Source organism: Lontra canadensis, unplaced genomic scaffold, assembly GCF_010015895.1.
Source record: "Lontra canadensis isolate GAN:19392208 unplaced genomic scaffold, GSC_riverotter_1.0 scaffold70, whole genome shotgun sequence".
Classification (NCBI taxonomy): Eukaryota; Metazoa; Chordata; class Mammalia; order Carnivora; family Mustelidae; genus Lontra; species Lontra canadensis.
The window spans coordinates 7,284,896-7,356,984 of NW_022631064.1; the positions used below are offsets into that span (position 1 = coordinate 7,284,896).

At 36.7% G+C, this 72,089-nt stretch overlaps 1 protein-coding gene across 1 annotated transcript; it reads right to left on the reverse strand.

The window, feature by feature from the left end:
* Window positions 1-6,140: 6,140 nt before the first annotated feature.
* LURAP1L (leucine rich adaptor protein 1 like) lies at window positions 6,141-56,828 on the reverse strand. Its single transcript, XM_032880585.1, has 2 exons — window positions 55,789-56,828; window positions 6,141-7,827 (listed from the first exon to the last, which is right to left on the reverse strand). The coding sequence occupies exons 1-2, from the start codon at window positions 56,086-56,088 to the stop codon at window positions 7,453-7,455; spliced, it is 675 nt and encodes a 224-aa protein (XP_032736476.1). The 5' UTR covers window positions 56,089-56,828; the 3' UTR covers window positions 6,141-7,452.
* Between the last annotated feature and the right edge of the window lie 15,261 nt (window positions 56,829-72,089).

Below are 72,089 nucleotides of genomic sequence, written 5' to 3' on the forward strand. Positions count from 1 at the left end.
TAGTGAGGTAACATAAGGTAATATAGTCAGTCACAGGTTTTAAAGATCAGGAGGTATCTTTGATGAGGTTGACTATAGTTGCGGGGGCATTGCACTGCATATCACAGTTGACTCTCCCCCCCCCATAATGTATATCCATTTTATATGCAAACTATATTCACCCCATCCAACATTCCCAAATGTCTCAAGTCAACAGACATCAACTTTAAGTTCAAAATCTCATTTAAATATCATCACCTCCAAAGTCCCACATTTCTTCATCTAAATAAATCAGGTGAGGTTGAGGCTCTGGGTATAATCCATTCTGAGACACAGTTCCTCTCCATGTTGAAATCTGTGAAACACAAGAAACAGGTAATCCACTCCCAATATACAATGGTGGGATAGGCATAGCAAACAGGAATAGACATATCAGTTCAAAGAGAGAAAAGGGAAGGAAAAAGGGTCAGAGTCCCAAGAAATTTCAAAATGCAGTTGAGACATCAACATTAGTTTTCAAGGTGGGAATAGTCTATAATTTTCAGCTTACCCTTCTGGGCTTATGACTCATTTCTTTGAAGTTGAATCTCTAACCTTGGAATAATCCTCCTCCCCTCCTTTTTCTTCTTGGGGATAGCACATATTTGCAGCTAAGTAATTTTACCATTCTGTCTTTTCTCTATAGAATTTTGGGGGCCCCACAGCCTTTTTTTCATTATGACCTCTTTATCCCTTTTAGTCTAAATTGGCAATGTTTTTGCTGGCATAAAATCGCTACAAACTTTATGAGTCTCCTATGTATGTCACAAGGATTCACTCTGTTAGAAAAGAGGCTCCTTCACAGGCCTTCCTTAGATAAATTCATCTCTATTTTTGGCTTCCACTGAAATTGTTGAGGGGATCAATGAGTCACAGGCTTAATCTTTTCTTTCTTTCTTTCTTTCTTTCTTTTTTTTTTTTTTTTTTAAAGATTTCATTTATTTGTTTGACAGAGAGGTCACAAGCAGGCAGAGATAGGAAGCAGGCTCCCTGCCAAGCAGAGAGCCCAATGCGGGCCTCAATCCCATGACCCTGAGATCACGACCTGAGCTGAAGGCAGAGGCTTAACCCACTGAGCCACCCAGGCTCCCAGGCTTAATCTTTTCAAAGAGACCTCTCTTTGTGACTGAATATGCTGAACTTTTTTCCCTTCTGAGGCATTCGAAGATGGTTGTCCAATCACTCTTGGCTGTCTTTCCAGAACGCTCTTGACAGTGAATCCTGTGGTTTTAGATCATCTGCAATCAAACATTTCCCATTTCATCAAGTCCCAATTCCTTTTTTATTAAGTTGTTCCCCCTTCTTATCTCTTTCCCCTTGCATTTTATTTTAAGAAGCAAGAAGAAACCAAGTCACATTTTCAACACTTGGAGAATTTCCTCAGAAAAATCCAAGTTCATCACTTACAAATTCTGTGTCCCATATAACTGCAGGACACAGTTTCACTTAACTTTCTGCCACTATATAACAAGAATTCTTTTTCTTCCAGTTTCCAATAATATGTTTCCCATTTCCTTTTGAGCCCTTACCAGCTGTGCATTTACTATCCTTTCTACCATTAGCCAGCTTAATGATGATTTAAGTATTCTCTGAAACAATATATGTTTTCTCTACTGTGTTCCTTACTTCCTTCTGAGTCCTTATGAGCAGAGTCATTAAAATCCATCTTTTTCACTAACAGTCTGTTCAGAGAGGTCTAGGCTTTTTCTATCATGCTCCTCAGAATGTTCCAGTATCTACCCTTTACTCAATTCCAAATCCACCTCCACATTTTTTGGCATTTGTTATAGGAGCATTCCACCTCCAGTTACCAAGATTTGTTATTAATTTCCTATTGCTACCTTAACAAATTACTGCAAATGTGGTTGCTTAAAACACTAATTTATTATCCTACAATTCTGAAAAGCAGTCATTCAAAGTAGGTCTTACTTGGCTGAGATGTCAATAGGCCTCTAGGGGATATTTATTCTTTTGCCTTTCTCAGCTTCTAGAAGTGCAAGGTTTCTTTTATCATGGCTCTTCTACTCTCACAGCCAGAAGTATAACATATTCATACCTTTCCTTCTGAAATTTTTGCCTCACTCTTATAAGGACCCTTATAATTACAATGGGTCCACCCAGATAATCTGGTTCGTCTTTCCATCTTAAGATGCTTAACTTAATCACATCTGTAAAGACCCTTTTACCATGTGAGGCATTCACAGGTTCCAGGGATTAGGATACGAACATCTTTAGGAGGGTGAGGCATTAATTTTCCTACCAGAGAAAGATACTATAAAAATGAATTCCTTGAGAGAAGGATTGAGAGAAGAATTCCTTCTTTCTCCATCATCAGAACCTAGCGGTCATTGCCTGGCACCTAGAAGGCCCTGAGCAATTGTTTAATAATTGAGGTTGATTGAGAAAAGACTTGTATTTGGTATCTGCTATGTGAAAGACACTCTTCTAGGTGCTTAGAGAAAAGTTAGTGAAAAAAGCACAGTTCTAGTTTTTATAGACCTTACATTCTAGTGTGGAAAAGCCGATAGTATACACCAAAAATACATATTAGGTGATGTTATGAAGAAAAAAAACAACAACAGGATAGAGATAGAATGTGCTAAGTGTGCTATATAAGAAGTCCTCTCAGACAGGGTGCCATTTGACTAAAGACTAAAAAGAACTGGGGAACCAGGATTTATGAATATTTTGCAGAAGAATATTTTAGAATGATGAAATGATATGTGCAAAAATTCTGAATGGATTTTGAGATTGGATTTTGAGATTTTTAAGGAATAGTAAGGGGGCAAATGAGGCTTGCAATTAAAGAAGGAGAGAACAGTACAAGATGAAGTGAGACAGGTAGATGACAGAATGCATAAGATTTTGCAGTATATGGTGAGGATTTGGATTATACTCAGAGGGAGATGGAGGTACATTATAGGGTTGGAACAGAGGCTGGCAAATATCTGACTTATATCTTAAAAGACTAGTCTGGTTGTTATGTTGAATACATAACTGTGGGAAGGTTAATGGAGGAAGCAAGAAGATAAGACAAGTCTACTGGAATAGTCCCAGGGAGAAGTGATGGTGACCGGATTAGTTTGGTAGCAGTGGTAGGAATACAAATTTGAGTTCATTCTGGACACGTTTTTAAGATGGGGTCAAAGATACAGATGCAGTGAAAATAAGGGGCACATCGCACCCCAATGTTCATAGAAGCAATGTCCATAATAGCTAATCTGTGGAAGGAGCTGAGATGTCCTTCAACAGATGAATGGATAAAGAAGATGTGGTTCATATATACAATGGAATATTACTTAGCCATCAAAAGAATGAATACCAACATTTGCATGGAAGTGGATGGAACTGGAGTGTATTATGCTAAGTGAAATAAGTCAAGCAGAGAAAGACAATTATCATACAGTTTCACTCATATGTGGAATGTAAGGAATAGCATGGAAGACCACAAGGAAAGGGAGAGAAAACTAAAGGGTGGGAAATCAGAGAGAGAGACAAACCATGAGAGACTCTGGACTCCTGGAAACAAACAGAGGGTTACAGAAGGGAGAGGGGTGGAGGATGGGGTAACTGGGTGATGGGTATTAAAGAAGGCAATTGTGGTGATGAACACTGGCTGTTATACCCAACTAATGAGTTGTTGAACACTACATCAAAAACTAATGATGTTATGTTGGCTAACTAAATATAATTAAAAAAAAAGATGGGGCTTGTATGATTTGCATGTTAGTTTGGCTATGGTGTGAGAGAAAGAAAGCAATTATCTTTCTTGAATGAGGCTGAGCATCTGATGAGTGGAGGCACCATTTCTGAACCGGAAATTACATAAAAGGGACAAAATTTCAGTTTTGTATATGTTTAGATTGATGTTCATCAGACATTAAGGCAAAATGTTATGGAGGCAGATAGATACGGGGAGACTGGAGTTCAGGGAAGAAACTGGGGCAAGAGCTATGCTTTTGGGAATCAGTATGTGGATGCCATTTATAGTTGTAGAATTGGATGAAATACCCAGGGGAGCGATTTCAGTTTAAGAGTTTGTACCAGAATTGAGCAAAGGGGTATTCTTGTGTTTGGAGGTCAGGAATGTGAAGATACCAGCAACACAGCATGCTAAATAGCAGGCAAGTAGAGAATGATACGATCTAAGACAGAGTAATGTCCTGGAAGCCAAATGAAGAAAAATTTTTAAGAAAGGAGTAATCCAATGTGTCAGGTGCTGCTGAGGTGTCAGTAAAATAAGGGTCTCAAAAGAGCCATTTTTTAACATGATGAAAGTGATTGTGTCTTGATAGAGTTGGGGATACAAATGTCTGATTGAAGTTATTCATGGAGCTTCAAGTGCCTTTATATTCACGCAACGGCAGAGAGTCCCTAATGTATTTCTAGATGTTGACAAATACTTAAAACTTTATGTCGTGTGATTTGGGGCTGACCTGTAGTACAATTACTGGAGTTTTTCGAAGTTTAAGATTTCTAAGTTGGTCAGGATGCCTGGCTGGCTCAGCTTGTAGAGCATGTGACTTTTGACCTTGGCGGTCATGAGTTTGATCCCCATGTTGGTTGTAGAGATTACTTAAAACATTTTTAAAAGGTTTCTAAGTTGATCATCTAGTGTATCTTTATTTGCAATACTCTTAAAATGTATTATCTTTAAACTTTCTAAATTCCTTAACTCCAAATTACCTCCTTTCCACACAAGACCAATGAGTCCATAAAATGGAGAGATTTATATAACTAGGACAATTTCCTTTTTTTCTGGGAGAGGAACAACTGAGTGCAAGCAGAATAGTTTGAAAGGCACTTTTGCTTTAAATTTTTACCCCATTTCCTCATGGTGCTGATGGAGATCAAATATCAAATGCTCCAGATCAGAGATTAGTAATGGAGATACTTAGTTGAAAGTGCATTCATTCTTTGGAGACCAATAAATATGTTAGTAATTAATGTTGTTCAACTGCACATTCTCCTCCTCTTAACATTATTGACTTATATATGACGCTACTATCTTAATCATAGACTTCATGTTTGGTATATTTTGCAAAAAAAGACAACTAGGGATATCTGTAAAGCACATAAAACACTGAAACTCATAAGGCCAAAAAAAACCTCAAGTATTCTGCCAATGTTCATTATAGGTTCCTTAAAATACAATGTATAAATGAAAACTTCCAGAGGAGGCTTCTCCCATATTATACTCTCTTTTTTTATTTCCTTTTTATAGGTGGGACAGTCATAGTTGGCAAGGGATTGGCAAGTAGCAGGGAAAGCTGATTAGGAAAGGGAGAATATGAAAGAAATTTGCCACATTGAATTTACAACCTACAACTGTGATCTGAGGACAGAAATCATCATTCATGTACCTGGCTTGTTCTAGGAAAAAGTAGGGTTTTGATGGGGTGAGAATTTGTCATTGATACCTCTTATACACTTGCTGTCTGCCCACTTTCCTCTTACTTAGGATGTTTCCCCTTGCAGTGCTGTAGACATATGGTTACATATTTCATTATATTCTTCTTGAAATTCATCAGTCATGGTTCTAGAGGTGTTTTCTCTGGTTGGTCACAATGCACACTCTTAGATTTTAATGTGGTAAATGATCTGTGCTAAAAATTGCTTGGCTTAATTCTAGGTTAAAATGAAACAAAATAGCCAACCAACCAGCCTTTACTAACTTGAAAGTAAAAATAAACAGAAAGGGGGAAATATATTAGTAACAGTTCACAAGTGGCCAATTACCCAATTCATCTATAGGCACAAAACTAACTCTGGACATGTGAATTCAGGAAAGGGCTTGGACAGCTCAATATTGGGAAATGTGGATCCTCACTGATTGGGAGGAAAGTATTGTTTTTTTTTTTTTTTTTGTAATGGACTTTCATTTGCTTTTTTAATCTTTATTATTTGATTTCAATATGTACCAAAGGGAATATTCAGTGTTATTGTTATGAATAAGACAGACCCAAGTTCAAATCCCAGTTTTGAGCCTTACTGTGAGATTTGATACAGCTACCTACATTCCATGTGCCTCAGTCTCCTCAAACACAGAAAGGAGACAATCCTCACATTATGAAATTGTTGTAATGAGGATTATAACATCAATTCATGAAAAAAGACTAATGTAAAATATAGACCCTGTAGATTTTAATTGGAATTTGAATAACATATGTTATGGAAACAAACAATACATTTGACAAGAGTAACAGGTATATCTTAACAAAGGAAATATTAGGGAAACCACTTTTTGAATGTGGACATTTTTCAGTTATAAACAGGAAGACTTTTTGATTCATATTTAAAGTGTTTAGTGCAGAAACATGTATCATTTACAAAGAACAGATTGAAATCTCAATAGATTCACTCACGAAGAATCATCAAGGTAAAAGAAATTGTGGAGGATTAATAATACCACATCAAAATGAAATGTTTATTTGCTACATGAGTTATATAGTCAGACATCATTTCAGAATACTAGGAGATTATTTATCTACCCCAGGATGAAAGTATATCATATGAGACTTCATAAATCAATAGTGATTGTACTTTCCATTCCATCCATCTATCCATTCATCCATCCATCCATCAGTATATATGCATTTGTGTGTTTATATGTCATATCAGAATTGTAAACATCTATAAATAAATATTTGTAACAAATATTGTATGTACAAAATCTCAAAATACAATTTAGGAGACCTTAACCTCTAATCACCTATATGTACCTAATCTCAATTATTCTTTGAAATTTGGGGAAACTGTATCTATTATTACACAACTAAGCCTCTATCATTTGAGTTAGAATCACTAATGACAAAAGTACAATCTAAAATGTGACATCAAAGTTGAAGTGAGCAGATCGCATACAGTTGTGGCTTCCAAAAAACTGTTGTGTAGAGGTGTGTGACTAACAGTCCTGTTGACTTTATACCAGGAAGTTTTTGCCTAGAAATAATGCCTAAGTGTGTTGCAACTATTTTGTTCAACCTACTATTCAATAATGAACCTCAGTATCTTCTGGAAAACGAAACTTTTCATCATTTAAGAATACAAACAACAAAATTAGCTATTATCAGACTTTGGTTTATTGTAAAATTTAGCAAAGACTTTTTTTTTTTTTTTGGTAATTCCTGACCCCTTGCCCTGAAAACAAAAGCAAAAACTTAATTATTGCTTATTCTTTTTCCCCCTACTTTATTTGTGCCACTGTAAAAGGGAGAAAAATCATTGTAATAAATAAAAATAGAGATGCAAGAGAGAAAGATAAATCAGTCCAGATGAGAAATATTAGGAGCAACAGAATTATCATCAAGCAGTTTCAAAATAAGCTTCTTTTAAAAAGGTTGTCATATAAAAAAAATCACACCAAAAATATAGCAGCGAAGAAGGATAAATACGAGTTAATTGCACACCAATCCCATGCAAAAATCTGGGTCATTAGCCAAAGCAGTAGTATTCAGAATCCAGTTTAGGGTGTTTGTGCAGGGCTTGTGAGTCCTCTATTATGGAGCTGTCACTGAATTGGTCCAAGTCTGATGGGGTCTGATGGCCAGGGACATCATCTGCCAAAGTGTCCAGAAAGCTCCCCACGGAGATGCCATCCAGCCCATCGCTGCCATCATGGAGACTATTGTAGCTGCCACGTAAGGAGGTGCTCTGACTCTCCAATAAACTGCACAGGCTCCCACTCAGACTGCTGCCTCGGCTGGTAATGGTGGCTTTCTCTTCAATCATCCACTTGATGGACTCAATGCTCTCATTGATAACAAGCAACTGGCGCATGAGCCTGACGTCTGTTGCTCTGAGGTTAACCTGCGGGGAAGGCAGAGAGAGCAAAGGCATGCCAGTTATTCTACATTTTTGAGAGACTCAAAATTCATTTGGGTTCTCTCTTCTGCAGGCCATAACTTTATGTGCACAGAATCAAATAGAAATTCACTCGATCTCAGGATCTTTTGAAAACTGCTGGCCAATGCCAAAAGTCATAATCAAAGAACTCACTCCCTGCCCGATGCATCAAGCTCCAAAGGGGACAGTGAAACTAAAACTCCCACTGCATACCTGACCCTAACTCCGCTGCCTAGAAGAATCATGTTGAAGGTCAGGTTCTCTGTTAACAAGTGTATTCTCGCTCTGGCCAGATTAATAGTTTATCCATGTTAACTTGAGTATATGTATGTAGATGCTATGAGGTGGGACAAAGAGAAATGTGTAGTAATTAAGGAATTATCGTCATCACCATCATTGTAGCAGCTCCTAGTTTCTGAGTGATGATGTATTGGAAATCATTATGCAAATTCCAACCTTCATTACACTGTAGCATCCTTAGACCAAGGGTATTATTTCTATCCCCATTATACAGGTGAAGAAATGGAAATCCACAGAAGAGTATGGAAGAGGTCTGCACTCTCTAAGACTATATAGAAATATATCTAGTTCTAAATAATGCTTTTATTTTTAAGAACTACATTGCTTTAAAAAATTCCTTGAATCCAAAGGATGCTATCACACTACTCTGTTCTACTTTACAAGATGAAACGTTCAGATGTCTTCTTTAGATCTGATTATTTGCCTCAGATATGTCAGGGGAAGGCCCAATCAAATTTGGTATATTAACTCTGAGAAAGTTCTAGAACTCCCTCAGATGCCTTCTAGGTGTATAGTCCTTCTGACAGTTCTAAACTACTTCAAAGAAATCTGTCCTCACAGCACAAAGCAGAATTTCTTTGTAGATCCTACCGTTAAACGGGAACGTTTGCTAACATCAAGAGTGTGGTGGTTCTGTGGAAGGTGGAGAGAGGTAGGCTGCAAGAACTCTCATGATTGCCCATGCCCTTGCTGTGAGTGAAGAGATGTGGTTCCTATAAAGATTCTAGCACCTGGACTGGCCGTCAGGGATATATTTGGCCACCAGAGGTCACATTCATTATGGTTTAAAATAGATTTCCTTTTTTTTTTTTTTTTTTCCAGTTGGGGTCTTTAACCTAAGAGGCTGGGCCTTGCTAATTATTTCTTTAAGATCCAAGGCTAATTCAGATGTGTGGGTTTCTAGAATTATTAAAGACATTCAGTCATAAGTGACTCAAGCCTTAAGGAAGAAAGGAACCTATTGTCTTCAAATGTATGCATTCATATTATAAAAATATTTCCTGGTTAGGAGTTAATCCATAACCAAAGGTGAACTTTGGGTTGAGTGAATGTGATGAACAAACATTAGGAGAAGATGGAACTTCCACCAATGACTTCAGAGATGTAACATTACAGGTCATGTATGAATACGCATTAAAAAAGCATAAGGTATGATTTTAAAACTCTCAATTTTGCTAGACTATTACATTAAAGGGACTTGAGTGACTTCCTTGTCTTCTCTGAAAAAAGCACCATAAACAAACTGTATACAAGGTAACTGTGAAAATCATTTGTCTCTGACGTGTCTGTGGATGGAAAAACGTTAACTTATTACATTTGAGATGTTTTTCTTTCTGTTACACAGTGCCTTGGTGACACTGTTCTATCAGTGACCTCGCAGTGATGTTGTATTGAGAAAGGAGGCTTTCCGGCAGTCTTTATGTTCAAACTTACCCGCATACCCCATGAGCCATCAACATACTGTTCGGGTTACATGTAATACAACAGATATTTATACATCAACAACTCGTCTAGGTCCACTGAGGAGCCTAGAAAATCAATAGGAGCCAAAGTCTTACAAAATTCTTCTGTTAGGCATCTGCAGCTCATAATACGTGCTGTGCCCATTGTCGGCATGGTGCAATATGAATGGGACCGTTTCCCGTCAGCTCCCCCAAATGAGCCACAGCTGCATTTGTCCACATCCCTGCCCTGTCGCATGGAAATATTCTGGTCCATGCCCAGATATGGGTGTGTTCCCTGTTAGTCTCCTCTCTTGAAATACTTCCTCTCTTCCTCTTCCAATCCTCCCCATTCCTAAGGTCCTCTTCTTTCGTTAAGCAATACTTGCTGATTCCAGCCTCTTCTGCTGGTCCATGCAAAAAATGTCTTACAATTGTTACATATCTTAAGGCCGGCCTGACCCAAGCATCAATTTTTTTTTTTTTTTAAACTGGCATAAATTTAGATCTGTGAGAGTTCAGCTTTTAAGGCAGTTATAATGCACATTCCCAATGACTGTATCACTCTGGGGTTAAAACATACTTGGGACAAATTTTTTCCAGCAATTTTTGCCTGAGTTACACGGTGGCTGCATCAAACACAATTTTTTCAATCTTACTGAGCAATGCAAATCAGAGGAACAGACTATGAAGTAACAAAAGCTGCCTTTGACCATGAAATGATTTATTTAGAAAAAATCTTTTTCTTCTGAAGGCAAACACTCACAGGCCATTGAACCACTGCTGGGGGCTAAAATGACGAAAGCGAGTCAGTTAGAACACGTTGATCTGGGTGATAATGATTACAGACTTAACTTCTAACTCTGTCCTCCTGGAGAGAGAGTAAACATCGGCCCACTGTGGGAGCGCTGGGCCAGCCAGTTCACACGGTTGCCTGTCCATTACCTGGCGCGGCCTCACACCACTCTCTCCTGGAACTAAGGTGTGGATATGCTGTTGCCAAAGCACCTTGAAAGTCTGAGCAATCCACCACAGAAGGAAATCACAATGTTGCTTCTGTCTCTGGTAGCTGCCCCACCTTTCCTCACTGTTATTCATGTCATTGTTTATGAAGTGGGGCCGTCTGTTAAGGAAACAGTCACCTACCCCTTCAGCGGGAAACTGGTTCTTTCACTTAAGGTCTTGTAAGGTCCATTTCATGGTCCAAGTTTAAGGTCCCCTTCTTGGAGAACCCCTTCCTGATCGATATGGTATCCAGTCTCCATGCCTAGTTTAATACTACATTTCTGGGGTTTTGTTTGTTTGTTTTCTTCACAGTGTTTATGGCTAGTCAAAATCCTGCTTATTGTTTGTGTATTTTTTTGTGTTCCTCATGAGCATGTAAGCAACACAGAATGCAGGGGATTTGGTCTATTCTGTTCACTGCTCTGCGCACAAGACCTGCAAGAGTCCTTGGCACATAGTAGGTGCTCAATTCGTAGTTCTTCAAGGGCTGAATGATTGTTTCAGATTGTACCATCTGTCAAGAATACCCCTCCCTTGGGTTTTGCTATGGGTCAGTGATATCTGGCTTGAGTGGAAGGAGAGAGGCGGTTCTGGAAAGAGCATTTCAGCACTGAAACGTTCCCAGCATGCAACTCCATTCTTATTCATTTACAGGATTCAAACACCCTATTGCTAGCTTAAAAGTACAGATTATTGATAGTATCTCTGAAAGGAAATGGACTTCAAGGTGCGAATCATACTCCAAACATTATTTTGTTTGTTCCGAGGTGATACCTGGTGTTGGTCTTGGCAGAGACAGGGATCTGTAAACACTTGATGAGATGAGTTAAACAAAGGGAACAAACAGGACATTGACAAAAAAAGAAAGAGAAAGGAAAGAGCAGGGAAGGGAAGAAAAAAGAGAGGAAAATTAAAGAGAACAAAGGAGGAAAGAAGGAAAGAAGGAAGGAAAGGAAAGGAAAGGAAAGGAAAGAAAGAAAGAAAGAAAGAAAGAAAGAAAGAAAGAAAGAAAGAAAGAAAGAGAAAGAAAGAAAGAAAGGAGCAAGAGAGGAAGGAAGGAAGGAAGGAAGAAAATGTTTGCACCATTGATCCAAGGAAATGTGAATGTTCTTTCTTTTCCTTCACCACCCCTGCCCCCACTCTGGCCCTTGCAGTATTGTGATGTGTTTCATCTTAATACTTAACTGAGGTCTCTCATGCTTTAGGATTAGTAACAGGTTTCCAGACTAGGTGAATGCTGAAATTTCCTGTCATTTTTAGATAAGTAGTGGACTGGGTCTATGGTAGAAATTAAAACAAGGGATCCTGAAAGAACAAATATCTTAATAATAAATTTTCCCAGATCTGTGTTTTCTTCCTGGCTATCATTTTAATGTTGAAAGAAGACAAAAATTACAAATTAGCATAATGGAATCCAAGAAGGAGAAAAGGTGGTCAAATTTTCAATTAATCAGGGAGTTGCTGAACAAGTCAACTTCTTTTGTGGTGCTGTCCCAGGAACACGGTATAGGGTTCTAGTCTGACACTGTCACTCTCTGCCTGTGACGTCTGGGCAAAATGGCTTGGCACATGGGAGCTCAGCCTCTGTATCCAAGAAGACAAATGACGAGGTTTTATTCTCAGCTCCAGTGAGCCAAAGGTCTCCACAGGCCTCTGTGGAGGCTCATTTCTGCCAGTATTGAAGAGTTAATATGACTGAGGAACCACCTATCTCTTCTGTCTGCTTTTCATATCGAGGATTTATTTAAGATGTTACTTGATACAGAGAATCTGCAGATCAGATTGGCTCAGAATTTCCCTCCATTTTGACATAGTCTCTGGTTCTTTTGTCATTCAATCAAAGCATTTGATTACTAAATTGTCTCTGCTTTGAAGAAACCATGAGGGCTATGGAGGAGGCAGAACAATCAATTTTGCTACTCAACAGGTCCAGCAAAATCTTTAGCTAGTAAAAACTCATGGCCAAAGCCAGCACTTTGAGCTCTTTGTGGATTTTAATCTCCTTATCAGAAATTGTGTGGTAATGGTAATATTTAATTTTGGCTCTTGCTATTTGAGTTAAAAAAATCTTATTTGTGTTCTGCTCCAGGATAAACATACGTACCATCTTTCATATGCCTACTTATTAACGGAAACATGTACGTGAGCTGTGGAACGTATCTCCCAAATAGGAGCAGTGTTCACTCTATGTTTGCATATAGGAAGCTTGGATAGCACCATGTACTCCTGTCTCTCATAAACCTCTCCTCCACCATTTTTATCCTTTTAAGAGAATCAAATAGTCAGATACAAGCAGGCCATCTCCTAGTTATTATGTACTTCTAATATAAAATCCACAATATCCATGACCTAAATTCCAAATGTCCAGCAAGCTGTAATATAAATTAGAAGGGAGAAAGACTACTTTATAAATCCATAATCATGTACATGAAGAAAAGACAACAGATTAGATTTGCCTTTTATTTATTTTTTTAAAGATTTTACTTATTTGTCAGAAAGAGAGGGAGAGAGAACATGAGCAGAGGGAGAAGCAGGCTCCTCGCTGAGCAAGGAGCCCAATGCTGTACTCGATCCCACCATCCTGGGATCATGACCTAAGCCATGCTTAACTGACTGAGCCACCCAGGCGCCCCTAGATTTGCCTTTTAATGTGAGACTCTAATCCTAGTTCCTAATTCAGAGCAACAAATTATTCAGATTTGTAATTGATGGAAGGCCTTTTTTCTAACCATATTTATCTCTAAATTTACAGATAAATTAACATCTTTTTATATCTTATTAAAAGGCTGCTATAGGGACGCCTGGGTTGCTCAGTTGGTTAAGCAGCTGCCTTCGGCTCAGGTCATGATCCCAGCGTCCTGGGATCGAGTCCCGCATCGGGCTTCTTGCTCTGCAGGGAGCCTGCTTCTCCCTCTGCCTCTGCCTGCCATTCTGTCTGCCTGTGCTCGCTCTCTCTCCCTCTCTCTCTGACAAATAAATAAAATCTTTAAAAAAAAAAAAAAGGCTGCTATAATTGTGCTTGGAATATTATTTTTCTAGCTGTTTATCCCAGTTTCTTTGTGTGTTCCCTCTGCATAACTGAATCGAGTCCAAATCTTCCTCTCCAAATTCACCACATTCTCAATCTGATGATCACAGAAGGTTTTCTGCCTACCTATCCTTAAAATTTCGAGCAGTCTTATTAAGAGCTGTATTTATAAAGCATTTGTCTAACTTTATTCTTAGAGGATCTCTAAGGATATTATTGTCTTTTTGCCACCCAAGAAGACATTGTACAACATGTCCGCCCACTGCTCTTGGTTTCAAATGCTTCCGGAGAGCAGCCTGTGGCCCTTGACAAGGGCTGTTCTGCCAGAGTTGTCTCTGTTTCCTCAGGCAGCTAAAAATTTACAACAAAATTTCTTTCTAACTGGGCAACAGAGGATCCCATTTTTCTATCAGTCAGCTCTGTCTCCCTCCATTTGTGTTGTTTATATGTGGAACTGAACAATAACTAAAACAGTTCTCTTTTCCCAAAACCTTATAGATAGAAGAATAATTTCCCCCAAGACCAAGCTCCATACGTAAAAACACTGTCATCAGCACAGCTAGCTGATATTTTGATAAATTAGAAAGCTGCATCTGGTTTATTTGAAAGGGGCACAGGTGACTCCCCTGAATCTTAAAATAAACTCCTGCCATCAGGCCTCCTCCTGAGTTCTGTGCAGTTTCTGCTGATCAGTCCTCTGATCGCCAAAATACGACCCAGGAGATTTTCAGTCCCAACCTATCAGGTGCTAGTCCAATCAGTACTCAGATGCCTGTGATGTCAATTTCTCGTCCACACTCTAATATGGTGAAAGCTGTTTCCCTGAGTGCTCCCAACATGTATATGCAAAGTGTCACTGGCTCATGAAAGAGACTATAAATGACCTGAGCAGAAATTCATTTGGGAAGACTGAAAACAAACAAACAAACAAACAAACATGGACTTCAGACGTTTGTAGCAGAGCAGCTCACAGGAACGAACAAAGACTCAACAAGAAGTATTTCCACTGGATTATAGTGAATGTTCTCTCTGCATGTGTGTTTTTCTAATTTAGAACTTAAGGTGGGATTTTTATATGGGAGATGAAGATACGATGTGCTCCTCCGTGACTGCAGTGGCTGGGCTTACGCTGGGAAGGAAGGAAGATGCATGGTTGTGTGCTGCTAAATGTTTAACAACCGGTTCCCTGGGAAAACTACACATGCATCCACACACATACATGCAGTAGGAATCGTGCTGATAGAATAGATGGATAGCACACACTTTACAAATCACACTAAAACATATATTACCTTTTATTATACATTTTATATAACTCATTGATTCTCAAGGAATGCACTTTGTTCATTTTTGCTTAATTTTTTTTAACATTTATTTATTTATTTGAGAGAGAGAGAGAGAAAGCACACCTGCACCGGGGGAAGGGACAGAGGAAGAGAGAGAGAAAGCTCAGGGGCTTGATCCCACCACCCTGAGATCATGACCTGAGCTGAAATCCAGAGTCAGACTCTTAACCAACTGAGCCAGCCAGGCGCCCCATGACACACTTTTAAATTTAATCTGCAATATCGACATTTTCTCCATCACTGTCTTAAGACAGTCAAACAGATAAAAATCAAGTTCTGATTTATGGTGTTTCCTAATTTCTGTGCTGTCAATACTCCTACCATGGCTAATCTCAAGCTGCCAATGTGATGCCACCAAATCTGAGTTTGAGGAGAAATGCTCAATTGCACAGCATTATGTAATATCATCAGCCTAGGGGTACAGTACATATTTTAAATAACCTCAAGAAAATTATTAATAGTAAAATATAGTAAAATAGTTAAAAAGTGATGAGTTTTGAGCATTTATAACCTTTGTATTTTTCATATAACTTCTTAATTTGTAGATTACTATGCATAATTTAAGGTTTTTGAGATATGATTGACATACAACATTGTGTTCGCTTTAGGCATACAATATGATGACTGATATGTACATATTGTGAAATAACTACCACAATAAGTTATCATTCATCACCTTGCATAGTTACAAGTTTGTTTGTTTTTCTTGTGATGAGAACTTTTTTAAAAGATTTTATTGTTAAATAATCTTTACACCTGACATGGGGCTTGAACTCACAAACCCGAGATCAAGAGTCATCTACCTTACTGACTGGGCCAGCCAGGTGCCCCATGATGAGAAGTTTTAAGATCTATTCTCTTAACCACTTTCAAATATACAATACAGTATTGTTAATTGTTGGCTTCAGCCACCATGCTGTGCATGACATCCTCAGAACGTATTTATCTTGTAAATGGAAGTTTGTATCTTTTGGCCACTTTCACCCATTGCACCTATCCCCCACCCTCCCCCTCTGGCAACCACAAAACTGTTCTCTGCCTCTGAGATTTCTGGTTTTTTTAGATTCCACATACCAATGAGATCATACGGTATTTGTCTTTTTTTTATTTCACTTAGTGTAATGTCCTCAAGGATCATCCATGTTGTCCCAAATGGCAGAATTTCCCTCTTTTTATGGCTGAATATTATTCCATTGTGTATATATACACATCTTCCCTACCCATTCATCCAGGGATAGACAGTTAGATTGTTTCCATGCCTCAGCTCTTGTAAATAATGCTGCAGTGAACATAAAAAGTGCAGATATCTTTTAGACTTAGTGATTTTGTCTCCTTCAGATATATACCTAGAAGTGAGATTGCTGGATTGTATGGTAGTTTATTTTTAATTTTAATTTTTAAGGAAACTTCATATTGTTTTCCATAGTGGCTGCACCAGTTTGCATTCCTACCAAGAGTGCACAGGGTTCCCTTTTCTCTACATCCTTGCCAGCACTCATTTATTTTCTTTTTGATAATAGCCATCCTACAAGGTGTGAGGTAATATTTCATTATGGTTTTCATTTGCATTTCTCTGATGATTAGTGATATTGAGCATGTTTTCATATACCTATTCATATACCTGTTGATATGAAAAGGTTACTCCTCTACTCATCTTTTAAAAATCAGATTTTTTTTTGCCACTGACTTGAAGGTACAGAAAGAGTAAGGGCTTTACCTTACCTGCTGCATTTTATGATAAGTAGATTAGAGAGTTTAATTTCTCCCCAAGGGCTTTGATTTTTCTATACAGGATTAAAAACTCAGTGTAATTTTGTCCTTTCCACTAAATATAACTTGAGGGAAATTTAACTATTTATGCCAAAATTATAAAAAAGTGTTTCCCACGGCAAGATTCCAAATTGAATGTAGATTATTATTATTATTTTTTAAAGATCTATTTATTTGAGAGACCAAGAGAGAGCACGGCAAGGAGGGGTAGAAGGAGAAGGAGAGAGAAACTCAAGCAAATTCCATACAGAGTGCAGACTTTCATGCAGGGCTTGATCTTGGGACCCTGAGATCACGACCTGAGCCAAAACCAAGACTCAGAGGCTTAACCAACTGTGCCAGACAGGCACCCAGAATACAGATTATTATTTAAATATTATTGAGACATGAAATATACTTGGAAAGAGGATTGTGATGTATCTAAAACTCACTTAAGCATTTGCATTTTTATATTATAATTTTTAACGGATATATTTCTAAAATATGCTGCATACTTCTCTATCTTGATAAAGAGAACCACATAGAACCACGCTGAATCAAGTAGTAAACAGCCACCATTATAAACAGCATTTTTAATGCAAAGTTATTCAGCAACGTGATTAAGGGATTTGGGGAAATAGGGCTGTAAACTTTTTTTTTTTTTTTTTAACTTAGTTTCAAACATCCACTCTCACCCAGATATTTAATCTTCTCTATCAGGGGTTTCTTGGTGCTGGTATTCAATCTGTTCCTCACAGTCCGTATGCCCCATTTCTTCCTCAGGCTCCCTACTTTCTTTCCAATCTGTCTACAGCACTGTAGTATTTCAGTAACTTTCACATTTTCCTCTTCCTGGGGAGGGGAGAACTGAGTGGTGAGGAAAACTGATCCCACCTTGGGAAGGAGCATCAGTGGGTAAGCAACTTTCAGCGAGGAAGCCACCGCTGTGGCAGAAGAAAGAGCATGGGCCTTGCTCCAGAGTGCAGGGCTTCTCCACCTTCACGTGCACACCGGTCACCTCAGAGTCTCATTGAAATTCAGGTTCTGTCCACTTGTTCCAGGATTCTGCACTTCGAGCATGTCTCCAGAGGATGCCTGGGGAACCTGGAAGCCTTCCAGAAGCCCCCTCCTGGTGTCTACATCCCTGTGTAGTTCCCTGACTTTGAGCGTTCACTGGGCCTATTAACTTGTTTCTAAGGAACGGAATAGAACAAGCATGATGGGATGTCTCTTCTGAGAAAAGATTACAAAAAGGTCCAGTTTTCCAACCTGGGTATACGCTCCCACTGGCTCTGAGGAGAACCATCTGTCGGGCTGTGAACTGTCCTATTGTGAAATCTCCATGATAAGGAACTCGTATCACTGGACAAAAGCTAGCAAGGCCAAGGCCTGCCAACTGCTTACTAGCTCTATGAGTGAGGCTGGAAGCAGATCATTCCTGAATTGAGCCTTGAGATGACCGCATCCCCTGCCAACAAGATGGTTGCAGACTTGTGAGGAGAACCAGAGCCAGAGACACTCAGTTAATCTGTGCCCAGGATTCTGACTCACTGAAGCTGTGTCATAAAATGTCTGTTGTTTACGTTGTTAAGTTTCGGGGTATTTGTTATTCAGCATGAACAACTAATACATCAGTGCTGGTATATGGACATTTGACGGAGAAAGGGCCTACAGATCCGTCTAATTGCGGATGATTTTGGGTGACGGATGCTGGACCACCATCTCTATGGAATCTATTCTACTGACTCACTGTTTTACAGTTTGGGAAAAAAAAAAAAGTAAAAAAACAGAGTAATTAAATATTTAGTGATAGACACAGAAAATGCTCAAGGAAGTTAAGGTCTTCAAGAGAGGGCCATCTACATCCCCCACAGGACAACCTTTTTTTTCCCTTACTTAGAAAGAGAAACATTTTACACCTCTGGCATCTGACACATGATGCTTTCAGTGGAGGTCACATATAAACATATTCCCTATAACTTGAAGGTCATAAAAAGGAGGGTATACAATGATAAAATAATCAACTAAACTTAGGTAATAGCTTTCAGATATAATTTTAAGAGTTTAGAATACAGTAAGAGATTAATGAAGCTGACATCACTGAATTTTCAATTCTGAGGATTCCATCAAATTGTAATCTTGCTTTTCATAATTCTCCATTTAAATTGAAGAATTCCCTTTAATTTGGCCTCCCCAGGGGAGAGCAGGGAGGAAATTAGGGTAGGGATTAAAATCGCTTTTATTCAGAGTCTCCTATAGCCAGTTAACCCATTTTCTTTAGAAAGAATCTTCTGGGGGCACATGGATGGCTCAATTGGTTAAATGTCTGCCTTCAGTTCGGTCACGATCTCAGGGTCCTGGGGCGGAGTCTGCATCAGGCTCTCTACTCAGCAGAGACTCTGCTTTTCCCTCTCCTTCTGCCCTTCTCCGCAACTGATGCTTAATCTCTTTCTTTTTTTCTCTCTCTCTCAAATAAATAAAGATCTTAAAAAAATGATTAAAAAAAAAAAAAGAGTCCTCTGTAGAAAGGTCCTTTGTGTAGGAAACATAAGTGAGGCACTGGCATTTTGATGCAATCATTCATTTTTACCTAATGTTGATAATTTGGTAATGTTGGAAATATTTCACTTTGTGATGCTGAAGATCATTTTGTTTTGTATATGATGCCCAAACACTGACTATTTTCATCTGGGAAAGTTTGGGTGGGGCTTTCCAGATGACACTAGTTAGAGCAGTGATCTCACATCCTGAAGAGTGGCCAGTGAGAAACACCTGCTACATTTCAACACTTGCTGATAATACATGGACTGTCTTATCCAGTGATTTATTTTGTCTCATTTATTTTGTTTCATTAGTTTTAAGAATTAGACACATCTGACATTTATTGAATGCTTTGTAGGTGCCATGGCCTTACACATTAACTTGTCTAATAAATTTAATGGCATTGTTACAACAAATATGTGATGAGGCTGATTATTCTCATTATGGTTCCAGTCTGACCTGCAAAGTGCTTGGAAATTACCACTCCTATCTTCACAATAAGAAAAAAAAGCTGAACACACTGAAAACCAACAACTCTTCTTAGATTCCTCAGACAACTGAGGTCATGGGGCAAACTGCTGCCACTGGGAGATTAACAGGTAGATGCAGAGACTTATGGCTTACTGAGATCATAAGTCCGGAATCAGAGGGCCCCAGGTGGAGCTGATACCAGCTGATAACAGTTTAAACTCTAACTGATGAATTGCTGGAGGTTCAGTGTAGAGTAGATTGAGAGTTAAAAACTCCAAGTGGTCCAGTTTCAGGGAGACCCCTACATGTTTATGAGTATCAGCTTCAGGAACCCCACCAGGTTCTCACTGTCCTCAAGGCTCCTGGCAGGGAGAGGGGACAAGATACCATTCTGAAATATGCCCACAGCCCTCTGTTCTTCTTAACAAGGCCTGTCCTCAAGGCAAACTATTTTACCAGAGCCTAATGTACAACAAGCAGAGCCCAAGCTTGTGGGGGAAGGGAAATACCCAACTCAAGCTCATTAATTGAGACCTAATCATGGACCACAGAAGGCTTCTCCTTCCCCACAACTTACCACCATGTCAACAGGGCTCCTGGGTACTAACAGAGGATTTCAGCTAAAAGTACCACAGACTTCAGACTCTCCTTTGGGAGTCTCTAAGAAAACCCAAAGATAACAGAATGGACACAAACAAAGACCTAGAGGAAATTTTAGTCTGTGACACCTATTGCTACAGCAAACAATAAACAGTCTCCTAGTCAGATAAATGTAACCCTTGCACTGAAAACCTACCTATTCTGGTTCCTTTACATCATAGTCACCTTTCAACAAAGAATTACAAGGCATGCTACAAAGCAAAAACAAAGTCTGAAGAGACAAAGAGAGTATCAGAACCAGACTCAGATATGATACAGGTTTTGGAATTATTAGACTGGGAATTTAAAATAACTATGATTAATATACTAAGGGGTCTACAGAAAAAAAAACTGGACATCATGCAAGAACAGGTGGGTAATGTAAGCAGAGAAATGAAAACTTGAAGAAAGAATCAAAGGGAAATGCTTGAAATCAAAAACACTGCAATGTAAGTCAAGAAAGTCTTTGATATATTTATCAGTAGACTGTACATAGCCAAAGAGTCAGTAAACTTGAAGATATATAAACAGTTTGAATGGGTCTTCAAAGATATGCTGAATCATAGCCCAAACATTATTTAATTATCTATGGGGATATACCTTGTGCGACCTGCAATTTACTACTACTTTGGCTCAGACTCATGAAGTTATTAGCTGACTTGTAGATTTGTATCTGGAAGACATGAAAATAACTTTTCTCCAGTTGAAAAAAATTCAAAGGTTATGGTTTTATTGTCCTACTGGACATTAAACAATTTGTCTCAAACTCAACAAAATGATTTCATATGTCTTTTCTGAGAAAATAGATGAAACATTCCCGTAATTTTTCTGAGCCAGTTGATATCATCTTGCTGGTTCTTTCATTAAATGAGCTAACTAAATCTCCAACACGTGCTCCCTCTATGTTTATATGAGAACCATGTTTAAAATTCCTTGAAAATTATACTTTGATAGATTTGGAGGCTGAGTGGCTTACCTGTTATAACTAGTTAAATGAAATTGCCTAATTGACTCCAGACTCTCTTTTCTTTTGATTTTGTACTTTCTATTCTGGTTTGTTTGCTTTGTTGTTGCTGTTGTTTCAGATTCTTAGCCAATAGTTAAGTGTTTTCTTTAACTCACTGTTTAAGTCATATCCATTTCCACAAGTGGATACTGAATCCTCATGTATAAAATGTGTGCGAACAGCCAATTCCAGGGACTGGTGGATACTGAGCCACCTAGGTCAGTCAAAGGCACATAATCTGTAAATTATTCCCCATTTGGGACAGTACTAATGGGCAATTTGATTTCATGATGGGATCTTTAGGTGATCTCTATTAGGATGATGTGAATCTATTCTCTGTTGGATGAGAGACAACATGGAATATGGTTAGTTGGTCTATATTTTTTGTCTATTGGTGTGCTCAAATCTATGTAGAAGATATTCCACTTCCACTAAATAGAAAGATAACCCTTTGAGAATGTGTGTTCTGTGTTTTCTAAAATGTGCTCTGTGCCTGAGGTGGTAGAACTGAAGCTTCAAATTCTGTGGAAGGCTGTGCATTTAACAGAAAAAAAACATTTTATTGCTCATTGATAAGAAAATAATATATTTTCCCATTTCTAGAGTATATTGATAATTTTAAAGTCCATTAAGAAAACAGAGATTTTTCTAAATATAGAGGCTAATAAATACTTGCAAAAATTTAATATTCCAAGAATTTCAGGGAAATAAACTGAACTCTGATACACTGAATGTACTGACCTTTTTAAGGGAAACAAACAAAAAAAACATTTCTCATAGATAATGCTAACTCAGAAGCATGTTTACAGCAGAATCCAAGTGAATCTTTAGACAGTAGCTGCTTTGGTAATTTTAGGTTATAAATAGCTAAATTTCTTTTCCTTGCTTTGTCAGTATGGAGAACAAACATATATAGTTGACTCCTGAACAATGTGGGGATTTGGGGGTGCTGACTCCTGCACAAAAATTCATGTATACATTTTGATTCCCCAAAAACTTAACTATGCATTGCCTACTACTGAGCAGAAACCTTATTGATAACACAACACATATTTTATATATGTATTATATACTGTATTCTTACAATAATGTCAACTAGAAAAAAGAAAATTTTATTAGGAAAATTGTAAGGAAGACAAAATATATTTCTGTATGGTACTATAAAAAATCTGCATATTAAATGGGCCTCCACAGTCCCAACCTGTGTTGTTCAAGGGTCAACTATAATTTAATTTTATTTTTTGAGATTTGTATTGTTTTCTAGTGAAAGAGACTAGGTTAATATTAACTTTCTAAACCTGTTGTACTAGTTTATTGATGAGATAAGCTAATGTTTCTTCCATACATTGTTTAAGATTAAGAAAATATTGTGTATTTTCTAAATGGAATTAGAATGCTTAATTTTTTTTTTTTATTTTATTTTTTTTTTTTTTTTTGAGAGAGAGAGAGGGAATGGATGCAATGAGGGAGGGAAGGGGCAGAGGAAAAGGGAGAAGGAGAATCTCAAGCAGGCTCCAGGCCCACCATGGAGTCTGATGTGCGGCTCAACCTCACAACCCTTGATCATCAAGGGTCAGACATTTAACTGACAAGTCACCCAGGCACCCCTAGAATTCTTAATATTTTTAATTCAACTGTAATTTTGTTCCTTCCGTATCAGCTTGAACATAATTTACAAGATATTTACTAATTTTAGAACTTAGACTAGTATTAAGTTAATCAAAATCTTAGTATCTGTATAATTTATAAGGAAGACAGAAAATGAAAGCTGGGTCACCAATTCTTAGGAGTATCTGCTTTTTATTTTAACAATAATAAAGTGGCTATATTTCTGGGTCATTTTAATGAACATTAATTTCACGATCCTACAAAACCTGTGAAAGGTTATGTTTTTTGCTGTGGAGATTTTATAACATAGTTGTGTAAGCTTTGCTGGTCTGCTAAAATGCTTTTACATATAAAATACATATCACTCCCCAGTTTTTCTCTGAAGGATTAGTAAATTTGATGGAAAATTATGGCTTATATGGTTGGTTGAGACTACTCTAGGAATAATCATGGCAAAAGACTATAACTAAAATGTGTTTTTGTTTATCAAAGAGGGGAATATTTTTGTTGTCAAAATTGTTTGTTCCAGAATGTGAGAGGAGATAGTGAAGAATACAACTTACCTTGATATAGAAAACTGATGTAAAATACTAAATAAATAAATAAATAACCTATTTATTTGTCCTGAATTATATCTTCTACAAAGAATAATTCTGAAAAGCAGTAAAACGTGTAAAAATGTTGGTAAACTTTGCTGAGTTTTGAATGGATTTATTAGAAGATAAATTTTTGAAAGAGCTTGTGAATAAACTACTCCTAAACATATTAATGCAAAGCTAAAACTAATTTTGAGTTTTTTCCCCTCTGTTGGAATGAAAAGTTAATATGAAAGAATTTATTTTGCTCTTACCAAGAAATAGTAAGATATTATTCTTCTATGAAATCTGCTCAGATAGTAGAGATTCCTTATCTAACCTGAAAAATTTCTGTGCTTTGTATTGACTTTGGCACATCCTTGATCTGAAAAACAAGGGAATAATTTAGAATTGTTCTGTATTCTTATTCCAAACTATAACCATTTATTGTTTCTAGGCACATGTGATAGTGCTCAATCAAATAACTTAATCTGTTCTAATAAAACTTAAACCCTTTTAATTTTGCCTTCCCAAAAGAGGAATCTAAATTCAAAGGGAAAAATTTGAGATGTCTTTTATATTCAAGCTATTCTTGGGGGTCTTTCTAGGGGCCCCTGGGCAATTGCTTTAGTTGAAACCTGCTGGACAACAGTCATAGTAAGTGAGTAGGTGTGCCTGGGTTCCAGTCAAAGTTTCATAAAAACAGATAAGCTAAATTCAGGCATTAGGTTGTCAAGCTTCCAGTATTACAGGTATTAAAAAACATGAAGACCATGCCTGGTGAATTTAACTCAGCATATCTTTCCCAATGGACTATTTGCCTTCTGCTCCTCTGTTTCTTTCTTTATCTACCTTTTCCATCTTGGTGGTTCTCATTAAGAGTTAAATAAATTTTAGCCATATGCTTGTTTTATATTTGTGTGAGTTATATCTTATTTTTTTTTACTGAAAAATGTACTTAGAAAGAATCAAATAACAGAGCCACAGAGAGAAATCTTGTTAGAACTGGCATAAATGGGCCCAAAACAGTATAGATAATGCAGATAAATGTGAAGGAACTTAAAAAGTTCCTTTTTAAGGAGGAAGGTTTCTATTCAACTTCCATCCCTAGGTTTTCAACTCCTTTTTACTTTTATTAAATCACTTATATCCTATTTATTAGGGAAAACGTTACCCTTATTGCATAAGAGAACACTCATACCGTGAAGTTAATACTTCAAATTAGACTAAATAATCTTTGTCTTTTCAGTGTGAACCAAGGTGAATTTTATGAGGAAGGAATGGATTTGGTCTTTATTTCCTATGGATTTATCTCTCTGATTACCTTTGATTCAGTATGCACCAAATAGTGTGATGATCTAGTGCTCATAATCTTACTGAGCTATTTACATTTTATTTTCTACAATTAGTTTAATGATATCTCAGGTACAACAGATTACCAGTAATTAAATTTATATATTTCTAACTTCAGTATTTCAGAAATTTCAGGATTGAAGCTGTCCCTTTGCATGATACCACTTTGAAAAATTGTTTCATTTATTTTAAATGAGATTAGTTACAGTCATGGATATAATGTTGTCTATAAAATTTTGGAAAAATTTTCATTTTTCCAATATAGTTTTCTCCTAGAATTTTACTCTAATTAATGTGGATGATTTCATCTAGATATATAAGACATTGTTCTCCTTTGAATGTGATGTAAATTGTCCTATTTATATCTACACTGAACAACTTTCAGCAAAAATAATATACAAAAAAAAATTTAAAAGAGGGATGATGGCTGATTTGTCTTTTATTCACAACTATGATGCCCTTTACTCAACTACCCATTGATGGCATGTGTTAGTAAGAATGGCAAGGATGACTAAAACTTCTGTTTAAGTCTTTGTTCCTTAAGAATCTGTGATTTGTAACAAGTCAACTAACCTTCCCATGTCTCCATTTTCCCATTAGATGAGAATATTGGAGATATTTTAAAATTCCTTCCAACCCTAAAATGTCCTGATTCTCCAATATAGCACATTTTTTTTCTTTTTAAAGTAGGCTCCATGCCCATCATGGAGCCCAACATGGGGCTTGAACTCAGGATGCTGAGATCAACACCTGAGCTGAAATCAAGTCAGACACTTAACAGACTGAGCCACCTATGTGCCCCTCCAATACAGTGTATGATAAGTGTACAGTTTTCATGGAAAGGTGAAGTCTCCTCCATTTGCCCAACAGCATTCTATTAGAATGATCTCAGAGTTTGAGTCTGGGAAGTGGCTGCATTGGTAGAAAGAATTTACATATCAACAAGTGGATTTTTCAAGATAGAGAATTTTTCAAGATATGGGAGAAATAAACACATCTGTGGTGACAGAATACAAAGATAGGCAACAAAGAAGTGGTAAGCATGAACTTCAGTGCAGAGGGTCTGTCCTGCCCATTAATTCTAATTTCTAACTGGTTTTCAGTACATGGCAAATCGACAAACATATTTAATGAGGAAACTTATGAAAGGGAAAATAAAAGGGACATATAATAATGCATATAATAATGTAGCAGAGAATAAGCATGGATTAATTTGTTTTTGGGACGACATGCCAGTTAGGTAATAATAATAAAAAAAAAAAAAGATAGTTTGGATATAGAGAGATGGGTATGGGTGGGCTATACCAAGATGGATGTTATATTCTGAACCTGTGAGGGGAAAAAATAAGGAAAGATCTAGAGATGTAAAAATTCTTTTCATGCTCAGGAAGTGGCAAACTTATGAGAAGGACTGAGGGTCTACAATGTGGTGGGAAGTGAAGGTGGAGAGGTAATTGGGAGGCACATCCTGGCTAGTATGGTGAGCCACGATAAGTCTGGGAAATGCTGTCCCAGTCTGTTCCATAGTCTTGAACAGAAGTTCTTGATGAGACTGACACCTCACTGCTGAGATGTGGGTACTGACCTGAGCCACCCTCCAAAGAGCTTGAAGGGGTTTCATCAGTGTTTTGGGCCTGTTCTTTTATGTGGGCAAAATTTTACTAATTCCACCTGCAAAATATATTAAAGAAAAAATAATTTGGCTCTACAGTGAAATTAGATAAGGACTACAGGTTCTTGACATCAGTCCAAATTTATGTTCAGCTCTTTCTGGAATGGATTAATTTGGCTCAAGTACTATTTCATTCTCCTGAATCAAAAATGATAAATTCAGTTTTAGGGGGTATCGGGCTGAGAATTCAGAGTTCATCTGTATATGTGAAGCAGGATGGCTTTGCAATTTTTTTTTTTTTTTAATCAGAAGCAAAGATGGGGTGAAGTACTTTTCAAGGATATGTTTGCTTTTTAAGCACATGACACAGAAATGCCCAGAGGTCTTGACTCCAAATTCTTTTAATCTTTCATTTCTACCCATAAACTCAGTCTTATTGTTTTTAAAATTCTCATGACAAATGAGTTTTTCCTCTTAAGTTTTGACTTGTTCTCCTTATCTGGGGACATACTTAAGTTTTTCTGAAGTGTGTGTTTATTCTGCTTTTTTTTAATTGGACACAAAAGAAATTTGTTACATGCCTTTCCAGTGCAATAATATTAAATATTCCTAACGTAATTACTAAACACATTTTCTTTTAAATGAGTCTATTTAAAAATATTTTTTAAAAGATTTTATTTATTTATTTGACATGGAGAGAGACAGTGAGAGAGGGAACAGAAGTAGAGGGAGTAGGAAAGGGAGAAGCAGACCTCCTGCCAAGCAAGGAGTCCAATGTGGGACTCAATCCCAGGACCCTAGGATCATGACTTGAGCCAAAGGCAGATGCTTAAAGACTGAGCCATCCAGGCACCCTATGGCTGAGGCTTAACCCACTGAGCCATCCAGGTGCTGCTTAAAAACATTCTTAAAGCAGGATTTCCTTTTTAAATTATACCTTTGTAGCAGTTTAAGAAGTTAATGCAGGAAAATTTTCATAAAATTATAGATGATTTGAGACTCTCATGCTTCCTTTTAGGAAAAAAATAATTGACTACTGCTGCATTCTAAGGAACAAGAATACAGATGTCTAAGAAATACTTCCAATAACTCCTAATTCACTACACCAGGAGCAAGTTTCTTTAACAGCTTTAGCCATCATTAATATACATAACCACCTTTAAAATAATATCCTGATGCTACTTCAGAGAGATGTAGTTAAACTCAATTAGTTATAGACTGTGGAGAGATTAGATGTTCCTGGATCAAAGATATTCTTGGATGAAATATGCTATGTGGTACTACTGTGTGATTATTATAATTAGGACATCACATCTCAGTTTATGCAACTCCTGGGAAGAATATATGTATATATATATTTTTTTTTTACCAAGAATAAGAATGTGATTCTTATTATGTAAAAGCCCTAAATATTTTCATTTCCTTTCATGCCTTAAGTTTCCCAATTAATTTTATGCCTAGTCTAAATAAAAATTAGTAATACCTGTTTGTTTTAGCTTGTAAAGAGAGATACTTTTTCCATTGTAAAATTTACAAAGAATCAGCCATTCAGATGATTTTTTAAAATCATTTTTTAAATTTATTTTCAGCATAACAGTATTCATTGTTTTTGTACCACACCCAATGCTCCATGCAATCCGTGCCCTCTCTAATACCCACCACCTGGTTCCCAGCCATTCAGATGATTTTAACAGATTGTTGCTCACATATTGTTTATACTACTTAATAGAAAGATTTCACCTACATGCTTTCTCTAAAATCAACTAAAGAACAGTAGATTTTGTTTTATTTTATGTATTTTCCCCCCCTTTGGGCATGTTTGGGAATTTCTTTGCTATATCCTTATGAAGTTCCAAATGACACACTGTAGGAAAATTGTCTCCTAGACAGATTGATACCCTATTAAGAACATGGTTTTTTGATCTTTAAAGACAAGGGATAAAATATAATTCTTCCCTTAATTAGCTCCTGTATTCTGATCAGTTAGACATATAACTTAATATTCCTCTACATCAATTTTTGAATCCATAACATAATGTTTATTATACACGTAATTAGGAGAGTAATATGGTTGGAAGAACTATACGAGATACACATGTAGCATAAAGCCTAGCTCAATCGTGATCAATAAAGTTCAGTTTACCCCTGAATTTGATAGCAATAAAAACACCTACATCAGAAAAGGAAAAAGTTCTCAAATCAACAACCTAATTTTATACCTCAAGGAACTAGAAAAAGAAAGATAAATCAATGTTACAGAAAGAGGGCATTTGAAAAAAGATTAGAAGAGAAATATATGAAATAGAGAATAGAAAATAAAATCAATGAAACTAACAGTTGGTTTCCTGAAAAGATAAAAAAAAAAGTGACAAACTCTTGGCTAGACTAAGAAAAAAAAAGAAAAAAAAAACCCTTAAATATAAAAAATCAGAAATTAAAGAAGAGACATTATAACTGATGCCACAGAAATAAAAAGGGATTATAAGTGACTACTGTGAATAATTATATGCCAACAAATTGGATAATCTACATGGAAAGGGTAAATTGCTAGAAACATAAAACCCACCAAGACTGGATCATAAAGAAATAAAAAAATGTAAAAAGACCTATGATGGCATTTAGGATAGGCTGTCCCCCAACAAGGCGCCTTGATATATTGAATATTTTAAGCTGAAGAAGTTAGTTTGAGAAAACAGCAGAAGCAGGAAGGTCACTCTGCTCACTTTCCTTCATTCTTCTCCTTTAACAGGTCATAAACTTTCATGTGAGAGGTGCCCTCCCTGTCTCCAGGAAAGCATTCTTACCTTCAAAGACAAGGGAATGCTGAGAAGAATCTGAACAAACAGGACTTGTTAAGTTTCCCCAGCTTATTACACTTAGGTCATACCCTTTGACCTGTCATATTTCTCCATGACTGTCCACTCTTCATCAAACCTAACATAAAAAGACTCCAGTTTAGCCATTTCTTCAGCTCTTCCCATTTCTTTATGTAGGCTCCCATGTCATGCAAAGCTTATGCTAAATAAATTTGTATGCTTTATTCCTGTTAATATGTTTTGTTCATATAATTTTCAGATACAGTTGGGGATCCTAAGAGTGTTGACGAGAATTTTTCTTCCCCTATAGCTAGGATTAGTTAGTAGAAAAATTGAACCAGCGATCAGAAACCTCCCCAAAATAAGACAGTCCAGGATGAAATGGCTTCACTGAAGAAATATCCCAAACATTTAAAGAAAGATTAACACAATCCTTTTCAACTCTTCCAAAAAACTGAAGAGGAGGGAATACTTCCAAAGTCATTTTATGAGGCATCATTACCCTGACACTGAAATTAAAGATGCTACAGGGAAATAAAATTATAAACTACAAATTCTGATTACTGATGCAAAAATCCTCAACTAAATACTATCAATCAGATTCAAAAACACATTTAAAAGGACCAAGTATGAATTATTCCCAGAATGCAAGGATAGTTCGACATAGGAAAACCAATTAAATATACCACATTACAGACTGAAGGTCAAAAACACATGATCATCTCAACTGATGCAGAAAAGGCATTGGACAAAATTCAGTACTCTTTCATGATAAAAACATTCAACAAACTAGGAATAGATGAAAATTACCTCAATGTAATAAAGGCTATAAATGAAAAGCCCATCTCATAACAGTAAAAAGCTGAAAGTTTTCCCTTTGTGATTAAGAACAATGGGAGGATGCATTTTGTATCACCATTTCAGTGCAGTTCTGAAGGTTCTAACCAGAGAAAATAAAAGCCAACTAAATTGGAAAGGAAGAAGTAAAATATCTCTACTCACAGATGATATAATCTTACATGTAGAAAACCTGTAAGTTTTTAGTCCTGTAAGAACTAATCAATAAATTCAGCAATGTCAAAAGATATAAAATCAACATGCAAAAATCAGTTGCATTTTTATACAGTAACAATGAACAATCTGAAAGGAAATTAGAAAACAACTCCATTTATAGTGGCATCAAAGAGAATAAAATACTTAAGAATAAACTTAACCAGAGAGGTAAAAGACTTGTACACTGAAAACTATAAAATGTTGGAAGAAATTGAAGAAAAAACATATAAATGAAAAGCCAGTCTGTGCTTATGAATTGCAAGACTTACTAATGTTAAAATATACATTATTTTATATATAGAAAATCCTAAGACCTCAACTAAAAAACTATCAGATATAATCAATGACTTCAGAAAGTTGGGGGATACAAAATTAACATACGATATCAGTAGCAATTCAATATACTAATGACAAAATTCTGAAAAAGAAATAAAGAAATAGATCCCATTTACAACAATATTAAAAACAGTACTTAGGAATAAACTAAGGAGATAAATGATCACTGCACTGGAAACTATAAGACATTGGTGAAAGAAATCAAAGAAAACAAGTAAATGGAAAGACACCCTGTGTTTATGGAACAAAAGAATTAATATTGTTAAAATATCAATATCACCAAAAACCATCTATAGATTTAATGCAATCTTTTTTTTTAATTTAATGCAATCTTTATCAAGATTTCAATGGCAGTTTTTACAGAAATATAAAAAAAATTCCTAAAATTTATATAGAACCACAAAAGACCCCCAAAAGCCAAAGAAATCCTGAGAAAGGAGAGCAAAGCAGAAAGTATCTCGCTTCCTGATTTTTAATCTATATTATAAAACTATAGTAACCAAACAGTATAGTACCGGCATAAAAACAGACAAATAGATCAATGGAACAGAATTGAGGGCCCAGAAATAAACCCAAGCATGTAGAGTCAATTAATATTTGACAAGGGAGCAAAGAATACTCATGGAGAAAAGACAATCTTCTCAATAAATGGGGTTGGTATATTGGATATTCACATATAAAAAGAATGAAATTGGATCTGCCCCTATCTTACACCACTCATAGAAATTAACTTGAAATGGATTAAAGTCTTAAACATAAGACCCGATAACATGAGACTCCTAGAAGAAAACAAAGAAAAAAATCTCCTTGACAGAGGTCTTGTTAATGAATTATATTGGCTATGACACTTCAGGCACAAGCAACAAAATAAAAAACAGAAAGTGAGACTAAATGAAACTAAAAAACTTCTGCACAGCAGAAGACATCAACAAAGACAAATCTATGGAATGGGAAAAAATATTTGCAAACCATATTACCTGATAAGGGGTTAATATCCAAAACATATAAAGAACTCATATGACTCATTAGCAAATAAAGTAAAATGACCCAATTAAAAAAAAATGGACAAAAGATCTGAAGAGACATTCCCCCCCCCCAAAAAAAAGTGAAACAAGCTCATGAGTAGGTGATAAACATCACCAGTCATTATGAAAAGCAAATTAAAACTACAGTGAGCTATCACTTCACATCTGGCTATCTGGAATAGGCATTATCAAAAAGGTAAGAGAAAACAAATGCTGGTGTGGATGGAGAGAAAAGGAAACCCTTGTTCCCTATTGGGAGAATGCAAATCAGTAGAGCCACTATGGAAAATAGTAGGAAGGATCCTTGAAAAATTGAAAATAGAACTACCATATGATCCAGCAATTCCTCTCTTGGAAATATATCCAAAATAATTAATACACTAAATCAAAAGATATTTGACCCCCATGTTCTCAGCAGTATTACTTACAATCACCAAGACTTGGAAACAACCTAAATGTCCACTAATGGATGAGTGGATATATATATATACAGTGGAATATCATTCAGCCATAAACAAACAAACAAACAAACAAAACACCAGGGAAATCCTGCCATTTGTAACAACGTGGATGGACCTTAAGGGCATTATGCTAAGTGAAATAAATCAGAAAGAGAAAAGAAAAATAAATACTGTTGTCTTACTTCTTTGTGGAATCTTTTTTTTTTTTTAAGATTTTATTTATTTATTTGACAGAGATCACAAGTAGGCAGGGATGCAGACAGAGAGAGGGGGAAGCAGGCTCCCCGCTGAACAGAGAGCCCGATGCAGGGGTCCATCCCAGGACCCTGGGATCATGACCTGAGCCGAAGGCAGAGGCTCCAACCCACTGAGCCACTCAGGCACCTCTTCTTTGTGGAATCTTAAACAAACAAACAAAAGTCTCCAAACTCACAGAAAAAGAGATCAGAGTTATGGTTACCAGAGTTAGAGGGTGGTGGGAGGGGGAACTGGAGGAAGGTGGCCCAAAGGTGGTACAAACCTCCAGTCATAAGATAAATAAATACTAGAGATATAATGTATAAGCTGATGACTACAGTGAACACTGCTGTATAATATATAGAAAGTTGTTATAATAAATCCTAAGAGTTTTTATCACAAGAAGAAAATGTTTTTCCTTTTTTCCTTCCTCCTTCCTTTTCTCTATTTTTGTATCTATATGAGAAGATGGTTATTAGCTGAACCTATTGTGCTAAATCATTTCATATTATGTGAATTAAACAATTGTGCTGTATGCCTTATACAGTGATATGTCAATTATTTCTCAACAACACAACAAAAAAATACAAGGTAAAAATAAATAAATAACCTAAATTAAAAACAAAATGCCCACCACATTAGAGGATTCTAAAACTTGCTGTAATTAAGCAGGACAATGAAACTGACTGAATTGGTTTCTAGTTAGGTTGTTCCCTGTTCAAAAAGATTATTTATATGTTGGATTCTGCTTAGAAAACCTGCACAATACATGTTAGTTAAGTCATTTTTATTTTCTCTTTCTTTTCTTTTCTTTTCTTTCTTTTCTTTCTTTCTTTCTTTCTTTCTTTCTTTCTTTCTTTCTTTCTTTCTTTCTTTCTTTCATCTTTTCTTCCTTCCTTTCTTTTTATTCTGAGAGAGTGAGCATGAGTGGTGAGTGTTGTGGAGGTGCTAGGGAGGGACAGAGGGAAAAGGAGAGAGAGAATAGGAAGCAGGCTCCACCCTGGGTGTGGCTCAATCTCACGACCCTGAGTGACCTGAAGAGTCAAAATCAAGAGTTGGATGGTTAACTGAGCCACCAGCTGACCCATTTATTTTCATCTCTTAAAGATAATATTATTTTAATCTAAATATCTGCTATCATTGATATCCTATCTATTGCATTCAGAATTAAATGTATATATGACAAACTAAATTGATGAATTCATATATGATTAATGCCATTCAGTTAAAAAAAAAAATATATATATATATGCCCTAAAGACAGGCATAAGAATCTCAGGTTGTTAGTGCTAAAAGATACTACAGTTAATAATTCTATGAGACAGACATGCAAACTAAGGATTGATGACTTGTCCAAAATTTATCACTACTTAGTGGAAAAAAGAGAACTGACACCTTGATTGTTTGGTTCCAATTCACTAATATTTCCACAAAACCAGAGTTGAGAAATATTATATTATAATCTGATCAGTGATTTTATATTGCATCAGCCTTTAAAATTACATAACTACTTTCTGATGATAGTTTAGGACTAAATAAAAATAAATCATCTTTAAGAAAGAAAGAAAAGAAAGAATTCAACAACTTGGTTTAAACAGGCACTGACTTGAATAAGCATCCATGAACAATTCTAACCTGTTATATTTGATGTCGTATTTTCTTGAATGTAAATTCAATATATATTTTAAAATCAAGGATCGCTCCTCACATTTTTATTAAAGAAATGGAGCTCTAGATGTGTTACAATTACCTAAAAGTTAGACACCTATTCAAAAAATGTAGCTGGGAATAAATATACGTTGCTGATTCCTATTTTTATCTTCTTGTATTCACTTACATCTGAAAATCACTGCTGCCAGATTAAATGGTTTACAAATAAGCCATTTTCTTGTAGTAAAAATTAGCATAAATTCAAAGTTAATTCATCACTTCAGCACTGAAGGACCACAAATGAGGGTGATAAAAGCAGATGCCTGGCATATGGCAACAGATGGGTCACAACATTTAAAAAGAGCTACTGGGAATAGGATGGTTCACTTTTCTCAATCCTTATCCCAGAAGGTAAGAAGGATGGGGAAGGAAATAATCAAAACAATTTGGACTTCATTAGGTCCTAATTTTCCTGTGGTTTTTAAGTGTCCCATTATAAAATACAGGACTTGCAATTTGCTAATAAGTTTATGCCATAGTACTGTCTATAATAACCATGTAGAAAAATCCAGAATAGAAAGAGTCAAGCAAATATAGAAGGAACCTACAATACCCACTGGCAAAATACGGCTGATAGTGGCAAGAATTATTGGAGCAGATGGCACATGATGAATTCATCAGGATATGTCCCAACACTCAGTTTCATAATCATACCAGGTTGTTTTTTTTTTTTTTACTATTTTTGCTCACATGACACTTTATCCTAACATTACACCAAAAATTTCATGTGTGAATAATTTACAATTTTATAAGCATGCATGCTTTTCATTACAAGTCAGAAATAAGAATGATGCTTAGGATAAAACTTTGATATTCCTTTATCCTTTTGGAGTTGGTTTCATAAATACAATTCATGAACTCCAATGATAAAAAGGAAAAAAAAAGTATATTCATTCAGGTTATACGAAGTAGTAGATGGATTTTAATGGATATGGTTGTTTGCCATATAAGTAGCAAAGATGATGCCACATCATATTTTCCTTTGAGTGTGAATTTTCTAAATAAGGCTACATTTGGATTAGATTTGAAATCTATTAAAGAAAATATATAGTTCTCATTCAAGCAAAATCCCTAAGGAATTTTCTTAAATTAATATAACACTCAAAACCTCATCCTAAATTGTCATACAGAGAAAAAGATGTTATCACAATAAAAGCTTAAACTTTCACTCAAACCATCATTAGAATTTGAGATTATTTTCTACTAATTAAAATCCTCATGGATGCAGCTTAAAGATATAATCTACGTCGTATCTAGGCTCCTCTAACAGTCGTGAAAAAAAAAAAAAAAGAGCTGTTTTCTTTCCACACTGTCTATCTCCTCATTCAGAAACGTAATTTTTGCAATCAGCTGAAACTTGGCATGGGTCGTTCCTAACACTCTGTATGTGCTGCTTTTATAAATTAATCAGAGTGTGATTCCCATTGCCACTCTTCAGTAGTAGCAATAGCATCTTTTCAGGCTAGTTTTGCCATTACCAGAATTCATTGCTCAGGAAGTAGGATAAAGACCAGGTGTGGGTAGTATTTTGAATTCTGGGAAATAAGCATAGTACCCTTAAGTAAACCCTCTGGTTGAGGGCATAATAGGAAAAGTCCCAGGAGCAATGTATTTCAAGGTAGTGTAGGTTTTTATTGTTGATAATGCATTTGTTATTTTGAATATTTTCTTATTATTTTTGTAATCCCAAATAGAAATTTAAACCCATTAGCTTGTTAACTTCCATAGTGACAGCAAAGAACACCAACAATAATGATAACATAAATGATAAGAACCAGCCTTAAATAAAGCACTAGTTTCAGATACTACAATAAGTATTTTATATGTATTTTTCCAGTTAGTCTTCATAAAAACTCTAAATGGCAAATATTATTATCAAATTGCAACCCAGAGAGGATCTATAATTTCCCAGTGTCACACAATCAGAAAATGATGGAGCTAGGATTCAGATTTAGATGTCTCTAGCTCTGAAGCCCACATGTTTACCTGCTCCCTTTTCCATATCCAGAGCTCAAAAACCCAGCATTCTTGCACCTCTTAAAACAAAACAAAAGAAAACAAAACAAAACTACTCAAATATTCAGTGTGACAAACGAAAAAGAGATCAAGAGTTGGAAAATCATGTCAAAAGGAAAGACACTTATTCCCCCAACTTAAGAATTATTAAAGAAATAACCTTACATACTATAACATCACAACAAAAATATAAGAAACAAGGTATCCAATATTAAGGAAATGCACATAAAAGAGAATATTTTTATGCAGTGCAAATTAGGTTTAGGAAAATCATATAGGAAAAGATTTATGACACAAGGTCAAGCAAAATTATACTATGAAAAAATATAAACTATATGTTATAACTTCAACAATGTAAAGAAAAAATTACAGAAGAAAAATACTTGAATAAAATAAGATTAAGTAAGTTATAATAATAGCCTCAGAGTGATAGAATCATGGTTTTTGCCCCCCCCTTATATTTTGTGTACTTTCTAAAATACCACTTAAGAGCGTATATTACATTTTAATTAGAAAAACCAGGGGCGCCTGGGTGGCTCAGTGGGTTGGTCATGATCTCAGGGTTCTGGGATCGAGCCCTGCATTGGGCTCTCTGCTCAGCCAGGAGGCTGCTTCCCCCTGCCGTTCTCTGCCTACCTCTCTACTTACTTGTGATCTCTCTCTCTCTGTCAAATAAATAAATAAAATCTTTTAAAAAAATAAAAGAAAAACCATTAATTACAAAATAATTCAAGTAGTCGTAAACAAAATTTATATAAATAACCAATCATGGATAAATGTCATTTGGATGATTAAAATGTTGAATTTTTTTTTATTTAGAAAATGTCACCATACTAATAAAGGCAACTTAAATTATTGAGGGCATATTTTATAATCAACAATATCTATGGAATTATGGAATTATATCTGATAGGAAGAAAACATTGTTGAAATATTAATATCTTGCATAAGTGTAATCTCTTGTTTCTTGTTCCAAAAATACTTTTATAAGCTTTATTCTCTTGCAAACTTTCATTCTTCGGTAATCAGTGAGCTTTCAGTGAGCTTTCCTGTTTATAAGTGTCTCAAAAATACAACATACTTTAAGGATCCCATAATATAAAACACATGGCAACTGTTTAGTTCTCAAGAAAAAACTGTAAGAAAAATGTTAAGCGTACAAAAATATAACAGCTTTCATTACACAACTTCCCTAAAATAATAACTACAATTGGTCCTTACTGCCTGTCAAACCATATTCAAATTTCTCAGCTTAGTATTCTCATTAATTGGGATTATTTTACCTCTTCAGTCTTATTTTCATTAACTCCAACATAACCCTCTATCTACTTCAATCATTCTCATTACGGTTTCCTAGGCAGTAAATGCTTACAGTACCCCCCAAATTGCTGAAGCCATTATCTCTACCTACTATTTCCCCCTCTCTAATCCCTTCTCTGAAGGTCATTTCCTAGATAGCTTTATTAATTTATTCCTCCAATACTGAGCTCTTACACTCTGCTAAATTCTAGAGAGGATATACGTTGACATGATTCTACTTTGGAGAGATCAGTCTAGTGAGGGATATAAAAGAGTAAACAATAAAAAATGAAAACAAAATACTACATTATCAATGGGTGGCTTGAAGGATATCAAGGTAGAGCTAACCGGATGAGATGTGAGGCATAAGGGTGGGAAAGGAAGAAAGATATAGGCAGAAGGAACAGCATGAGTAAATGCTGAGAGTCAGTCATACAAGACACATCTGAAATGGGACTGGGTGTGTACATCAAGATGTAGAGGAACAGTTCCTAGGCACAGCATTAAATGGTTATGGTATAATTTGTTTCTTATAAAAATTACCTTTTATGAAGGTTATGGACTTCAGGATTAAACCACAATTTTCAATACCACGGGGTTAAATGTTACTGTTTTGGTAGTAACCTCATGCCTTACTTACCTGATGGGTTTGTCAATAAACTGAAATCCATGTCTTCAGCTTCATTTGTATTTCTTTGGGAGTTTATACAAGAATGGGATATAGATGATTCTTAAAATTATGTTTTGCATTGACTTGATTCCTTTGAAAGAAATATCTCTTTCTTTCACAGGAAAAATGAAGGACAGTGCCTCAGGGGAGCACTGTCCAGGGTGAACATGTACCGTCAAATAGTGTGCGGCTGAGAGTTTCCATCTGTCTCTAAAAGTGAGGATTTTATATTGATTCATCATCAGTATTTAATTCAGGCAAACAAATTTTTGACAGGGGAAAATTTAATTTCATGTGTAAGGTCAAGAGATGACAAATAGATCCTTATTAGACTCATTTTCAAGTGTGTGAATCAATGTAACACTCTTACTGGATACTTCACTCATTTCTTCTCAAAAGAGTTAGAACATTTAAGCAGCACTGAATTTTGCTAATATTGGGTTATTTCCATATAGAGGATACGTTTTTCAAGTTATCTGATCCTGTTGCACAAAATCAACTCAGTGATGTTAAAAAAAAAAAAAAAAAGTAAGTATTTTTCTCCTTAAAGGATTTTGGGTGAAATCCAAATAGAATCGTATTGTCTCAAGACTGAAAGCAAACAAAAATAACCTAACACTTAATGTTATGAAATTGCTGAGCATTCTCAGTAATGATGCCTGGACTTTTAAAGTTTGGAATTAAAGTTGAACTGGAAATGCATTTCCCCTTTCAATAGTGGCCGCTCCATGGTACCCTGGACAACCAGTTTGGAAAGTGGGAAATCAGGCCTTGTCTTGATCTACTGTAAATCACTCAGTCTCTGTATCTCCATTTCCAACTCAGCACTGTAAGCACTTGACAGTGCTCCTAGGAGATCTAATTAATGGTTAGGGTTTTGAATAAAACAGTATACAGACTCCAACAGTAATCATTTCAACCCACTTGCTTACTAATGCCAATAGGGTGAGATGGTTATGCTATGATTATTTTCAAGGCTCCAACAGAGAAAATAGTATCCACTTATGAGTACAGCCTTGTTATTTATTTACTGATGACTAATAGCCATATTCTGAACCCATTTTATTTTTTAGTTAAGTCAGAAGTGTTTGGGCAGCTCCTTGTGCTGTTACGGCCCTTCAAGCATGCTGATTTTCCATGTTTGGTGCCTAGTAAAGAATTTTCCATGTTTGGTGCCTAGTAAAGATCACGGTTCGCTGAAAAGATTGCTTTGTATCATGACTGGAAGGAACACTGTTTGAGGAAGCTTTTTCAAAACTGTGTCTTTAGGTGAACCCTGAGAGTCTATGGACTCTGAAAAACAATCTGAAGGGTTTGAAGAGTTGGGGGGGTGGGAGGTTGGGAGAACCAGGTGGTGGGTGTTGGAGAGGGCATGGAGCACTGGGTGTGGTACAAAAACAATGAATACTGTTATGTTGAAAATAAATTTAAAAAATGATTTAAAAAAATTAAAAAAAAACTGTGCCTTTTATTTTTTGGACAAAACTGTTGTCTTTTAAATTGTCTTTTAAAGTTATAGTCTATATCAGTAGAACACATGACAATCATTAAGATCTTCTCAAAATTCCTGATCCTATCATATGTGAATCCATTTAAGATTTCAGTTTCAACAGAGTGGAAGCAGTCAGTTGCTTCTATAAAATTAATCTCTAAATCCCACTTATGTTAATTACGACATGGTTGGAAAAGGAGGGCAATTAAAAAGTACTGCAATTGAGTAACCCAACAAGTTCAAGAACTGTCTAGTCTTGAGTCTGTATGTCTAGCAGGACATATAGGATGTTCATCAGTCTAAATCTCCTCCAAAGTATGGATCAAGATCATAGGCAGCAAATACTCATGCTGATAAAAATCAAACTGATTAACAATCCAAAGAAATGACACCAAGATGGACATCTAAGAAAATAGTTTTATGTTGTATTAGGCATACTGTGTAGAGAATCCAGATTTTATTTCCCCATGTTACTAGACTAACCTTCTACCAGGATGCTCGTTGGTGCACATAGTGGTAACTTACACAATTTCCTAGGCTACTGGTGGATGGTGATAAGAGGAAGGGGAACCAGACAGAGTGGGGGGAATTTCAAGATCCATTTCTAAGTCCTTAACTTTGTTCCTTAATAACATGTAATCTGGATTCATCATCATGAGTCCAATGTATATCAAAATAATCCTTGTCACATACTAGTTCACTTTCCCCCTCCGACAAAAACACACTTACAGAGAAGACCATAAATCTCTCACTTATTCTCACTTTTTTCCTCCCATATTTACTCTGGCATTCCCAAACTAATTTTCAAATTTCCAAATAAGGAATAATTGAAAGAAGTATTACATTACAAAGAAAATACAAAAATGAATTTTAAAAATGAAGTAAATAGGGGCACCTGGGTGGCTCAGTGGGTTAAAGCCTCTGCCTTCGGCTCAGGTCATGATCCCAGGGTCCTGGGATCGAGTCCCACATCGGGCTCTCTGCTCCGCAGGGAGCCTGCTTCCTCTTCTCTGCCTGCTTCTCTGCCTACTTGTAATCTCTGTCTGTCAAATAAACAAATAAAATCTTTAAAAAAAAATGAAGTAAATAAACTTAAAGTGAAGAAGTAGAATAGGAAAGTTAAAATTCTATTTCGTTTCATCAGGGTTTTCTGGGACATAGCTCCTGGCAAATTCTCAACATAGCCACACTGTTGATTCAACATATGGATTTTACTATTAAATATAATCCCCAAAAGGAGTTTGTCTGAGTTTTTTAAACTAAATTTACATAGAAAATACATAGCTTGATTCATTACTTCTTTGACCGAGTAACTATAATAGATGAGGCAGGAGCCTATTATTAATAGTCACATTTATTGGACAAGTCCTATATTCCAGCAATTATTACTATAAGCATTACTGAAACATATATAGCAAATGCTTATTCATGTGTTATTACTGTACCCTCATAACCCCAGGACTGAGGATAGTATATATGCAAATGTTTCATAAACGATGGTGTACAGTACAAGATAATGACTCACAGGAAAAATATCTCCTTAGACAAAAATGCCCAAATATTATTTTCTCCTTTGTCCTTATCTTTTTCTTTACTTAACAACAACAACAAAACAAAGAAACAAAATTGGCTCTCAAATCTTTACTTGCAGTTTAAATAGAAGGCAATAGTATTGAAACTGTCTCCGACATTTAAAACATATTTACTGAATGCCACCTACAGTCCCAAATCTTCCACTTATTATTTCATATTTTCATATGGTTCCAGAGCTCTGGCTAAAAGACGATTTTGTGAGAAGAGGATTTCTAGCATTATGCCAATGGGGAAGTGAGAAATTGAGGGCATGCTCTTCTAATTGCTCCCACTATGCTTCAGGTAAATCCACTCCTATTATCTAACCGAGTGCTAGCCTCAGGCAGGTTTCCGACCGATATGGAGTGGCCACTTACAGCACTGTTGAAAAATATTCTTAGGACATGTCTGAACTCAGCAGTGATGTAAGTTATTATGACTGCACTGTATGTAGGAGGGAGGAAGGATTCCACTTACGCCCCACAACTGTTCTTGATTTTGAGAAATGGTCACTGAAGTATTTAGAAGTAAAGTAATATCATTTCTGCAACTTTTAAATTAAGAATGCTTAAGAATATGTGTGTGGGGAGACAGCAGGGAGGGGAGGGGAAGAAGGAGAGGGGAGGAAGAGAATGAATGAAGACATGTAAAATATTAACGTGTGGGAGAATCTGGGTGAGGGGTATATAGTGATTTTTGTAGCTTTTATGCGAAGTCTACAATTATTTTAAAATAAAAAGTTTTTAAAAACCGCTTGCCACATATTTGGAGCTCCTCCTGCGGATGATATAAATAAGAAAGACCAAGCTTAAAAGCAACAAAAGTCCATGTGGTGTAGCTTCTTGGAAGGTGGTAAAACAAATACCCTTGGGGAGAGTATTTTTTTTTTTAATTTTGAAATGTTTTATTTATTTAAGATAGAAAGTGAGTGAGAGCACAAGCAGGGGTGGAAAGGAGAGGCAAAGGAAAAGGGAGCAGACACCCCACTGAGCAGGGAGCCAGCCACCACCAGGCCCCATCCTAGAACCTAAGATCATGACCTGAGGGGAAGAGAGATGCTTAACCAACTGAGCCACCTAGATGCCCCAAGGGGAGAGTATTTTAAAAGTTCTTGAGCCCTGCATCAGGCTCTCTGCTCAGCGGGGAGCCTGCTTCCTCCCCTCTCTCTCTCTCTGCCTGCCTCTTTGCCTACTTGTGATCTGTCAAATAAATAAATAAAATCTTAAAAAAAAAGTTCTTGTATGAACACAACAATCCAGAAGAAAACCCATCCAGTTGTTTATTTAGTAGCAATGCCAGAATATTTGGCGGCCATTTTTTAAAAAGATTTTATTTATTTATTTGACACAAAGAGAGAGATCACAAGTAGGCAGAGAGAAAGGCAGAGAGAGAGGGGTAAGCAGACTCTCTGCTGAGCAGAAAGCCCAATGTGGGGCTCGATCCCAGGACCTTGGGATCAAGACCTGAGCTGAAGGCAGAGGCCTTAACCCACTGGGCCACCCAGGCACCCCAATTCTAGTTCCAAATTAAAAACAGAAAAATGGGTTGGTTCCTTGAAATTCCTTACAATTCTAGAATCTTACAAGGATACTTAAGAAACCTAGTCTTCCTTCATCCATATTATCCATCCGGGCAGTACCAATTGGGATAACTATCTTAAACACCTCAGACACCAGTCACATTGTACTCATAAGTTTTCAAGTCTATATGAAGGCCTGTGCCAAAATAGAGAGTTAATGCCCTAGTGATTAATGCTATCCATGTACTAAATTCGGCTGCCAAATTCAATGATTAGTATTTTCAATTATAAATAAATTATTATTTTCAATATGGTATAGAACCATATATCAATACAGTATGCAAGCAATACTATACTACAATGTTACAATATATATATTTTTTTCTTTTAAGTTCTTCCTTCCCACTCTAAGACTTCAAAATCTCATTCCAGAGCAGGAAAAGAGGATGACAAAACCTAAAATATGTATGTTCTTTGTTAACTTATCAGAGAAGAAAAACAACTCTTTTTCTCTTTTTATTTTTATGTTCTGTTGGCACTCCTGGGAACAATGTCTCCTGAGACTGATACCTAAAGAAAGAATGGGTCCTGCAACCAAGAAATTTTGCTGTCCCACCTCTAAGCAGACAGAAAGGTTTTTGGTTTTTTTTTTTTTTTTTTTGGTCAGGAGTCACAATAACATACTGGAGAAAAGTATTTTAGTTTTTTTTTTTTTTAGCCAAGAACCTACATTCCATGTGACTGGGTTTGGCGGGTGGGATGTAGAGGAGGGACTGAGGTTCTATGTTCCAGTCCAAAAATGAAATGTTGCTAGCGCATTCCAAACACAAAAATTAGAAGCAGGCCGAAAGTGTACTTTAATTCACACATTTAACAAATGGAGTTTCTAAATAATTGGCTGGGCATTAGGGAAATACAAGCATTGATTAGTCAGAGCCTCTGTTCACATGGTGATTATTGTGGGGGGGGTGGAAATGACAGTGAACAATAGTATTAACCAAGTTATACTTGGTTATGTAGACTAAAGTTAGGAAAGTGGCAAAGTCATATATATAGAATTTTGTCAAGACTTTCACCCTTGGAAATCTTTAGTCCCAGAGACTTACAAGTATTTTTTATAGCTTTATTTTAAATAATAGTGCTCTTTCTTACAGAAAAATTTTTGTCAATGCACAATATTTAGTCAACCATTAAATCATTAAGTTTTATCATATACCTAAAATCACTGATCTAAGTGATTATGTTCTACTTGGTAGCTCCCTGTGTATTATTTCCTTACAATTTTATCATCAGATTTTTAAATGGTAGAAGACTAGAGTACGGTTTCAGGTTCTTGCTTGTGGTTCCTGTGAAATCTTAAAAGGGTCTTTGTCTGTAATCAATTTTTCCTCAGCCTTTTCTGCATTCTGGACAAGGACTAATTTGCTCTCTCAAAACCTATGTGAACATCTATCTGAGTGCTAATATATTCTACTCACCTGTTTCTGGCAAGAAGCATAAAATTCCTGTAAGCTCATATGAAGAGACTGCAGAATTCTTTGCAAATATATCTGAAAGGAGCTGTCAATTCCATTACCTTCTTTTTTTTAATTCAATTTTTTATTTTTTTAATTTCTTTTCAGTGTACAGAATCCATTACCTTCTTAACGCGGAGTTGCCCATAATTAACATCAGCCACTATGACCCAAATCCTGAGGAGTCAGCTGGTTACTAATTCACCTTACTCTGCAGAGAGGATGTTCCAGAATTTGAAGTGGCCAGTTCTTACATGGGCACTGATCATTCTGGGTATTATTTCTGTGCAGAGATGACTAATGCCAAATTTAGCAACTCAGATATGCAAGATAAGGTATTTTACTATTGCCATGTCCCTTCTTCTATGAAATAGAATAAAAGGAAGAAAAAAAATGAGTAGCAGGAAAAATTCTAGTCTCATCGTTTCCTAAAAGCATCAAAGAACTAAGTCATTAATCAAATGGAAGGACACAAAAAAATCAATGTTTAATAAGTCCCTACTATTTAGCAGGCAGAATCCCAACTAGTTTACATATATTAAATTCATTATGTGCTTAAGGACACATAGCTCATAAAAGGAAGATCTGTGTGATTCCTTGAATTCAGCTTTACCTTATTCCAAAGCCCATACTCTTTGACTTTTAGTTTTTAAAAAGTTCTATCTATCTATAATTTTTCTTATCAACATACAATATATACTTTGTGCAGAGAAACTGGATAAAATCAAAGATCTTGACAGAGAAAGAGAAAAAGCCAACCATACCCTACCATTATATGATACCACTGTTAACACTGTAGGGCCTTTTATTTCAGCCTTTTGTTCTGTATGTGAATATAACCATAAACATTTTCTCTTTCATAAATATTTTTGCAATATAATTTTAAAGCTACATAAAGTTCTATCATTTGCATATAAATAACCTGCCATTATTTGTCATTCAGATTATTCCAGTTTTTTCAGTCATACATAATGCCAAATATATAAACTTAAATTATATTTTTATGCAAATTCATTATTGTTTCCTTGGGGTAGATGTCTATATTTAACCTAAGTATTACTGGCAACATAACTGCTATGCCAAGAAGAATCTTTTTTCTTCGTCTTCTTTTAAGATGCCATCAAGTTTACCTCTCTAAAGTTTCCTTCAACATCCCTTTCTCTCCAACCTCACCAATGCTCTGCATTCCTGTTCTTTTTTCATTTTGCGAGGAAGGCAAGAAAGTCATTTATTTTAGCCACATACATACAAACCTATGAGAAATCCACTGGCCTTCTGTTGTACTTCATACCTGATGGAGCATTCATCTTTTAAATTATAAATCCATGGCTTATAGGCACACATGCGGGAGCATCTCTCCCCATGGTGAATGATTATAGAGTGTGTCTTTTGATGAACAACTAGAATTGCCAATTAACAAATATAAATGAATAGATGTGCCTGAAAACAGAATGGTCTGTCTTGGGATCCAGTGAAGGATGCACCACTGAGGAAATTTAAGTGAAGAATGCATGATCAACTGGCTAGAAAGACATTTGGTATTGGTCTAGATGATCTCTGAAATTTCTTTCCATCCTAGGATTCTGTGATGCTCTTTTCTATTTCTAGAGATTATTGACTTTGTCTCTACCTCACCAACAGCTATCTTTTTATACAAGTAGAGTGACTCTGACTTCTGTCTTTGCCAGCAATCTGTCCAAAGTAACAGCACTGTAAATTGTGCTTTGAAGCAGTGTACATATCATATATATTATATATATACATCATATATATATACATATATGTATATATGCATGTTTATATATCAAGGCTATATCTAGAAAACTAGCAGCAACATGAGCTCCTAAGTCTCAATTTTAAAATTATACATACATATACCTTTCCAAATTTATGTCTATAATTATAGCTAAAGGTGTAAAAGAAACTATAGGTATGCTCACATATGTTCAGAAATTTTGGGGGATATATAAAATATTATTCATAGTAGTTATCTTTAGGGAGTGAAAATTGGCAAAAGAGAGGTAGATCTCTGAATTTAGTAGCTTGAAAGTTGTACTTCATCACCACAAGGAGAGAAATTTCCTTCTCAACTTTGATATCAAGCTTTGTTTAGTTGACACTAAAACAACAATGATGTAGACAAGTTTTGCAACAGAAAAAAATCAGGGAACGTGTTCAAATAACAGCCTGTGCCAGAAATCAGTGTTGTAACAGACATAGCTCACTATTTGGGATGTTGGTATTAAAACATTTTTATGAATTTACTAGTGGTGGGTATTAATACAATAATAATTTTATTCTGCTCATCAAATACATGGGAAGTCAAAGACTTAATTCTAGTCCACTTCAGGTGCCCTAATTTAAGATACAAAGGGATAAAAAGGACATCCATAATTTTAATTACAAGTAGATAATGCTAATAATTTTTTAGTTCACACATGACAAGCCATATTATCTAGGAAAAAAATTTTAATTAAAATTTTTTCTACGAAAGCAATGCTATGCTGATAGTAGAGGGGTCAGGACATGCCTGGGAATGTGCTGTGTCACCTAGAACTCCAAAATGAAGGAAATGATTATCCTCTGAAAATCTGAAATCAATCATAAGACATCAGAGATCAGGTTGAGAACTCACCCTTAAAAACAGTCCAATATAACTATCTCCTGATTGAAAGGATTAACATTTTGAATAATAAAATGTATCAGAATATAGGCTGATGCAATGGCCATGCTGGTTGACCCAACCAAAGCAGTTAAAAGAGGACGCCGTCCCAAAGTGCTGGGTCCAGCAGAGCCAGGACACACTCAAATTCTCATTTCAGTCCTGACCAGATTCCTTGTTTCCCCAGTCTTCTAGCTTCCTACTGCATGGACTCCCTGAGAGAGGGTTTATTACTCAGAGATATATTACAGTCTTCGTTTTATACATCACTTTCTTGTAAGAGTTGACTTGAAAGATATTGAATATTTCTTTAATTGAAAGTTCACATGTTCTGATTATGTCTAATCTCAAGGAACAGAAGCTGTTTTGTTGTCACGAGCATTCCAAAATCTGAAAAAGAAAATCTACGATGTTTTTGAGCCATGAAGACTGAAGGCACACTAATCTGTGAGATGCTGTTCTGCCTTCCCCATGTGGCATGGGTCACCTTGTACCATGTTAGCCTTTTGGTCTAACTTTTAGAATTTTTATTTATATTATTACCAGGAAAAAACCCTTCAATTAGAAGATTATGTTAAAGTGGCATGTGACTGAGGAGGAGCATATTCCAATTTGAAGACTCAGTAATTTCTTGAATTGAAGAATGGTCTGATTAAGTCCGATTTCTACGAACAGAATTTACTTTCTAAAAGAACCGTTTAAAGTTGGACAGTCTCTTATTATGAAAAGTGAAATAATCACCTTTGCTTTTTAATTAGTAACTGATTAGGCTGCATATAGTAGATGTGACAGAATAAGATAAAAATTGACGAGGTAAACATTTCTCAAGGTATATCAGGAGTCTGTTTACATGACCCAACATCTTGTAGTGCCTACGTCATGAGTTGGTGAAGAGGGAGAAAGAAATAATATATGAAAACTGTTCAGAATACTAACTGGCATACTGTAGACATTCAACAATTGTCAGGTGACAAATAAAATACTATTATGTAAAATAAGGAAATTGAAATCCAAACGTGCCAAATTTACATAACTGTGTATATGCCATATATAGGCCAGCAAAGATGCTGCAAAGATACAGCAAAAGACCTGACAGGATTCACACCAAACTGTCAGCAAATGATTCCTTTGAGGTATGGAGTAATATGGAGCAGGTGAGATGTCAGGGGTAGATGAAGGGGGACTTCTGTTTTTCTTTGTATAATAGGTCTACATTTCTGGAAGTTTTATAGTAAGAAATCATATATTTAACTTCCAAAAAGAAAATAATGTTTTTAAAGGAATACCAAAAGATTCATTGGTAGGTGTGATGAAATTACTGTAAAAATGTTCATTCATAATAACTGGGCATGCTCTGTGGTATGTCCATATAGGATAGTTTGGGGATGAATTGGATCCAACATATATAGCCAGGCTCAGGGAATTTGTTTGAATGAATGTTTGGGAAACTACTTATAGCGACTTAGTCAAATTATCTAACCCCTATAAGTCATAGTTTTCTTATCTGTAAAATGAAGATAATAATAGCTATGTATAAAAATCTAGCTCGATGTTTAATTGCTTTAAAAATGAGTTATTCAGATTTTATTTTTAATGCTCAGACTGAGATATTTGAAACATATGTTTGAAAATTTAACCTTTTTTGTGAATTCTATAAATACAATTTATATTGGGCTCAATTTGGATCAATGTGTTTCAACCACATAATCAGGGAAGTCCCAGCCTGGTGCTGTACAACTGATATCACTACTGAAAAACAGAATAATAGAGCTCCTGTTAGAAGAAGAGCAACTTGACGGTGTTGTTCAAATGGATACAAGATGGTGTCAGATGCCCAGTGTCCTAGTTCTATGAGTTATCTAAGATCCAAGTTTATCCAGAACAGAATTCCTCAGGGAACAAAATGCTACCAGTTGCAAGCCTGTAAAACTTGGGATAACGAACACTATTGAGCTTCACTACTGTGTTCTCAGCCTTGAGCTGGTCTGGGCAGAGAATCCTTCACCAGCAGCTTTTGTGGAGTGGGAAGAAATATTTATGAAGATCTTGAAGACAGTGGCAAAAAACAAAGGGTACAGTTGCCGGGGACCAAGTGACTTTTGGATATGTTCATCCACATCTTTTTTTTTTTTTTTTAAGATTTTATTTATTTATTTGACAGAGATCACAAGTAGGCAGAGAGGCAGGCAGAGAGAGGGGAGAAGCAGGCTTCCGGCTGAGGATGTGGGGCTAGATCTCAGGACCCTGGGACCATGACCTGAGCCGAAGGCAGAGGCTTTAACCCACTGAACCACTCAGGCGCCCCTGTTCATCCACATCTTAAGTGTTCCTAAGACAGAGATTGTCTTTAGATCCTTTTCCTCCCCAAAAAAGTAAACAAACATACAATTTAACATGTTTAACATTTTGAAAATCTGGAAGAGCAGATACATACATTTAATCTTGGGTGTCAATATGTGCATCAAGATATTCTAAAGCATGAGAAGTAATCGTACAATCATGATCTAGAGCTCAGATCTGACTTCAACCTTGCTCATTCCCCTTACTGTGTAAGTAGTTTGAGCATTAATGATAGTCTGCAATGCTTTATCTATAAAGGAAATAATACAATTATATTTAGTTAAGAGTATTATAAGGTTTTAGTGGGATAATGCATATAAGTGTTTAACTAATATAGTGTTTTTCCCATAGAAAGCTTTCATTGTAAGAAGCTAAATACTAGTCTCAGTTTGCAGACTTTTTAGGCTCAACCAAAAATTTGGTTCCACAGATCTTTAATCTAGGCTCCTATACACTGCAGAATGCTCAGCCCATAGTATCTGCTTCATAAATGCGAAATCTAAAATCAAAATCAAGATTTCCAGTTATAATGAGGCTAGGCAAAGCCCATGATTTTTTTTTTTTTTTTACCTTTGTATAGAAACATGGTTTTGGTGGAACAGGTAATGACATGGGAGGTGCCATGATAACCAAGTAGCAGAAATGCTTAAATTTGAATCAGTCCCAAAACCACACTGCCCATCTGTGGCTAATAGTGTAGGAGCCACAGAACAGCCATGTCATTGACATAATACCTCTTATTGCCATTGTCCTTACTATTTCTGAATGCCCACGTAATAGTTGATTTTCTTATATAATTTCACTGAACTTCTACAATGCCTTAATAGAGTTGCTTTTATCCCTATATTGACAAGATGAGTCCTACAGTGGTTATATAATGTCCTCAATGCCAGACAGTGGGGAGTGAAGAAAGAGGGACACTGAAAGCCAGGCAGGTCTCCTGTCAGGGAAGGTGGGCTAAGAGTCTCCATAGGGAGGGGTTACAGGGACTTGGCAACTGCTGGGCCCTGATGGATTGTATCTTGACTCGCTCTAGACTTGACTGGGACCTCTCTGTGTAGCTTCAAACCCATGAAGGCTCCACCAGACCAGAAGTCTGTCCCTTGAGTAGTGACAAATAACCTTTAAAGAAGAACAAAAGGAATATCCTTCCAAAAAAAACAACAACAAAAAAGTAACACGTTTTCAGGGACCCCAGAGACTCTAGCCATAAATCCCAGTTTCAGAATTAGTATTAAAAAACAAACAAAACCCCCTAAAGTCTTAACATGTGACAAATACGTTTAAATGTAAAGTTATTAACTACAAAATAGAAGGTTAAACATATGGTTTTTTGTGCTGTCATGGAAATGAACATAATCGGTCTTAAAAAATCTCTTAAGATTCGTGGTCTCTCAAGGTCAGGCAGCACGGTTGTGCAACTTGACTGGAATGGGAGGGAATTCTTTTTGGCGAGGAAGTGTTCTTCAAGTATGTACCAATAATTCAACATACATTCCTAGGTACAGGGCGGGAGTCCATCAGGTTTTGGAAATGTCACTGATTTCGAGTTACGTGTAAATTCTCTGAACTGTGTCTCTGTTCCTAGCAAAATGACATTACTCCCTTTGTGGGCACTGCTGCCGATTCTTGAGCCACGGTGTAAGGAAACCTGTTTTGACAAGATTTTTGTCAGATTTAATAAGCATAAGTGTGTGTAATAACAAAAGGAACCATTATTAGGAGTCAGTTTCCTCATCTCCTTGATGTCTTTATCCCTAATATTAAGCCCATCATTATCAGCACTTTTAAGTCCTTGTCTAGGGCGCTGTCAAAAATTTCCTCAGCTATACCTGTTTGTCTCACCACTGGGACATCTGATCTCTGCTATGGTATTGTGGACCTGCTGACATGTTAGTTTGTAATCTTTCTTTGGCCAAATTATATTCCCATTTTCTCTTTTCCACTATCTCGTGAATTTATCAAGGAAGGTACTTTCTACTTTACGGCTTCTCAATTATATACCTAAAGGTTTTTCTTAGATTTTTGTCTAACTTTAAAAAAAAATTGTTAAATGATAAAACAGTAAAAATATTATTGAAACTATCTAGTTATGAAAAAAATGACTTATTATAGAACAAATGATAGAAATCTCCTAGCCTATTCTAAAGTATATCCAAAGCAATTGTGAAGTTAATTTAATGAAATTATTTTTTGAGGGAACTTAAAATAACTTTTATTTTTATTACAAAGTCAGTGAGCCATTTCATACAGGGGCAAAATATAGAAAAGATCAGTAAAAGAAAGAACCAAAAACCAAGTATAAATCTACCAGTCATAAAAACTGTGACATTCTGCTAGTATCATATACATATTCATCTGAGGGAATGTGTGTTTGTGTCTTGTCCTGGGAATTGGCTAGAAAACTTTTTTAAAGCGAGAATTGAGGAACTGGGTGGAGTATTTGAATGTTTTAATTAAGTGAGTAAGAAAGGATGAGTAACTAGCTTGAGATTGTTTATTCTATTAGATATATTACACAGCTGCTATGCAAACAACTGCCAAAACATGAAAGTCAGAACATAGTATTCCATAGTAGTTTTCATAATGGCACTGTATTATCTAAAGATTAATAATCTGACATTATACAGAACTGACTGGAACCAGAATGTGGCATCAACAGGTAGTGTATACTTCCTGTGAAACTACTCTTCGACATTTTCAACAGTGATTATCCGGGGAGGCAAACTAGAGAGGATGCATTAGACCCTTCAATTCCAGATTTTGATTCTTTAGTGACTGCCTCTGTCTTAGGCAAATTTGAAATTTCTTTCAAAGAAAAATTGATGAAAAGAATTTTCACAGATGTACTGATATAACAGTAAAACTTTTTGAATATTTTGTAAAAGTGCAATGTAAAATTATTACTAAACAGTAAAACCCAGGTTTTGACAGAGATTATTTACATTTATTAGAAAAAAATATTTTGGATATCATGAGATATTTAGAAAACTTAGAGTAGGATTTCATAAGCAATGCTGAAAGTCCTATTCTTAAGAACATTTGTAAAAGGAGACTTTGCATGGATGAAAACTATTGGGAACATGGAATAAAAGGACTGACTTTTTAAAGTAGTCATTTTGTAGTATATTACCAAGGTCTGGAGATAGATCTGGCACATAGCAGGCATGCAATAAATCACTAATTATTGAATGACCGTCTATCTAAAACAAACCCCTCGGATGCATCCTGAGGATTTATTTTCTTCGTCCATTAGTACTCTAGGGGGTTCTGAGCTATCACAGATCTATATGCAGACTGGAATGAGGGGGAAAGTACAGTACATGGAGTCAGATAAGAGTTCAAGTTGTGATTCTGTTCACTAATCAGCTGTGTGACCTTGGCCTTCTAAGCCACAATGATCTCATTTGTAAAACATGGATGAAAATACTTCCTCTTTCCCAGTATGACTTTATCCTCGAATGATGACAATTATTAAAACACTCTGAACAGAAAAGTAGTGAACACATATTGGGACAGACTGCACAAGAGGCCTGACATCTCTTTCCAATTTCATTATAAATTTCCTATGTATATCTCTGTGTTTGTTTATCATATCATCAAATTTCCTTATCTCTAAATTCAAAACAAAAATGCATACATACTGGGAAAATCTGCCTCCTCCCCCAGACATTCTGATCAATACCTTAAATTGACCTCCTATACCAAATGCATGCCTGCAATTTTTCTTTCCTGATATTTTCTCTCCCACAAACTTTACTGTCTATGGTGCTATTTATGCTGTTAATAAGGGGGTCTGGCAACAGAAACTGTTTCTCCCCCCTCTTCAATCTCTTTCAAGTTGCCTTTTTTACAACTGCATCTCTCAGACCTCTAAGAGCAGCGATTATAACATCACAAATAAGAATGAAGGGAATTCTTCATGAACATATAAATGGAGATGAGAGACGATGATGAAATCATGTGTATGTAAAGAAGTCAGTGTTAAGACTGTCTCCCAGCAGGTCTATGCAATGTTGTGTCAATGATATACACATCCATCTCACAGGAAAAGAAGGGAAGCTTAATTCCTGCAAGTCTCTAGAAAGGTTTGTGCCTGGCTCAGGTGTTTCTTGGGAAGGAGTTGCAAGGGCAGGCCCAAAGCTAGGGAATTCCAGACAATCTAGAAGAATAATCTGTGAACAACTAAGAGCAATAAACATGAAATGTGGGGTCATGCATAATACAGAGGAGGTTAACTCAGTGCCCACAGTATAGGGCAGAAAAGAACACAAAAATCACAATGAAGTCATATTCCACTCTGGTTCTCTAACTTCTCTACATGGGGATCTGAGAAGGAGACAGGAAGAACCGCAGAACTGCCTTTGTTCAGTGTTTATAAGAAAACTGCCAAGTCTACATAAAAACAAATCTGTTGCTTCCCAGTTACGCTGAAGCTGGGGGTTTTAACACCCAAAAGAGTTGGCTAAAATTGGGCAAATGGGTCTCACTGGCAGGGGAATATACCTGTCTCAATCTCTGCTCTAAAGTCCCATGGCTAATGTTCTTACTTTCTTCCTGGAGACCTTTAGTGAAGCACAAAGTTGTAACACAAAACATCTGTCCTGGCATAAATTCTCCTGTAGCTACTGATGCTTCACGTAGAAAATAGAACAAACAGGTCAATTTAGCAGTTTGCTGCTGCTATTGTTGGGGTTTCTGTTTGCTGTTTAAAAAGGTATGTATTAATATACCTTAATCACACACCTTAATATACCTTTATTAATATACCTTAATCATACATAGCAAGACCTGACTGAGGGACACAGTCTATGATATTTTCATTAAGAAAAGCAGATAAGTCTGGAAAGTGTCCTTAGTTGAAAATAACCAGATTCCCCCCCCCCCCATGGAGTTCTTCAACACACTTGGCTTGATGTACTACAAATAATAAAAGGCAAATGAGTGCAAGAGATTTGAGAGCCTTAAACAGACAAACTCCTTGCCTTTTTAATTTTGTATTTTCAGCACCCGTAGTAAATACTTAATAAGTACATTTTTGAATAATATAATATAACCTGTGTGCATTTAGACAGTGAAACATGAATACAATAATAATTTGCATTATACATGGTGCATGAATACACACACAAATGCACATGTGCATACACATATACAGACCTACATGTATAGAGATGTGTGTATGTGTGTGTGTGTGTGTAATTTGCTTCCAACGTCTGAACATTCCAAGTAGGAAGAAAATAGATCCTTGAGATAGAAAACCAAAGTCCTTAGGTAGAGCAGCTTTAAAGATCTTGAGATATGTTTCTTAGAGTGATATCCTGGGACCTTTATGTAGATAATACTAAAAATTCTGAACACAGGACGTGATCTCTGAAGACTGGCTTTTTACACTTATATACGCCAAGATTACTTTATGCTGTGGAATTTATTACCTCCTGAGTGTTCCAAATGCAGAGGAATTAGGGAAACACCTCTGGTTATTTCTTTTTAGTGCAAAGCCCTAGTAGACAGAATCTTTTATGTAGAAAATCCTTGCCGTCCTCTGGGTTGACTGAGACCACTGTTGCAACTTTCCTCCACTCCAGGCCAGTGGAAAATGCTGTTGCTTTGTGGTTAGTTTCTTCAAAGGATTTAGGAAGGAATTATTTCCTCCCACCAGTTCATTGTACAAATAAACTGAGGTTCACAGAGGCCAAGTGACTTGCCCCAGAATTCATGGCCAGTAAATAAGTTTTTCCGTTTAAGTACATCCGGAATAAGAAGGAGTCTCAGATCCTGTATTAGTCTCATTGTCCCACTCTTAAGGTAATGTTTACCAGCGACACAGAAAACAATTGCAGATTGAGGAGTGATGTGGGGAAGGGTAGGAAGTGGTCATTAGCAAATCCCTGGGCCCGGGGATCACCTGCTCGCTGGGATCAAAAGAGTGAAACAAGCTATTCCTAAGGACGAGTGGGCCATTGTTTTCAGAACCAGCTGTGGAGAATCAGCTTAACAGTAGCCTTGGAACAGCTGCGGCTGCGGCACCAAGGGGCGGGGGCGGTAGTGGTGGAAGAATGAGCTAGGAAGGATCCTTGGCAGAGACCCGGCCTCGCCACCCCTTGGCAAACCAGTAAGTATTTCTGCTTAAGTGCAAAGGACCGAGCCACCTTTTTGAACCGAAAGTGTGAACGGCACACAGCAGGCCCCAGACGGGCTTGGCGACTGCAAACCCTCGGTGGGCAGGCTGCCCGGAAGGCTGCGGACTGGCAGCTAAATGGTCAGAGTCTGAAGCACCGAGTCGGCGCTATCGAAAGTACACAGAGCAAAACAGGCTCTGCTATCTTGGCAAACCCTGACCGAGCAAAGTCCCGGGTAAACAAGCCTCCAGACGCGCGCCCCCTGCGCGCTTCCCTACTCCGCATTTCCCACGCGCCCTGCACTCAGCTCCGCAGCCTCAGTCGCCCTCTCTCTGCGGGGCCCATCTGCCCATCGCCCCACCTTTCGGCCGGGCCCTCTTTCCCACAGCTGGCGCTCCACACTCACCATCTCTTGCCTGAGGAAGTGCATCTTGGTTTCCAGCCTCTCCAGGGCGCTGCAGTGGCTACGACGTGGGGAGCCAGAGGTTGGAGAGGACGAAGAGGAGGACGACAAGGAGGGAGGGAAGCTGCAGCTGCTGTTGCTACTACTGCAGCCGCCGCCGCCGCCGCTCCCCCCGCAGGGGTCCCCGTCCCTTTCCAGGGGAACCGGCTCCTCCCCACGGAGCGAGCGCACTAGGCTCTCGGGTACTTTGCGCCCCAGCTTCAGCTCTATGTCTCTGAGGTCTGGCAGCGGGCTGTCTTCCATGACTTTTCAAGAACGAGGATAATGGTAATGAAACGCAGCGGACGAGAGGCTGCAGCGGCCTCCAAGGCTGCGGCGAAATGAGCGGACCCCTCCCGGCGCCTGGGTCTCTATCCTCGGCGGATGGAGTGCACCGTCCGCTCCATAACCGCTTTGCGCTGTTCTCAACCCTGAAATCCGCGCAGGACGAAGCGGGTCGCAGCCGCAGTTTCCTGGGGGCAATGGCTCCTCCGACACTTACTAAGATTTTAGAGATCGCTTCATCCTCTTCCTTTTTGGCTACCCCTCCGCCAAACTGAGTTAATTGATATTGCAGAGAGGAGAAAATCCAAGTGTTATAAACCAAAAGAAAAGAGGGGGAAATGAAGTCTGTTTTGGCGTTATGGGGAGGTAAAATTCACATTACAAAACTGTCCGTTCACATCTCTGCATCATTCACTGATTGCCCATCTGGCACCACGCGACACAAAGTAATGATGTGGCCACACTCCCAGGGTCGTTTCATTTTCCAGCCATATGTCTCCAAGCTTTCGAAATATCCTGGATTGTCAGAAATAATCCCTGGTCAGTGATAGAGGAGGTCGGTCGTGTGCATGGACGCATAAAAGAGATGGTTAGCTTAGCAGGAGTTTAACGGCTTCCTTGTTGTAGCAGAAATGCCCTTCTTTTCATTTAGGCAGTTTGATCCAAGTCATTGTGTTCCTCCGAGCCCTGGAAACTTTAAACTCCGCTGGCAGGTGGACCAAACCAGGGCCAACCCTTGTACCGTATTTCACAGGAAATAAGAGCAGCAGCAATTTTCCCACCCTGTTGCCAGCAGCTGTTTCAGGAACTGCTTTAGTTGGAGGTACCTAATACTGGTGTTAGGAGTTTCAGTTTTCCTGGCGAAATTGCCCGATGATAGCCACAACCTTTAAAACAGTTAACAAAAGTTGGAAGAAGAAGATTGACTTTAAAGGTAGTCTCATTCCCCACCGCCTATCTTCCTATACAGCAGAAGTCTAACCTCAGAAGCCTTTCCTACTTTTACACTAATGAAAAATGAAACTATTTCACCAAAAGTTCAGTAGGAATGTACAGAATGAATTCTTACCAAATGTTGCAGTAGTTCACTGCAAGGAGTGAAGAATTATATGGCCAGAATAATTTATATGACTGAGGTAGGAGTGGATTTTAAAGGGGGGAAATTGCTGAGCTACTTTCAATAATGGGAAAAAAATATTGAACGGAGCTAGCTAGTAAAAAAGTTGTCTTTGATAATTTATCAATATATTTTTAACTATTTAGAAGATAGTTAAGGCATAAAATCTATTTCTGAGATACTTCTACCAAGTAAGTTACTAGGCACTACATGGATTATAGATTTAACTCAACATTGAGTTTGTGTTAATAATCCTCAAGTAGAGGATATTGTTTTCAAATCAGTAAACTCTAATTTTGGGGTTCCATTGGGATGTTTGAAAATATGGGCTCCTCTATTTTAGGGACAAATAAATATTTGTGTTCTTGATCTTCGTGGGCTCCTTTCCCATACATCACTCAACTTTTATACTCAGCACATAGACAGATACATTCAGAGTCTATTCTTAGTATAGCCTCATCTAGGAATTACAAGAATAGGGAACATAGGCCTTCAGAATGAAATGTTCATGTCCGGGAGAAAATTGTTAAAGTTTCATTATCAACATGCCAGAAATTTGTGTGTTATTTCTCATTCTTAGAACTCAATGAAGAAAACAGTTGTAAATGAAGTGGGCCATTTTAAAGATGAAAGAACCATTTATAGAATCAAAGGAGAATAATGTTAAATCTCCACTCACTGATAAAACATGCTTTGTCTTAAATTTGGAAAACCACAAACTCATTGGATAAGAATTGCACTGTGGCATAAAATCATGAAAGTCTTGCATCTTAGTCAAGAGCAGGTTGTGTGTGTGTGTGTGTGTGTGTGTGTGTGTGTTAAGCCCTTACAAAGTTCAGCACAGGGCTGGCTGAGAAGGTGAGCTCACAAACACAAGAGTGTATTGTCAAATTAGTAGTATCAATGTCCAAAAAGGGAATACCTATTTTGCTGTGAGTCACAGTAAAATTAGTACTTGATACAGAAGATGATGAGTCAAAAATATAAGTTTTTTTTGTTGTTTTTTGTTTGTCTGTGTTTTGTTTTGTTTTTCATTTTGAATGTCTACAGAGAAAACTCCTCGTAAAATAAAAATACGGCCCGAATACGTTAGAGTCAGCTTACACGACTTCGTTAGATTCAAGATAACCTACGATACCCTTAAGGATCTGGGTGGTCAGCTTTTTGTTCTCGGTAGCTCTAAGACAGGAGGGTGGGAGGAAAATTGAAAACATTAATTTGGAAAGTTAGAGCCAGATACTGGAGAAACTAGAAGAACTGAAACTTTGGAAAGGACTGACAAACTATGACGGTCAGCAAGATCCAGTTCACAGATAGATAAAAACCCTCAAAGATGAAGAACAGGGCCAGAATCTGATAACTCACAAAGGTATGCTAGAGTTTTCTCCTGATTTATGAAACATAGTTTAAGAAACATGACATTTCTTTCCATAGTTGCCCTGTTTTTTGATTCTTGCTTACAAAATAAATCTGGCCTCAATAAGAAAAAGACCTGTATGTAAAGGTAACACTTTGTGCCAGTGCAATATAAAACAAATGCAAAAATTTTAAGAAAAGCTGTTATGCTGAGCCTTTCAAAATTTCTCAATGGCTTATGTCATTTTAAAGTAGAGACATTTGGGGACACCTGTGTGGCTCTGTTGGTTAAGCTTCTGCCTTCGACTCAGGTCATGATCTCAGGGTCTTGCGATTGAGCCTGCCCACCTCCCCACCCCCCCGCCTTCTCTCTTTCCCTCAAATAAATTAATTAATTAAATATTTTTAACAAGTAAAGTAGAGACATTTTGAATGCCAAAATGTTAAATTTCTTATAGATTGTCTCAAATGTGTCATTAATGCTTTATATGGTCTTGTCTCAGGACATTCCTTACCCAAAATGTTAAAAAAAATTAAGAGTCTTATTTTGTTTTTTTAGCTTTGGGTCCTGAGAATATTTCTCTTATCATTAAAAAAAAAAAAGTGTGAGAGGTTTAACCACTTGCTAACCTTGTATGTTAGCCTTTTATGTTAATTACACATCTTGATTTGGGAAATTTGTTGTCAAGAACTTGCAGTAGTGGGTCTAAGATGGGGGTCTGGGGAGAGGGTGAGGTCATCACAAATAAGAAAGAGGAAGAACAGAGATAAATAGGGAAAAAATCTTCTGGATAACCTTTTCCTATTTCCCCAGGTCTCATTCTTAACAGCATTTGCTCCCTGGTCCTACCCTTCTTGTCCATCTCCAATCACCTCCTGTTTCCCCAAGCCTAACATACTGAAAAGTAAAATTATAAAAATAGTTCTTATATTATTTGCTTGTGCTATACATTTTTAGATCTAGATGACTTTATTACTGTGAACTCGATTTGCCCTTTATTTTTCTACTTAGAATGCCTAAGAGATCTAAGAATGAGTGTTAAAAGATGGAGAGTAAGAGACTGATTTTCCTTCCCAGCTGGATTGTGTTCACAGAAAAGGAAAGAGAGCCTCTTACTTATCATTACAAAACAAAACAAAACAAAACAAAACAAGAAAGAAACACAGTGGCTAATTATACAGGAACATTGCTGGACTCAGGTGACAGGTTTGAAAGGAATGCTTCAGCCGCAGAAACAGAGCAGTGTGGTGCACGACTTCACACAGTCCACCCTTCCAGTGCTTCCTGGTATGAGACACAGTACTTTCAGCAAAAGTAGACTCAGCAAGACTCTGTATGGTGTGAGTCATGCCACTCCTTAATCTGCTGCTGGCATTGTGGTTAAAAGAAGAAAGTCCTTCCACCTTCTCTCTGGCCCGGATTGAAAGTTCGCAGCATTCCCAAGTCCGACTGGCAGAGGGTTCAAGCGCGAGGGCAGAGTCTCTCACCTGAGACTCCACTTCCCACAGTGCAGAATAATAGCAAGCCGCTCACAGCCTCAAATTATGCTTAAGAATTTGAGGAAGTAACTATTTCATGGCTATCAGATTCTTTGAATTTGTGTTTTAAATGTGTAGAGCTGCTGTTCCTATAAATGTTCGTGTTCAGCTGATGAACCGCTTGGAAAGGAAGCTGTCATCACAAAACTAAAGAATGTTGATCCTGGTCCATACAGAGTGGAATTATAGATCTGCTAAAGCTGTGAAGACTTTACCCTGCTTGTTTAGAATCATTTGATTCACCTATAATTTTGTAGTGGGGTTGGGTCTGTTTTACTAAATAAAATCATCTAGTTTGTTACCAACCTAAGCAACTTTTACATGGGTATGCTGTGTATACTGCCCTATCATCTTTCATCTATCTATCATCTATCTATCACCTATCTATCTATCTATCTATCATCAGTCCATCTATCATCTAAATGTCTCTCCCTGAGGAGCACAGATACTTTAATTACTACTCTGATTGGAATCTAATTAATATTTATAATCACGGCTAAACACTTCCCTGGGAGATTTAGTAGACAATACTAAAAGTAGGTCACCAGCATCTAAGTCTGCCTTATCCCCTCTTCACAATCCCTGTCAAATCTCTGTCTTCATTATTTGTAATAGAGTCCTTTATTTGCTTTATCGCTTTTCTGAATTCCTACCGAAAGGTGCAGAGCAGGGCCCAGAAAAGCTCTCTTAGGTGAAGCCAACCTTGCTCAGTGCTCCTGTAAGCCATTCCAGTTTGGCTTATCGAATGGACTTAAAGGTTATTTCAGGGGTGTGCTGGTGAATGTTTGCCAACTGGCTCTTGAAAACATAAAAGTAATTTATCTGTAGCTTTTGATGGTTTTCCTGGTGTAAATTATCCCACTATGCCTGCTCTCAAGCTTCCAGTATGAGTTGGGGAAGGATAGACACTAGTATGACATTATTATAGTATTTCCACCATATAGATACACTAGACATAAGTAGCCTCAAGAGCACAGAGTGCAGTAAAATGTAGTCAAATAATTAGGAAGTGATGCATTTTGACGATTTATTGCCTTTGTTTTAGCATAAGTTACCTAATTTAAAATGTGTACAGTGTAATTTTTTAAAATAATGACTGTGTCTAGCAATCAACTTGCAAAATTCCTAAAAATTAAACAATCTGCTCCTGCAAGCTGGTAGGGGATGCTTCCAGTGCATGTCTGGTTCACAAAATCCTGGAGGATGATCATTAATTACAGTGAAGAAAGGAAACACAAAATTCAAAGTCAGAAAAAGCAGTGCAGTTTAGAGTCTACAGGTTGGGCAAAGTGATGCCTGGGGAAATGAGTTCCAAATTCGGAGGCAGGAAGATTATGGAACTCATGAAAGTGTGCGTGGTCATTTCCTGGGGGCCGCCATAACAAAATACCACCAACTGAGTAACTTAATACAACAGAACTGCAGTTCTGGAGAGGAGAAGTTTAAAATCAAGATGTCGACAGGGCCATGCTCTCTCTAAAGCCTTAGGGCAGTATCCTAACTTACCCCTTCTAGCTTTTGTTGCCCGAGTATCCGTTGGTTTGTGGCAGCATAGTTCCAACATCTGCCTGCATCCTCACATGGATGTCCTCCCTCTGGGTCTCAGTCCAGATTTTCCTCTTCTCCTAAGGGCAGTAGTCATGTTAGGGTAAGGGCCCACCCTACTCCAATCTATCCTAACTCCATTCCCAAACGAAGTCATATTCTGACAGAGCAAAGAGTTAGAATTTCAACATATCATCTACTCAGGGACAGTCCAACTCATAACTCTATGGACTGGTGTTTGGTCTTGGGGACCATCTCAGACATGAGTCTGTGAATAACAGAACTGGCATCTTTTTTGTTGTTATTCTTTTTATATTTGGCAGTGAGCTATTGAGGCAGCCTTAAAGGTTTAAAGCCACAAGGAAGAAATAGACAACAGACTGTCTCAATCAGGCAACAGGTATTAAAAATGACAATGTAGTTTATGCCTTCATTAATAATCACCTGTGAGTTAGATTATGATAGCTGTTAGCTTTTTAAAAAGTATGTTTTTATAGGCTAGAAAACTTTGATCACAGAAACACCCTTATCCTGCAATCCAGGGGCATAATCATGAACATAATTCATATAATCAACCTTTGCTATCTTTCACCAAATATCCTGATGATTTCTAAAATTGAATTTGTGGGGGGCTCTAACAATACATGGTATTAAACATTAAGATAAACATGAAAAGCACAAAGGAATATGCTATTTCTGTCTTGGTTTAGAGGTAATCTTATGAATTTTCTTTGAAGAAGACTTGACAGATTTTATTTGAAGTATTTGTTTTTAGGCAGCAAGGAAGCCAAGCATATTGAGCTATAACCCCAGCAAGGGTAGAGGAAAGCAAGTTGAAGACACACAGGGAAGATAATTCCTAAGAAGGTTAGAGAGCACTATGATTTTCCACAAGGGTTTTGACCTGCACATGTAGCATATGCTGTAGGATTCCCACCTGAATATCATGGCTTTGTGATCAGTGCCCATTTCTGGGGATATCTTATGAATAGCTTCTTTCCTGTCCGTATTTTAGGTTTCTAGTTTCTCCTTATTCTTGGTGTTACAGGTGTAGAAGGAAAGGTTGAACTACCTTTCAGAAGCCTTGGAAGGCAGAGAACAAGGAATGAAAGTTTTTATATGTTTTTTAATTTTAAAAAGGTCACAAAGATTCTATGTAAAGGCACACATGAATTACTTAGCATTATTTGGGCATTAAAACTCAAGAACTGCCCATATTAGAATTGCAGATCTGAGTCTTACGACTTAAGAGCATTACTGTACAGTTGAAAGTTAGCCTTCTTAAGCTATTAACTAGTGTTGCTGCATTGGGGAGAGACAAAGAGACTGAAGATGTGATTTTCTTTCAGGAGTAAGTATGATTCCACGAGAATACTTTTGTGACCGTAATGAGACATATTGAGTATGTGCACCTTATATAAAAGATAAATACTATAATGATGTCCTCAAAATATTAAGGCAGACCATTACTAGTTATTATATCCATTTGATGAATCAGCAAGAACCCTTTGAATCAGAAAAAACACTTTTAAATCAGCACAGCGCAAATCACAGTGATGAAATAAAGTAGGGAAACTCGGAAAACTCTGGCTACCAGGGGAGCTGTTCTGTATTAAGCATTATTTTATGACAGACTTCTTTACATGTTTTATATCATTGAATCCTCATAACAGCCCAGAGAAACAAATGTTTCCAATCTTACTCTCATAGGATTAATTCGAAACTCTCAGGGGTGAAGTCGCTTGCTTAATACTCCACTGGCATCAAGTAGGAAAGCTGAGATTTGCCAGTTATATACATATGTACATATATATATATACATATTCATATAGTTTTATATGAATATATGTGTGTGTGTGTATATATATATATATATATAGAGAGAGAGAGAGAGAGAGAGAGTTATATTTTGCCCATAAAGTCCTGTTGTTTCCTACCTACAGATGGGCTATTAAGGGTTTTCACTGCAGAACATATATTTTTGATAAGCCAACACTGAGTTACTGTCTCTGAAGTTTTGGAAAATTCAATTTCAAATGAAGTAGTGATAAAAAATAAGAGTTTTTTTTTTTTTTAAAGAAGATCCATGCATTCATAGGGGATTCATTACAATAAATCATTAAAGGACATTTGGATAGTCGAGACGTCTAGTCCCCTTCTCTGCTTTTGGTTTCCTGTGAATTATCATGATCTCCCTACCAGCATGGGGGCCAATACTTGAGACCGAAATCTGGCCCCTGATGGAGCCCCGATCTGAAAAGGAGTAGAAATTAATTCTTTGGTTCACAAGGTGATGGCCCTAAGAAACATAGTGGAAATGGGTAGCAAAGCAATCATGAAAGGGTGCTGTATGAAAGCTTGTGCAATAATCACGACTGGTCAGAAAGGTTTATGACCTTTTGGCCAGTGAGACAGCTCCTTGCTAGTGCCAAGGACATGGCAAATTCACAGGGGAAAGAAAGACCAACGCACTCCACCATTCCAGAAGATAAAAAACAGCTGGGCTGAGACTGCAATTGCTCAGCCTGGTCTTTTTCTGATTTTCCTATACCCAAGCACGTGTGAGAGCTAGTTTTGTGGTAGCTGACCCACAGTTCCATAATGACCTTTGGCTGTGGTACTTCAAACACTTCAGTGTGTGTTTTAAGAACATTGCTAATTCTATTTAAATTTCATCATGTTCTATGAGAAACCCTTCATGTTTGTTTTGAGTTTATGAGTCGATGCTGGCTCTGAGGGGTCAGTTGAAGAGACGTGATCATAAATATCTGTGAGGTGATTACATACCCAAACAGCGGTCATTCTGCTACATCAGCAACCAATTTCATTGGACAGCCGTGTGGAAATTTGGAGCAGAAACACCTCTTATTCTCATTCTCATTTTCTTGGTCCATTTTGGTTTTGTGCTAGTGATGATTTGGGGGACTAGTGGGATCCTGAAAAGCTGAATTTTGATCATTTATATGCAGGTTGTTACAACGTCTTTGCAAGAAATACAGAAAGCAAAGTGTTCATTTACTAACTTAACTCAAAATTCGAAACACCTGATGTGACTGTGTCTGGGGTGGGTTTAATATACTGTTGGCATACCTGTGAATTTGCAACATTTTGGAGAACCAGTGATGAGGTTTTAAAATTAGGCATACATTAGACTCAGCAATTCATTTTCTAGGAATTTATCTCTAGAAAGGTAATCAGCAATAGATAGAGAGATTTATTTATAATTATGTTTAATGCAAAATCCAAAGAGAAAACAGCCAAGCAAGCGAAAGCTGCTCCATGTAAGTCTGGCAATAAGGAATTAGTTAAATAAATTATGTAACAGCCATGCTTGGACAACTCCACAAACAATAAAGAGAGGTGTTAGAAGAAGACTTAATGGAGAGGGTAATATTGCGAAGATATTGTTAACTAAAAAATATAAGCTAAAAAATGCAGGTTTCAGCAACATATATATTTGTATATACACATATATGTATATACTTATACATACATATACATGTGTATATATATATATATATATATATATATACTAGTTATAAAATATTTATGTATCATTATCAAATGATGATGTTCCAAATCCTGTGGAATGAAATTGTGAGGGGTTTTAATTTAATGTCTATACGTTTCTATTAACCTTAATTAATTATAAGATAACTCAGAATGTTGCTTTTAAAATTTATTTTCAGTGCTTTCCATTTTATTCTTAACTGTTCATGAAAGCTATTTATAATAAGGAGGGTCTTTTTAACCCTAAAGAAAGAAGTTAAGAATATTTTTGAAGGGGAATCCTGGGTGTTTTAAGAAGTAAAAATGTCATTTACTGAGTATGTCTATATCTTCATTATAGGGATTTTCTAAGGAGCCTTTGTGAATACTAAATATTAAAACCCTAACTCTATACAATGCCCATAATATTATCATTCTCTGGCTACCTTGTGGCAGGTTTGTGTTATTCTTCCCCCATAATGAAGTATGTGGCACATATAATTTTGGAATAACTCCTTTAAGTAGAAAGCAAAGACTAACTCTAGAGACTGGGCAGAATTATGGCCTGATGCAACGTGAAATAAAATAGTCAAAGCAAACTACATGTGACTTTTATGAAAAAAGTTCTCTGTATTTTTCATAAATGAGCTAGCAAAATTATCTTCCACAGCACTACCACTGAACTTTTTTTTTAACCTTTACTTTTCAATTTCAAATATATTAATTAGAAAAGAATTCAATACATGAATATTCAGGGACACTTTAGCCTGATTTGTGTTATGCCATGTTAGATGGCAAATAAGTGGATAGGGATATTGAGATAAAAGATAGTATTATGGGAAGGGATCAAAGCCAAAGCTAAAGTGTAGGGACTCTGTTGAAAGCCTTGTGTAGGGAGAGATAGACGAGTCTCTGGGTATGTATATCTGGGTGTGCGGGAAGGAGACAAGATTTAGAGGTGGTGAATTATTAAATACAACTGCAGGTACTACCTTATTTTCCGTGTGGCCAACCGTAAATATACATGTCTTACACATAAAAAGCTTGTCAAAAAATCTCTTGGTGACTAAATCTTGATATCCCACTTTGTATAAAGGATTTTTTAACCCACAAGAAAATTGCATTGAGTCCTAACTCAGTGAACTTGTATCCCTTGTTAATATTCATTTCTTAAGCATTATAAGAACAGCTTAAACTGGATTATTTTTGGTCCTACCACAGAGTTAATGCATTTCTTCAGCACGCCATCAACTCCAGACAGATTTTTTTTCAGGCATTTGGGTCAGAGAGTCAGTAAAAGAATAGTTTAGTTGATATATAACCTGGCATTACATCATTCTGAACTGTGTATGAATAGGGATTATAAAAAAAGGTTTGCTAGTTTGCTGGAATGTAGCCTCCATTTTATAGAACTTAAGTTTCCTGGTGTAATAAAATATCTTTGCTTTGTATTATAGTACCATTCCTAATTATATAAGCGTACTTTGTTTAAAACAGTGTATAAAGGCCAAACCATATTTGGCTAAGAAGCCGACGCTGCACATTATTTAAACAAGCGTTTTATATATAGCTATAGAAATAAGAGAAAGAAGACACAGAAAAGGATTAGATAAAGTCATATTTCACACTTCTGTTCCATTTCCTTCTGTCCAACACCAAGGCTCCTTCCTACCTTACCCTTCAGTTCTCCAATTAAGCTTTCCAATGAGTTTCCCATGAACATTTGTTTCCAGTTCCACTCAGAATTATATTTTATTTTGTTCTGCTTCTATTTAAATGGCAAAGGAACAATACATGGAAATTTCAGACTGTAAGTATTAATTTTAAGAATCCTTTCTCTGTTCCCTTTTGCTATTGCTCTTCCAACTTTTTGCTGTCACTTTTTTCCCTCATTTTTGTCCCATTTCTCTTGACCTGTCTTTGCTGCTTCCCTTCCTCCTTTTTCTCTTTTACCTTCCTTTTCTCCATTTTCTCTCTCTCTCTTTCTCTCTCTCCTTTTGTTTTAGAAATGAGTGGTGTCCTTGTGCTGACCAAAGTAGATTAATGCTCCTTCCTTTTAATAATGTTAGCTCACACTCACCGAGTACTTACTCTGCATGTCATTGTATCTTCACAACGCTGGGAGGCGGGTCCTCTCATCATGCTCATATTACAATTTGTGGCTTAGCTAACTTCAGCAATTTTCCCATAGCCACACAGCTAGGAGTTGTGTTTTATCTCAAAATAAACACTCTTCTGTCTGACCTCAAAGTCCAGATGCTTAAACATTATCGAATGTTTTCTTCCCCTACTCCCCAATTAAAGTCCCCGTGATCAGGTCCTTTCCTTCTACTTGGTTCTAGCTCTTTGCAGATCTGCTGTAATCCAGAGAGCCATACAGCCTTGTCACTCAGCATCACTTTCTGCCTCTTCTACCTATTCAGAGCCCTGTTCTTGTGTTTACTGAAGCTTGTAGAACAAATCAGTTAAATCGATCCTTTTTATTTTATTTTTTATCATTTTATTATTTTATAGTAAGGAAAACGGAGACTCTTGGTTGACAGAAGAAAGCTCAACGAATACTAGGATTTATTTTTCAGAAAATAAATCCTGTGTTCTCTTCAGTTTTGTTATCTTCCAACCATCTGAAAGTGGATATGGGTAATCTTCCCCCAGTCTTCTGTAAGATCCTAAAAAGAGCAGATAAACAACCTCTATATAGATCAGGCAAAAATGTATAACTCTACCTCTGATCTCCAATTTATAACTTAATATAAGATTTAACAATGACCAAAATTCTAACAACCACCATTTTCTTTCATTCTCACAATGTGGTGGTAATTATGCCAGGAATTTATGTTTCCTTTTAGTATTTTAGGAAACATAAGTACCTAAAGATGTTAAGTGACTTAATGAAAATGATAATTCAACATCTTAAGTACCTCCTTATACTCTGAATAGAAAATTGAGTTTTGCTTATCCTCAATATAAGATTCTTTTTATGACCTTTTGCTACATAAACTCATCATGTTTAAAATTAAATTTGACGTTTTCCTCAAACTGGCTATTTTCTGTACTTCCTTATTTTAATTTATGGCACCACAACTTGTGAGGTCAACCTCTCTCACTAGTTAGAAGTTTGGGAATATTTACTATGCCTCTATCTTTTTCACTTCTAAGTTCAGTTAATCATCAAACTCCACTGATTTTTTTTTTAATAAAAATATTTTCTATTTTGGTCATACTGCTATATTGTTCAGATTCATCATTCTATGGTTACATTATCACAATTGAATCTAAACTGATTTCCCTTCTTTATGTTTCCTTTTTCATCTGCCTTGCATGATATTCTAAGTAGTTTTCCTAAAAATGCTTTTCATCAACTTAAGAACCAGAAATGGCTCCATTGCCTCCAGTCCTAATTCTAAATTATTTATTCTAACTTTTCACACAATGACCTCCACAGCATGAAAAATATCTTTCTAATTCAACATCATGTCCTGTGCCATCATAAAGCAAATTTCTTGTTCCAGTTAGAATGGCTTCCACATAGTTTCACACACATACACACACTCACACACTGCCAATTTCAACCACTCTGCCTCTGCTGAGAATGTCCTTTTTGTCTAGAATTCCCTACTTTTTTTTTTTAATATCTGAATCCATTCTTTAATACCTAGAGCCTCCCCTCCTTCCTTTCAATTCACCTTCCCTTTCTACTTTCCTTCATCAAACATTGCTATTTCTGTGCTAAGTATCATGCTAGGACAAAAACAAGGGACACCTGTGAAGAAGACATAATCCTTGTGCTTAAGGAACTCATAGTCATGCGGATCCAGAATGTCTGCCACGTAACTTCATACAAGTGTTGCCCTGTTGTTGCTCTATTCTGTGAATTCATACTCCACTAACAATTGTCATAATTTTAATGATAATCAGGAAACCAAATCAGTAGTACCCCCATTGTGCAAAACAAAGTATCTGGCTTTCAAAATCTAAGAGAGAGTCATATATGATTCCAGATCGTTCCTGATCACTTACCTTTTATTTGGGAAAGCAGGTGATATACTAAAAATTTTGAAATTCAAACATATACATAATAATTGACAAAATGTGACTCAAAAGTGATCAAAGGATGAGACAATGGGCTAGAAAATTTGGGAAGGGGTGTTTGGGTGGCTCAGTTGGTTGGGTGTCTGTCTTCAGTTTGGGTCATGATCCTGGGGTTCTGGGATGCAGCCCCACATTGTTGGGCTCCCTGCCCAGTGGGGAGCCTGCTTCTCCCTCTTCCTCTACTCCTCCCCCACTTGTGCTCACTCTCTCTGTCAAGTAAATAAATAAAAAATTTTAAAAGAAGTTTTTTTCTAATTAAAAAATTAAAAAAAAAAAGAAAGAAAAAGAAAATCCAGGAAAGACTTCACAGAATAAATGGAGCTTTAGTTTGTTCTTTTTTGAAAAGAAAAAAAAAAAAATACAATGAACAATAGTGGCTGGGTGGAAGCAGGATGTTTCATATAATTTGATTCTGTATTGTCTTCCAGAGCATTCTAATTCCTTTATGTCTGTGAGTTCTGACTCACCACCTTCCTGGTAGGTTCCTCCAGGATGGGGTTGTGCCTTGTGTCTGTTTTTATCTCTACAGCATATAGAATGACTTGAGCAATAAAGGATTGAAAGTAAATTGTGTATAAACATTGTACTATACTGGCAATAATATTGTGAAATTAAGTTTATCACCATGGAGTTACTGATTCATTTTACAACTTACCCAAGTTGTACAATTTAGAGTGTACAGTTGGGACAGCCAATGAGTAAGTGAATAAAATAACCTATTAACCATCTTTTGGTAATGTTAGAAGAATTCTCAGTGTGACCTAGGATCAAAACACTCACATCTTCCTATTTTCCATTAAGATTCTTTGAATATGTCTGTGAAAGAAGGTGATTATTTGCTTTTTAAATACATCTATCAGCTTTCAAAAGCATTCACTGATTTTTTTTTTTTTGCCTTCTCATATATACATGCAGACTTAGTAGAGGCTAGCAACAACAGCACTATTCTTAGTTGCACTGTTTGCCTTCATTAAATATTTCTTAGGCAAAGATGTTCCTGAAACGCTGCTGTCTGAGCAATGCGCATGAACACAGTAAAAGGAAGAGAAAGGTCTTAATTTAGAAGAATTGAATAGGATTTCAGAGTAACTGTGTTTTAACCTAGGCTCTCTTGTTTTGAGACTGTGGATTTGTTACAAATGTTTAACATTTCTGAATCCAATTTTCATTATTCACAAAATCAAGCTAATAATACCTAACGTTATAGGATTGTGTGGAGGGTTTATTTGATTTTATTTAATGATCTTGTTTAAGAAAGGTGACTTCTTATGTCATTTCAGAATGTTTTTTTCTCCATGAAAGAAAAGGTAAATAACGCATCAAACCCTCACTGTCCCCCACTGAAACTAGGAATTTTGTGGTAATTAATTAAAACAACAACAACAACAACAACAACAACAACAACAAAACATGGTCTTACCATTGCAGTTTTTCCACAAGGTAAAGGGACAATGAGAAGAACTTCTGGGTTCTCTTTGAGTGAGATTTGGGAAGTGGCTCACCCAGAACATGACTCATTTGCTCTGGTCTTATTTCTATATGTTTAGAAACACAGAGAATGAATGAAACTTCTTTAAATGGGCAAAGTACACAGTATGAGTCCCATAGAGCTGAAAACGTGATATAAGGTAGAAGAGCAAACACTTAAAATTGAAGACAGTTGCCAAAGGTTCTCAGAAACCATGGCATGGGCTCTGTTGTCATAGTAATCTAGCTACTGTTTGTGTTTTGTTTGATTTCAGTCACACAAACCACCATCTACTATGCTATGAATTTCCACATGTGTGTGTAAGACAGACAGAATAGTACATTAAGCATTGTATTTCTGCCATTTGTGACACTGTGTCAGGGAGAATCTGTCCCATTTCACTACAGAGGATTGGGAAATTAAACAAAGAGAATAAATATGAAAGTTTTCTACTATCATGCTTTAATTCATACCTTGTTTTGTTTCAGGTCCTATAGAGAGTGTTTGAGAGGTAAAATAGAGGATATAAAAAGAAAAAAAAAAACAATCACTTGTATTTAGGAAAATGGGTTTATGGGTATGATTTTTTTCTTCCTCAGTCAGCCATCTTTGCTGTTTATACTGTTAGTAATTTTATCTATTATTCATGTCTTTACTAAAAATATACTGAGTGCTGACCTAGAGAGCAATTGGTAGAAAAATTGGCATCTAAGTATCTTTGCAAAGAAAAAGATTGTTAAGTCCTGAAGAAATACAAGCTGTGGAGATGTATGTAAAACCAGTGTGCAGTGGGTCTGGGTGGCTCAGTTGGTTAAGCATCTGATTCCTGATTTCAGCTCAGGTGATGATCTCAGGTCTGAGCTCAGTGTGGAGCCTGCTTAACATTCTCTCTCCTCTCTCTATCTGCCCCCCTCCACAACCGCTCATACTCTCTCCATCTCTCTTTTGAAGAGATAGAAAGATAGATAGGTAGGTAGATAAAATAAATAAACAAACAAACAAATAAATAAATAAATAATTAGTGTCCAATTTGCAGCTACTCAGAAAGGTCATGCTTCAGAAAGGAAGACTGGTATGGGAGGTTATTTGCTTCCAGAATTTGTGTCAAAAGTATCATTCTATCTATTTAGGGCTGGAAAAGAGTTTCCCAGTAGATTTTTATTGAACCTTTAATAAACATAATTCTGAACTAGCTTCCAAACCATATTGACAAAAATAAAAAATGCTCTTAGCCTTGATTTCTATACATAGGGCATATGAGTATTTTTTAAAGACTTAGATTTTAATGACATTTCTGCCATGAGGCTCTTCCTTACATGATTGATATTGGCTTATGATAATTTACTAGGTGTCAGACATTTACATTCCTTACTT

Coding starts and splice junctions, on each gene's coding strand:
- LURAP1L (XM_032880585.1), bottom strand. CDS start 56,088: ATGGAAGACAGCCCGCTGCCAGACCTCAGAGACATAGAGCTGAAGCTG. Junction 7,828..55,788: donor ACTTCCTCAGGCAAGAGATG/GTGAGTGTGGAG, acceptor CCTTCCCCGCAG/GTTAACCTCAGAGCAACAGA.